The sequence below is a fragment of the Rosa rugosa genome, chromosome 5, assembly GCF_958449725.1.
Source record: "Rosa rugosa chromosome 5, drRosRugo1.1, whole genome shotgun sequence".
NCBI lineage: Eukaryota > Viridiplantae > Streptophyta > Magnoliopsida > Rosales > Rosaceae > Rosa > Rosa rugosa.
The window spans coordinates 6,700,495-6,770,962 of record NC_084824.1 but is presented as its reverse complement, the minus strand read 5'-3'; the positions used below and the strand labels follow the sequence as shown (position 1 = coordinate 6,770,962).

Sequence of the window (70,468 nt, the reverse complement as noted above, 5' to 3'; positions counted from 1 at the left end):
CGAGTGAGACCCACAACCTTCTGGGGTATTCTTCATTCATACACTCGTACTAGAGCGAATCATCCATATGAGGAGTCATTAGGATGATGGCTTTTGCCTTATTTGCCTCTAAGGCTGCTCTATTTGCTTCCAAAGCTTGAGCTTGCTCAATAGTTAGCACGTCTTGGCTAGGCTCGAGAATCGTATCCAGGATTCCATCGACCTTGAAATGCTGGCGGACATCACGAACCCACCTGTGATATCCAGAGCTAGTTGTTCCCAATGGAGCAAAGTCCAATTTGTTCAGGTTACTCATCCTGAAAGAGAACAAGAAAAAGGGTTAGTTTCGGAGCGGAAAAAGCTACCACGAAAACATATAAAATTTCTGAGCGTAATCGCTTCCAAGATATTAGGAATTTCTGAGCATAATCGCTTCCAAGAAATTCAATTCCAAGAGGTATTGGATTAGATCGAAACAATGACGTAAGTGGTCGATCATAAATTCTCTACAAACTCTAATTTTGGAGATCTCAACAAGCTCCAAGTTTGGAGTAAGCACGAACCCCCACAGTTTGGCTTAATTAGGTCTCCCCTATGATGAAGAAAAGGGGGGGTAGAAGAAGGGAGATTGCAAGTCCCCGAGAAAAAGAAGAGAAATTGAATAAAAACTCAAAAAACGGGAACTTTTAGTAAAAAATACCTTGAAATAGGTCGCCGGAAAATTTGGCCTGAAAAGTCACCGGTGATGACGTGGCGCTGGTGCTGACGTGGTGTCGGTGTTGATGTGGCCGAGCCCTGTGTGCTAACGTGTCAGTGGGTCATTGCGTCAGTGGGCTGGGCTTTGACTTCTTCTCGGCTTCTCCTTCCTTTTTTTTTTTTTTTTTTCTTCTGCTGGTTTTTCTGCAAGCCGGTTCAACAACTTCTAGACCAGTTTTTAGAGTTCTGCTTCTGGTTCCTGAATCCTGGTGTTAATGTCTAAAAGTTCGGCGGTAGCTGAACCTTTGTTAACGCTGATCCGGTGGGCGGATCGATACTTATGGTGTTCTCAAAGCCTCCGCTACCTGCCAAGTAAAATACAAAGGGCGTCAGAGGGAGACCGCGTTGGGCGGTCTTCAACTCTCCGATGCCTAAGTTAGTCAATGTATTTATGTTGACAAAGTAACAGTAGGTAAAGTATTGAATGCGTAATTAATGAGGAGAGAGGAGAGGACCTTTTATAGGTGAGGAAGAGGTTGATCTTCTCTTTGTTTTCGATGTGGGACTGATATGCTTCAATTCCCAGTTTCAGAAGCTTCTGATGCCATCTTGGCGCGGCGCGTGGCGGCGCGTTGGCGGCGATCTGGAGGTGGTCCGACGTTGGGGCTGTAGCCCGCCTGGCGGTGTGTCTGCATGTCATTCCTTTGGTTAGAATCAGTACCTTCGGCGGTACAATGAGCGTAGCCCGTTAGAGCTAATTATGCTTGCAAATGTACATGTATGTACAAGTCCCCCAAGTCCCCAGTCAAGGAGGGCAATCTTGGTTGGGGAGTTGTTCGGCGGTTTGAAGTGTTTTCTTCCGCTAGACTTGCAAGAGCATAATTAGCGTCAGTGCGTTGTCAACCGTTGGTTTTATCGAGCAAACGCTTTATACCCTTTCGGGTGGGCCCCTGCTAGGCCCCCCAGGGAGTCCCCCACTCCCCGGCTAAGATAGACCTCCGGATGGTCGGAAAATTGTTTGTTGAGGGGGAGCTGCACGGAGCAGAGGGTGTTGGGTAGCGAGCCCAAGCTTTAAGACCCAAATGACGGGGGTCAACGTGCCTGATCAGGGCCGTCGTAGACTGTTGACAAGTCCCCGTGTCCCGTAGGGACGGTCTGACGGTAACGCCGCGTGGCGGTCGTTGTCAGAGTGAGGCGTGGCCTCGGGATTCGCCGTTTGGCGGATATCCCCCCGCTAAATGCAGTAAGAAGCGGCGCCCGGTAGGCGTGCCTAGCGGTATTTTGTAGAGCGATAGTGCTGAACAACATACGCAGCTAGCAAGCTGAAAAGGAGGTTCCGCTAGATGTTCATAGCGGACGATGCCCAGCTTGCAGGATGGCAAGGGAGAAGTTCCGCTGGCGGGGTTTCGCTCAGTGGAGACTCCGTCACTTGGCAGAGGATAAGTGAGAAGTTCCGCTGGCTGGGTTTCGCTCAGCGGAAACTTCGTCACTTGACAGATGACAAGTGAGAAGTTCCGCTGGCGGGGTTTCGCTCAGCGGAGACTTCGTCACTTAGCAGAGGATAAGTGAGAAGTTCCGCTGGCGAGGTTTCGCGCAGCGGAGACTTCGTCACTTGGCAGAGGATAAGTAAGAAGTTCCGCTGGCTGGGTTTCGCTCAGCGGAAACTTCGTCACTTGGCAGATGACAAGTGAGAAGTTCCGCTGGCGGGGTTTCGCTCAGCGGAGACTTCGTCACTTAGCAGAGGATAAGTGAGAAGTTCCGCTGGCGGGGTTTCGCTCAGCGGAGACTTCGTCACTTGGATGACGAGAAGTTCCGCTGGCGGGGTTTCGCTCAGCGGAGACTTCGGACGATTGGGGAATTCTGCCCAAATGGTTGCTCCCACCGGACGCTTCGTCTGGTGGTGGTTGACACGTGTTGACACTATAGCTACAATTTCTACAGCGTGCCAAAAAACAAAAGGAACAAACATATCACATTCCACAGCTGTAGAAATTGTAGCTATAGTAGAAATAATTGCTATATGGTAATGCTGCATTATATGGCATATGTGAACAGTAGTACTACGTACAAAAAAGGTGAAGGCACTGTTCTAGCAACACCTGAAACGTAGCCAATTTCTTGGCAGGTTTCAAATTCATGACAACAATGGCTGGCCATGGAACAATTTTAGACAAGGCGTATTGATGCCATCACAATTGTTTTAAAAGTAAAAATCCACAAATATTCCTGGGTGTTTTAGGCTAGTGGATCACCTTTTTCAATGTTATGTTTCTCATGTATACATGATGAGTCACCACTAGCTAGCACCAGCTAGCACATCCACCACATCCACCACATCTTGTCCTCTTAGTCGCTGCAAAACTGCTCCTTTCAGTGTGCGAAGCTTCCCACAAGGCCACCGACTCCACACACAAACTGCCCTTTGATTGCTCTATAGCTTCTCCAGAATTCAGTACGTTGGACAATAAAGTCTGTATCTTCAACATATAGCAGTTCTGATCTGAGATTCTCTATTGTCTATGCTCTATATAGTTGTAACCCTTTTTGGATCTTCGAAGCGCTGTTTCGTGTTCCTTATGATCGTTTTCAAGTCGTTGGTAGGGTTCTGATGATCAAATGAGAAAAGAAAGACAAGCCGTACGTGATTGAGTGTTTGATGCATGACTTCTGCAAGTACATTAGATACTTATGCGGCGAGAGGTGATTCTAAATAGTACTTGACTGGTTTTTAGTTTGGAGTATATTGGTTTGGTTTAAATGCTAAAGACGGCGATGTATTAGCCAAATTGTGCAGATAAGATGGTGGCTTGTTAAGTGCGTTCCTGCACGGCCTTTGTCTTTTACTCCCATACAATAAAGCGATGACGGAAAAAACGTACGATTACCAATTATAGTAAACAAAAGGAACACAAATTAAAGCAGCTACTAGTGATAATGGAGAGCTTAGCTAGAACAGTGATATTTATGATCTCATCTCAACGGAGCAAGTCAGTGCTTAAAGTTGTGCTGCAGGCCTCTACTTCCAGCTCTGTCGATCTCAAGGTGCTGATCTGGATCTCGGAGAGCATTTGTCGAAGATCCGAGGCTTCTTCCTTGAGCTTTGCATTCTCCTCAAGAACCCTGTCATGGGTCTCGGACACATGTTTCAACCTGTCCATCAGGTTGTGGTTTTCGGTTCTAAGCCTAAGCACCTGTGACCAGAGCTCATCCAAGTGCTTCTGTTTCCGCATCCGTGATCTGCGAGCCGATTCTCTGTTTGATATCATTCTCCTCTGCTTTCTTTGATCAATGATGTTGCTCAGCTGCTGCACGTGTTCTTCGGCTTCATCGGAGGTACTGGAGTTGTTGCTGAGACTCGAGGACTGCACCGGAGTAGCTAACAATTGATCATGTCCCGGAGGAGGGATTTGAGTGTGGAGTAAGTTGCTGAAGACTGATGCTCCATTGAAATGGAAGGAGGACGGTATGTTGTCCTGCATGATAATATTGCCAAAGTTTGCAGGATTTGGAATCTGGATTTCAGGTGTAGTCAGGTAGTGGATTCCTGAAATCTCACCAGAAAGCATGGCTCAAATTTTTAAAGGTTAGCTAGCTTGGCTAATATCCAATTCAGTACTCGAAGGATATATTGTACTGATCCAAAGGTTGTTTAGAGGGCATGGGATGACAGCACATGAAGAAGTGAGAGGGTTTTTATAGGAGGGAAGAGATGGGGGAACGATAGCGGGCCAGAGTTGGCAACAATTAGAGAAACACTTCAGGGGCTTACATAAGCAAATTAAACAATTATTGAAATGACAACTACAAGTGTGTGTAATGTAGCATGTGGAGGAAGATATATGCATATAACACATGGACCATATACTATTTCATCATTTTGATTGTTGGTGGTATTAGCTGGGAGTTTTTTTTTTTTTTTGGCTCCAAAAGAAATTAAATTTTATTAGTTAGACCATCTTATATTTGAGTTGATTGGTGATGTTTATTATGACTGTGTTTGTATCTATGACTATATGTGACTGTGCATACATGATCCTGCATTTATGAAAATATGAAAGATTTGGATAAATCATTTAGGGTCACACTGATGGGGGGGGGGGGGGGGGGGATAATGTTTACAAGGAATGTTTTGGTTTTGGAAGAAGAGGAAAATTGAGAATTGAGAAGTGGAGTTGAAGTCAAAATAAATTAGTGATCTTCTTTTTTTCTTCTTGAGGACTGGAACCAATTTCAGACGCAAATTACAAGTGCAAAGCTCACTTTCTCCATATGACGCAATGCCAGTTTAAAAGGTAATCAGTTTGTGATGGATCAAGTTAATTTGTATTAAGAGAAAAATTTGATGACTCACTGAGCACTTGTAAAGATAGAATTACTTGTCTTGCGGGAGAAAGATCCATGATCTATAGGTTTTGATCATAATATTCATCTATTAATTTGAGATATAAGCAACCAAATTATGCAAACGTCCTAATCCAGTGAGCAGAGCCCTATCACTGCTACTTAGGTCATTTTCTAAAGACTATTCATGTTAAGAGTTCTATAAAATGTTATGGAAATCGATTAGCCATTTGACAACTATTATTATATTTTTATTTTTATTTATAGGGAAATTTTTAAGAACAGTACATGAATTTAAGGCCACTCCGAATTAAGGTGGTCAACGTTTATAAAACCCACATAAGTACATGGACTTTTAAACCCGACCCAGTTTTCATACATGCCATTACTAACACCGTTAACACCTATGCCACGTGGCATATTAGTAAGAGCAAATCCGTCTTTTGAAGTTTGATGAAACAAAAAAAAATAAAAAAAAGGATGTATCACTAGCAATTGCTATGGACACCCAAGACTCCTCTCTACACCCAGCTCTCTCTCTCTCTCTCTCTCTCTCTCTCTCTCTCTCTCTCTCTCTCTCTCTCTCTCTCTCTCTCTCTAACCCACAAAGCAGTCAAGCAGACCTCTGGTTTTGCCGACGCCGATGAATTCGACCTCTGCTATTTTTGTTTTTGGCAAGAAGTCAAGAACTCGTCGGCTAAAATCCGGCAATCTCCGGGCAATATTCGGCCATCTCTGACCTCCATTACATCTGTGTTCTTCCTCCCCCTGCATCTATGTTCTTCATCTCCAGCCGTCAATGGAAGCTCGCGCTCTGTTACTGTGGAATTCCATTAAGAATTTAAGATGCAGCCTCCCTCAACTGCAATTCAATTGATCTTTTCATTAATGGAATTGTAAATCCCAAACAATCCCAATTCTTCTAAGCTCTCTCTCAATCTCTCACGCTTTTTCTCTTCAGTTTTTTTTTTTTTTTGCTTTGGTTTTCTGGAAAAGGAAGTAGTCCATTCCAATTCAACAGCCACTCTAACAAACGAAGTGTAAGGTTATGGCCAATCTAATATGATTTCAATCCAATCCTATTATGTATCCCATTCCAATCCAATCTGTGTAATAATCAATTTAGTAGCAAAAATGTCAAAGTTCCCATCTGGGCTTGCTGGTTGCAGCGAGAGAGAGAGAGAGAGAGAGTCATCTGCTCTTGCTGGTTGCAACGAGAGAGAGAGAGAGAGTGAGAGAGCCATCTGGGCTTGCTGGTTGCAGTGAGGAAGAGAAAGGGAGGGGGTAGGGGAAAATACTAAATTGCCCCTTATAAAATAAATAATGGCATAGGTGTTAACGGTGTTAGTGTCGGCATGTATGAAAACTGGGTTGGGTTTAAAAGTTCATGTACTGAAGTTGGGTTTTATAAACGTTGGCCACCTTAATTCGGAGTGGCCTTAAGTTTATGTACTGTTCTTAAAATTCTCCCTTATTTATATGATTATTAAGTTGTTTGTGGGTTTAATTTTAGATAACTAGATTGTAGAATGGTCTGAAATGATGAATGATTGCATTTCAAAATTGACAACTATTAGTATATTGGGGAAATGATCATTTACCCAATTTCAGCTTAAAAATTGCCCACTTGCTCCACTAACAGTTTTTTAACCCCGTTTATCCAAAACACTCTAAGAGATTATTTCCCTAATACCCAATTAATTCTTTTTTATTTATTTTTGGGACTTTTTTGCCCTCTCCTTCTTTCTCACTTAGAGAGAGAAGTCATCGGAGACCTTGCCGGACTCTGGTGACCAGTGGCCGGCCACCGACTCCGGTGACGGACTCCGGCGACCGGAATCCCGAATCCGACTACCGGACCAGTGACCGGATTCCGGTGTCAGATTTTATTACCCCCCAATAATACCCAGTAATCATATTATTGCCTCCCAATAATCGTATTATTGCCCCCCAATAAACATATTATTGCTCCCCAATAACAAGTTTATTGGGGATCAATAATTAGTGAAAATGAAGATGTTTTGAATTTTGAAAGCTTTCGGAGGTTTATCCAAATAAATAATCTTATTATTGCCCCAATAAACATTTTATTGCCCCTCAGTAATCTTATTATTGTCTTCCAATAATCTTATTATTGCCAAGCAAATCATAATAAAAAAAGCAATCACTACTGGAAAAATTTCCTTCCATTCTCAGAGTTCACAGTTTACCACAAAATATAAAATTTGACCACCAGGAAATGTTGTGGGTAGCCAAAAAAAAAAAAACTAGAAATTGATTTGGGCACCCAATCATCATCTTCGGCGGCACCAAAATCCAGACTCTGCTTCCCAATTAATCACTCACCGTGGCTTCGTCTCCGACTTCCGAAGGTTACGTCGGTCGACGTTCGGGTCGACTCGAATTCGGGTCTGGACGACGAGTCGGTGATCATATAAGCCGTCGATCGGTTTGTTAACTTGACTTTCTTGGAGGCTGAATAAGCTCCAGCGCCGGCTCCGATCGCTGCAATTTCGGGTCAGCCACATCGGGCGTTCGGGTCGGTTGCGGATCTGCTAAGGAACGGCAAAGCCTCCATGGATGGACTCCGCCGTCCAATCCCCAAGGCCTAGCTCCTGACGAACCGCTGTCCAATCCTCGTCCGGCGAAGACTGCAGTGAACTCGGCGTCTTCGAGTCGACGGAGGTGGTGGTCACTGCTCAGTTGACGTGACAGGGGGGAGAGAGAAAGAGAGATCCGGCGAAAACTGCAGTGAACTCGGCGTAGTTGATGTGACGAGGGGAGAGAGAAAGAGAGAGAGAGAGAGTCTTATAGGAGGTGAGAAAGAAAAGTTTGTAATTTATTAATTAGACTGGGGGTAAAAATGTCACTTGTGTTTAAATTGGGTAAATGGGAGTAAAAAGCTCTTAGTAGAGTAAGTGGGCAATTTTTAGGCTAAAATTGGGTAAGTGGTCACGGTCCCTAGTATATTTTTATTTTTATTTATATGATTATTAAGTTGTTCGTGGGTTTAATTTTAGATAACTAGATTGCAGAATGGTCTGAAATGATGAATGATTGCATTTCAAAATTGAGAACGGTTAGACAAAAACATATACCAAAGAGACTACTATTGGACCAAAAACAGATGGATCGGAGGTAGGTAACATTTTTTTGTGGTGTGATAGCTCAATTTATAAGCTATTGATTTTCCTTCTTCACACTTAAGATTGTCAATTGTAGCAAGGGTAAATAAGGGTCTTTCCCGCAAAGGACTAAGGTTATAACTACTCAAAACAATGTTACAAAAGTGACCATTGTTCCTAGCGAACAGTAGTCGAAAATCTAATTAAAAACCTAATCTATACTAGTCAGAAAAATATGAAAATTTACAGAGATGTACTAGACACGCAGGGCTTTGAGAAACAAAATTTGAGAATTTTTGGATGTCGTATACTATTTAAAATAAATACAAAAAAAAATAGAGTACAGAAGCTGAAAATAACGAAAACTGGTTTTAAGATGGTTTGAAAATAATATGATGAAGATAGTTAGGGAACATGCATCCACTCCTGACAATCACACACAAGACAATTTGTTCAATCTTAATTCAATTAATCTAGATGAAGATGCTCATGTTGGCTCGGTACGCTTGAACACAACCGATTACCCTTTCTTACTTCGTACGCTAGGCAGGAAGTGCTCTACACCTAGGCTATTCTCTAACATGCAACCTAAAGGTACGTTTATTAGATTTAATAAGAAGAGATCATTAAGGTCTAAAAGAGTTTGAGACATCACTAGACATCGCAATAAACTTAGCGCCTTGCTATACCTAGGACTTAGTTTACTTGATAGTGAAAACTAACAATTGTTTCTCTAAAAGGTTTGAGGAATCCAACTATTGACACAGGCATCAAACAATCAAAGCATTAGAACCCTAACCTGCATACTAAGCGTGCACTCAAAGCATACAAGCAAGCATTCATCAATGAAAAATTAGTAAACTAAAGTCTCATCTTGAATTAAAAGAAAATAAAATCAAAGGTCAAATCATCTTGTAGTTCATGTCTAGGGGCTTCAAGCATCCTCCTAACTAATAAAAGCTAGTTAAACATGGAAGAAATAAAACTAACTAACGAAGGGGAAGAAGAGAGAGAGAGAGAGAGAGAGCAAGCTGCTGCATATTGATCTCCTTTTATATGCCTCGAGGTTGACTTCATCTTTCTTGTTGTGTAGAAAATCCAAAACCGAAAAGAATTAGGGTTAGCATGCTTAGGTGGAGTTTTCCTATTGGCTCTTGAACTTGATGACTCATTCAAACCATTCACATCGCGCCACTTGTCCATATTAAGTTGGAATAACTCATCCTCGGGCTTCTCGGTGTGATTTGGGCATTGAAACTTAAATTCCCGTCCAACCATAGATTCACTCACAGCCTGACATTCTTGTACTAAATCGGCCATAACTTCTTATAGAAAAATGATATTGATGAGCCGTAAAAAGATTCAGAAACTAGACATCTGAGGCTTTCCATCAATATAAAGATCAACATCTGGTTTATCCGGAACTGGTCTCAGTGATCTGTCAAAATTGACTGATCTGTATAGGCAGATTTGCTTCTTTTTCTTCTTTTCTCCTTCTTTGCTCCAAATACCTATAAAACAAAAAAACAACTAAATTAACCATAAATAAGTTAAACTAACAAGGTAAATATGGGAACTAACAATAATAACGTCACATAAGTTAAACTAACAAGGTAAATATGGGAATTAACAATAATAACGTCGCATCATTATGCTCTTATCATGGTGTCTAGTCCCAATAGAGAAAAATGCACCAACAGTCCACAACTCTTGTGCACGGGGCAGTTGGATACCCACACTCTCAATGGTATCAATGTGATACCTGAACCCATATTTCGCTATCGACGAGATACTTCCATCAGATTTCGCTGATGGCTCCTTTAGATGTGTGACGTGGTAAGCACGTGGGCCCCAAAAAAAAGGGCAAACATGTCTTTTTACCCAAATTGCAACCCTAAACGATCAAAAGCCTGAGTTTCCCTCCATTCTCATAAAGTCCTCTTTGAAAAAGCTTGTCAAAGTCAGACCAAAACTCTTATCCCTCCAAAATTTCACCTTTTATAGTTTTATCTCCAAAAGATTTGAAAATCTGACTGGGAGTCTGAGCGGAGCAGTACACGAACTGAATCGAATCTCCGATAGTAGCGAGATGGCGAAGATGTGGAGGATCTTTAGGGAGTCTGGACCACCCCCAGAAAGTAAGTTTTGGATTCTACTCAATCTTCTATTCTTATATGATGTTTAGGGCTTAGGGGAAATGAGTTTGATGCCGACAAACAAGCATGGTCACACTTTTAAAAATGAAACGAGTTTTAAAAAAAATCTGGGTTTCATCGAATCTGTCAAGGCCAAAAGCGACGAACATATAAAAATCGATTTGGTAGTGCTGCTTGATTAAAGAAAGAGTAATATGGAAATGGATTTGTGCATTCTGGGTTTTATAATTGTTCTGTTCTTGGTGATTGATGCTTAAATTCGAATTAGAGTTTTTAAATGTTCTACTCCCAATCCAGAAAAATTGATTTGGGCAAAGTTTAATTGAATACGATTCATATTGGGTATCTTACATTATCAATGAGGGTTCCTAATAGGTTTATTGTCTCGTATTGATGGTTAGGGTTCATATTCTGTTGTTTTTGCAGTTCCTGAGCATTTATACACCATGGAAATCTTTCATGGTGGGTATTTTGACAAGCAATTGGATGGGACAAAGAAGTATAAGGTGGCAAGGTTTAACAAGATTGGGGGGGGGGGGGGGGAGAGAGAGAGAGATCTACCTAGATGGGCTAGATCCCGAGTTAATTTCATGGGTGGAGATGAACAATATTACCTATGCATTGGGATACAGGGAGAAGTTCATCTCATACCTTTTCAAGCTGTCTCGGACATCAAGCAATAAAGGGTTTATTCCAATCAAGAATGATGTAGATGCTATAGAAATGGTGAAGGTGATTCCTCTGAATAAAAGGCAGATTTTAGTGTACATAACTGGAAGTGGTCCTAGGAGGCAGAGTTGGATGATCTGAAGCCCAATGATCCTGATTGGGAAAATCCACTCAATAGGTGCACACCATCAGAGAAAGAAAGAATGTTTGAAGCAGCCAACTTGCTTGGTAGCCAGTTAAATACATCACCTTCTAGAGCTACTGTGGGGACCAGTGTTCCAGAGATAATTGATCTTGAAGATGAGGGTGGTTCAGATGGTAATGAGGGTGAAACAATGGTGGGTGATGGCTTAAATGTGGGAAGAGAAGAAGGTGGAGTAAATGTTGAGGTTAGGCCAAGTCAGAGCACATTTGCAGGTCTTTTTGATATTGTGCCTGATGTGTTGGGCTCACAAGCAAGTATAGGGCAAAAAGGACACAGTAGGAAAAGTGGTCAAACTAAAGGGCATAAGGGTAACTTAGGGAAGGCCACTACTAAACCTAAAAGGGTGAAGCATTGTGCCAAAAGGAGTTGACATGCCTCTGCCACAGCTGCTTTAAACAAGAAACTTGAGGATATAGAAAGAAGAGAAAGAGAGGCTGTTGAGAAGGCTGAAAAAGAAGCTTGGGAAAAGGTTGAAAGAGAGGTTGCCGAGTTAAGAGAAAGCCAAGCTACTGTTGAGGAACAAGAGGAGGCTCAGAGATTGAGAGAAAGAGAGGCTGCTGAGCAATTGGCTAGGGAGGAGGAAGAGAAGAGAGAACAAGATGCTGTAGAGAAAAGGGTAAGGGATGCTGTTGTTGTTAGGAAGAAATTAGAAGAAGAGTTGAGGGAGAGATTAGAACAGTCAAAGGCTCACAGCAAAGCAAGGAGGCTACTATATCTGATAAAGGAAAAAGACTAGTTCAGGATGCAAAGGTTAACAAGAGGGGGAAGAAACCAAAGGAGCCAAGGTATAACATAAGAAGGAAATCGAGCTGCAGCAATGCAAGAACAGAGGAGAGGATAGTTGAGGATGATGAGACAGATTCAGGGTCTTTTTTTTTTTTTTTTTTTTTTTGCAATGAGTGATAGCAGAGGAGCAACCTCTCTAACACTCCATTTTATTAAGTCAAAAAATGCGAATGACAATGGAGGGAGACCTAACCAAAACCTCCATAATAAACAAGCAAAACAAACAAGTCAACGAAATCTAAACTGTGGAAGACCCAAAACATCACTCTGATAGAACGACAAGAGAAATGAAGGAGGCATATCCCACCATACTTGCTCTGACAAAGATGTTCCATGATTAGCTAGAGCATCTGCTACCTTATTCCCTTCTCTAAATATATGTGAAGATTTGAAGTTCATTTGTGAGATCCTATATAAGCAATTTAACCAACGTATTCGAAGTTGATTCAGATTATGATTTGGAGCATGATGAGTTTAATGATACAGACTTTGAAGAAAATGTCACACGACCAAAGGTTGTTGAGGAATTTGATAACATGGGGTATAGAGGCTACTATTCAAATGACCATGGAGATTCTGATAACCTTGAGAGCTTAGATGGCAGTGAAACAGAGGAAGATGAGGATGGGAATCCACTTCCAAAGAAGATAAACAAGGGAGTAAAGATCGAACCTTGGATCAGGTCTGTGGATTTGAGAAATCCCAAGTTAGGTTGGGGTTGGCTTTCCCATACTCAGAGCAACTTAAGGAGGCTGTTAAGGAGTGTGCAATCAAAAACCAGCTGGGTTTGTGGTTTGAGAAGAATTCAAAGCATAAGATTGAGGTCAATTGCTAATGGGACTGCCCATTCAAATTGTATGCTAGTACTTCCAAGGGTGAGGGTCCAACCTTGATCATCAAGACCTTAAAAACAAGCACACCTGTTCTCCTGTGGAAACAAGCCACTTCTTGAATTACAACAGAATAGCTTAAGAGGTACAAGCTAATCTTTTGGTGGATGAGAACTAGTCAAGGGTTGGGATCCACAATCATATAGAGAAGAAATACAAGCTGGATGTGGGTGTTCAAACCATAACAAGAGCAAAGAGAAAAGCAAAAAGGATGAATGAAGGGCACTACATAGATCAATACAACAGCCTTGCTGCTTACAGGAAAAAATTATTGAGAAGTAATCCAGGTTCAACTGTGGAGATCAAGACATGTATGGATGGTGACATAAGGAGATTCCAGAGGATGTACATCTGTTTTGCAGCATGCAAGAATGGGTGGATGAATGGCTGCAGACCTATAATTGGTTTGGATGGGTGTCACATAAAAGGGCACCATCCTGGACTGCTATTGACAGCAGTTGGCATATATGCAAACAATGGGATGTTCCCAATTGCATATGCCATTGCTGAGGCTGAGAACCAAGAAACATAGACCCGGTTTCTTGAGCTGCTGAAATGGGATTTGAAGATAGAAGGGATAGTAGCTACACACTCATAACAGATAAGCAAATAGGGCTGGGGAAATGCTATTGCAGGTATTGCTTGTTTAATTTGGAATTTACTTTGTTGATTTGATTTAGCCACTTTGGGATTTATAAGTGTTACCTTTTGTTGCTGGTTTAATTTGGACTTGTACATTTGCAGGTTGGTTTCCAAATGCTGAACACAGACACTGTGTTAGGCTTTTATATAACAATTTCAAGGCCAAGCATCCGGGAGAGGGGCTAAAACAATTGATTTGGAATGCAGCAAGATCAAGCATTGTGGTGTGGTTCAACAAGAATATGGCTGATCTAAGGAAGCTAAGTGAGGCAGCTTGGACTTGGTTTCAGGACAAGAATCCAGCACAATGGTCTAAGGCATACTTCAGAGATGAGTCCAGGTGTGACATACTGCTCAACAACCTTTGTGAGTCTTTCATTGCAGCCATTGCGCCAGCTAGAGATCTTTCAATGCAGCCATTGTGCCAGCTAGAGATCTTTCAATGCAGCCATTGTGCCAGCTAGAGATAAGCCTATCATAACAATGTTAGAAAAGATTACAATGGATATGATGGTGAGGCAATCAAACAGAAGAGTGGCTTGTGAAAGGTGGAAGGATTTGGTTGTATCTAGAATCAAGAAGATCATTGACAAGACTAGTCAGAGAGCAACAGAATACAGAGCACATAGAGCTGGGGAGCTCATATTCCAGATCACTGGCTGTGGAGAGCATGACAGCAAACATGCTGTAGATCTGGGCCTCCATACTTGCACCTGTAAGATGTGGCAGTTGAGTGGGATACCCTGTGTTCATGCCATCTGTGCAATAAGGTTCAAGAAACAGGAAGCTGCATTATATTGTGATGACTACCTTATGCCCTCAACCTATATGGAGGCCTACAACCCCATAATCTACCCTATTGTTGGCCAAGAGGATTGAGAACCTGTTGATTACCTCATTGCACCTCCACTTTTCAAGCAGCAACCTGGTAGTACGTCCTAAGATGAAAAGGGTGAAGGAACTAGGAGAGAGAAATCAGACCATAGCCCCACCTGCACCTAAAAGAAGAAGTTGCCTAGGCTGGTATCAAAATTTCTTGTAGAGTATGTGGGCAGTAAGGACACAACAAGTTAGGTTGTCCAATAACAATGGCAGCAACAACTGTAAGTCCTTAATAATGAGATTTTTGATGTTTGGCCATTGCCATTTACTTTGTGTGTGTGCACTAATAGTTTCTTGCAAATTTCAACAGGGAGAGGGTTCATCTAATGGAGCAAATCCTAGTAACAAAAGGAAGAGAACCAACAACAAGGTATGACACAAGTTGAACTTATTATGCTTTGTTGAACTTTAAATTGCAACATGTTTGTGTGCTTTATTGAACTTGAGATTATGTTGTCAACTTGTAATTTGACTTCCCAAAATGCTTTATTTTTTTTCTGCCTTTAGTGATATTGAAATGACATTTCTGGTGATTGTCCTGTTTCTTTGTCTTTGATTTTTGGTAGCCCAAGAGAGCATCTCTTCCAAACGGGTGTTCTAACTTGAAGGACCAAATCATAAGGTCAAGAAAGACTTGGAAGAAGATGAAGGAAACTGCTAGTGGTACTTCTGGTGTCAATACAAGTGCATTAGCTTCACAAAGTGTGCAGCAACCTCCTACTCAAAGTAGTCAAAATCCTGCTGCAAGAAGAGCACATAAGAAGTCATCCCAGCCTATGCAACAAAGTCAAGCTTCCTCTGAATGGGAAAGACTTTGAACCTCTTTACATTACTGATTTTTGGAGTATATTGGTTACAGCACTTTCAACTCTTTTGTTTCAATTTTAGTTGAGGTTGTGTATTAAGTGTTGTTGGACAAATTATGCATCTTAATTATGCATCATGGAACAATATTTATGTTGCTCTATTTTAATTTCTCCTTTGTAAGACCTTATGTGATAATTGAATGGGAAGTTTGGTTAGATTTCTGCTCATTACATGTGTTTTCAATGCTTACCCATTCTCCCCACTAAATTAGTTTTTCATTTGATGGAAATTTGTGTGGTACAGTACAAAAATGGAGGAAATGGCCATTCCCTGTGGAAAATGGCGGGAAATCAAGGTTTGGTAGAGTCTGGGGTCATTTAAGTCATTTCATGGAATTTTTAAGGCCCACTTGCTTGCCACGTCACACATCTAACGGAGCCGTCAGCGAAATCTGACGGAAGTATCTCGTCGATAGCGAAATATGGGTTCAGGTATCACATTGATACCATTGAGAGTGTGGGTATCAAAATGGTCGGTGTACAAGAGTTGAGGGACTGTTGGTGCATTTTTCTCGTCTCAATATTTAGGTTGAGCTTTTTTTAATGAGAAAAATGCACCAACAGTCCCTCAACTTTTGTGCACCGGCCAGTTTGATACCCAAACTCACAAAGCTATCAATGTGATACCTGGAGTCTAATATTGCTATCAACGGCGTACCTCCGTCAAATTTCCTTGACATCTCCGTTAAAATGCTGACGTGGCAAGCACATGGAGGATTAAAAAAGGGTAAACATGTCTTTTTACCCAAATGGCTGAATTAATCGATTTTTTATTTTTTATTGACAGAAATATCAATAAAAGATAAAAAAGAAATAAATAGTTGAAGTCGTTGAAATTCTTGGCTTGACGTCGTCGATCTTGTTGAAGCTGGCACCCAGACCAAGAGGAGACGGAGACGAAGCCGGTGACGTCCTTGTCGAGGACCTTGAAGGATTTGAGTTAGGCCTGGGTCAGATTGTCGCCCAGGGACCGTATTAGGATTCCCAATTCAGACGGGGTGATCTTGTTGTCGTTGTCGGTGTCGAAGAGGGTGAAGACCTCCTTCATCGATCGAGTTGACTTGATCGTAGCTCAGATCCTTGCCCATTTTCCCCAGGTTTTCGGGTTCTGATCATCATGTAATTCGATTTCTATTAATGTTTTCCCCAATTTCAATCCTTAATCCAAATTCGTAGACCATCCCAATTCCATGATTACCTGTGCGTTTTCTTGCTTCAGTGCAGCACATTAAGTTTGGTTTGCTGCGAATTGGACATGCCGTAACAGATTGTCTTGAATTCTTCTCTCTACTGGGTTGCTCTACTTCTGCGATATCCTTCTCTCTATTGCGTTCCTCTGCTCCTACGATTAAGCTTTAGTATTTTCTTGATTCATCTTTCTTGGTTTCAATTGTTGAATCTGGGGTTGATGAATAGGAGTTCATCCTTCTTGTTGATCAATTGTTGAATCTGGGGTTCATCCTTCTTGAAAATGAAAAGTGATAGAAAAAGGATTAGCTAGAAAAGTCCCCCCATTGAGTTACTCATTCCACATCACATGGTTAGCGGCAAGTGTGATACTCCCTACTTGTTAATCAATTGTTGAATCTGGGGTTGATGAATAGAAGTTCATCCTGTAAGATCAAATATGGACATAACACATATCATCATAAAGTAATTGATGATTAGCTTAATATCAATCCTAGTTTAACATGGATACAAACAGTGAATCAATACTAGTGACTTAATGAAGTAGTGTATCAATTCATTAAGGATAGTAATCCATTGCTTAGTCTACAAGAAAGGCTACAAGTTGTGATACATTAGGAATCTAACAGTGAAACCTAAACCGACAAGGAATGCTTTAATGGGAAGCTTCTTGAGGTTTAAGTCTCATATATATACAGATGAATTGGTCCCTAATTACTACCACGACTATTGCATATTGTTCTGTCCATTGAGAAGCAAGTTGGTAAGTAACAGAAGACCACATTCAGTGATCGAGTTAAGCAGTTGCATAAGATGGAATCCATGTCTGTTATTGCTGAAGGTAAGCCTTAATCCTTTTATGATTGTTGTGCATATGTTGTGAGCATGTAACTATGGTTTTACAATTGGTATCAGAGCATAGGCTCACAAATATGAAAAATCGTTTTAGGGTTTTGCAAAACAAACATAAATTTTTTTTTTAAGGGTTTTTGCTTTACGGGTCAAGTAACTGATCAGGTACCTGACCAAGTAAGTAACTGACCAAGTAACTGGTCAGGTACCTGATCAAGGTAAGTTACTTAAGTCGACTGCTGCATCTGGTTAATTATAAAATTCACACTTCCGCTATGATTTTTTAGCAGCAAATTGGGGAAAAAGCAAAAACAGGTTTTTCTGTGTGATTGATTTTGATTCATAGCATGATAATTGAATTTTTGATTGTGCCCAAGAACCCTAGTTGCATTCCCGGCGTGCGTTAGGTTAGAGTAGATGGTGACCGGATGAAATTTACAATTTCTTGATTGTTCTGTGGTTTCTTGGAATCGAATCAATTTTGGTTATGCTTGAATATGCATGTTGAATTGATTGATGATATGGTATTGTATCTGTGATTGTGTAAAATTGTATGAAGAACAGAAATCTCCCAGATTTTGTTTACACGTTAAAGTTGACAGATACAAGAGCTTAATTTTCTTACAAGGATGAATCTGGATAGAATGTAAAGTAAAAGAGCTCATATGTTTTGTGGTTTTCTGTTGGCATAAGTGATTATGATGCACAAAGCATCCTTCATTGATGTTGGCAGAAAACATTGATCAGGTACGTGTAACTGGTCAAGTAACTGACCAAGCAACTGACCAAGTAACTGTACCTGATCGAGTAACAAAACTGAAATTGTGTTTTGTGTTTTAAAACTATGCTTCAGTTTTATCTTCCAAAGAAGTGGTTAAGTATGGTTTTAGAATACAAAACAGCAGTATGCATGCTTGATGAAAATAAATACGGATACTTAGAAATTTTTCTTCTGTCTAAAGATGTGGATAAATTTCTTTGGATAACTTGTTTTCATTGAACATGGCATATTGATAAAGAACTCCAGGATATTAAGTTTCTGCTCAAAAGTGATGCTTAATATTGTTTTTGTTATGGACTGACATGAATGCAAGTATGGTTGTTTAGGTTTTCTGTATGTTCTTGTTTTGGTTACTTAAAGCTAAATAAAACACAGAAAACTTAAACATATTTTCTTTACAAACTAAGAACTCACTCGAATTTTTGTTTTGCTCCTTAGGTAACTCTTACATGAACTTGAACAGTGTCTTGATGTTAACTGGAACCAACTATAGAGCTTGGCTAGACTCTGTGGAAAATTATATGGGAATGCATGAGAACATAGACTACTGCTTTACTGAGAATAAGCCTGAAGAGTTAAATGAAAAGAGCACCAAGAAAGATACTGACCTTTACAAGAAGTGGCATAGATCCAATAGAATGGCTAAGAACCTCATCAGAACATCTATGTCTAAGACTGTCAGGGGAAGTATAGAAGAGCCTGAGCTAGCATCAGATTTTCTGGAACTCATAGGTGCTAAGTTTAAAGAAAGTGAAAAAGCAGAAGCAGCTAGGCTGACTAAGGAGTTTCATTATTTGAAGTACATGGGTTCAGGGGGAGTTAGAGAGCATATTATGAAGATGATCAATATAAATGGCAGACTCAGGGAACTCTTAATGGGGGTTAGGGATGAGCAAGTAGTGCATTATGCACTACATTCCTTGCCTAACAGTTTTAGTCATCTTAGGACCAGTTACAACTCTCAAAAGGGAAACTGGACTCTAGATGCACTTATATCCATCTGTGTGGATGAGGAATCTAGGATCAAGGAAGAAAAGGAACCTGCTACAACCATTAACCTCATTGAGAAGCCTAAAAGGAAAAAGCCCCAGAACAAGCTCAAGCCTACCAAAGCCATAACTAAGAGTTCAACAGCTGCAGTGGCCAAGGAAAACAGGTCATTCAAGTTCAAGTGCTACTTTTGCAAAAGAGTAGGACACATGAAAAAGGACTGCACTGGCTATAAGAATTGGTTAGCCAAAAAGGGTAAGATTTTTTCTAATACAGTTTTTTCCTTAGAAATTAATCTTATAAATGTTGAACCACAGTCTTGGTGGATAGATTCAGGCTCACCTATTCATATTACTAATTCTTTGCAGGGATTCATAAGGAGGAGAATCCCAAAAAGTGATGAAGTGAACCTGTGTGTAGGCAACGGCATGAGAGTGGCAGTCAAGGCTATTGGAACCTTAAAGCTCGATTTAGGATTAGGAAAATTATTAGTTCTGGACAATGTTTTTTATGTACCTTCCATGAGAAGGAATTTGGTTTCAGTTTCTCTTTTAGTAAAATCTGGTTGTAGACTTGTTATGGATAGTAATGGAATTCTTATTTCTAAAAATTCTGTTCAAATTGGTTCTGGTGTTATTATGAATGATTATTTACAGTTAAATTGTTCAATGGCTCAACAAGAAATTTTACTTGTTGAAAATAACACCAACAGTACTAGCACTTTAACAGGTGTTAAAAGAACGAAACTAAATGAAAAGTCTGCATTTTTATGGCATAGAAGACTCGGCCATGTTTCAAAAGAGAGATTGAAAATTTTGGTGAAAAACTACATCCTAAATGAACTTGATTTTTCTGATCTAACAGACTGTGTTGAATGCTTTAAGGGAAAAATAACTAATACTAGAAAGAAGACTGCATATAGAAGCCAAAATTTATTAGAACTCATACACACCGATATATGTGGACCATTTAGGCATCAAACTATCTGTGGGAATGTGTATTTTATCACATTTATTGATGACTTTTCTAGATACAGTTATATTTATCTACTTTCAGAAAAGGCACAAGCATTGAAAGCTTTTCAAATCTTTAAGTCTGAGGTAGAAAATCAACTAGAAAAGAAAATCAAAACAGTAAGATCAGATAGAGGGGGTGAGTTCTATGGCAAGTACACTGAATCCGGCCAACAAAAGGGTCCATTTGCCTTGTTTTTGCAAGACAATGGAATTAAAGCTCAATATACAACACCCTATAACCCACAACAGAATGGTGTTGCAGAGAGAAAGAATAGGACCCTTTTGAACATGGTTAGATGCATGATGTGTACAACTGGTTTGCCAAAATTTTTGTGGGGTGAGGCTTTAAAAACTGCAAATTATATTTGCAACAGAACACCTAGCAAAGCTATAGAAAAGACTGCTTTTGAGCTTTGGTGTGGCAGAAAACCTAGTCTTCATCACTGGCATGTTTGGGGATGTCATGCAGAAGCTAGGATTTATAATCCAAGCTTGAATAAACTTGATCCTAAGACAGTTAGTTGCTATTTTATAGGTTATCCAGATAAATCTAAAGGCTATAAATTATATTCTGCTCATCATTCACCTAGAATTTTTGAAACACATCAAGTAAAGTTTCTAAGTGAAAAAGTTCACAATACAAACCTTGAGGATTTAACCTCAAATTTTGAGGAAATTGTGTCGGATGAGAATATAAGTGTTGTATTGCCTTTAGAACAAGATGTAACTGATCGAGTCACTGGTCGAGTAACTGACCACGTAACTGTCCTTGATCAAGTAACCGGTCATGTAACTGGTCATGTCACTGACCATGTAACTGACCAAGTAACTGTACCTGGTCATGTAACTAACCATGTAACTGGTCAAGTACCTGTCACTGGTCAAGTCACTGACCAAGTAACTGTCGCTGGACAAGTAACTGACCATGTCACTGGTCAAGTAACTGATCAAGTCCCTGTCAACCCTCAGCCTAGAAGATCACAGAGAGCAAGAAAACCAACTTATGGGGGGGAAGATAGTGACTACATTGTTTATCTGCAAGAAGCAGAAATTGAAATGGACTGTGCAGAGGACAATGATCCAACTACATTTAACCAGGCTATTGAAAGTAATGAATCTCACCAATGGCAGCTAGCAATGGAAGCAGAAATTGATTCCATGAGCCAAAATGCAGTTTGGGAATTAGTTGAACCTGACCCTAATCAGAAACCTATAGGTTGTAAATGGGTTTTCAAAACCAAAAGAGATGCAAATGGCAATGTAGAGAGACATAAAGCAAGATTAGTTGCCAAGGGTTTTACACAGAAGGAGGGCATTGATTTTACTGAGACTTTTTCTCCAGTTTCTACAAAAGACTCGTTTAGAATAATCATGGCTTTAGTTGCTCACTTTGATATGGAGCTACACCAAATGGATGTTAAGACAGCCTTTTTGAATGGTGAACTAGATGAAGTGATTTATATGAAGCAGCCAGAAGGTTTTGTGCAAGCTGGAAGTGAAAACTTAGTATGCAGGTTAAGAAAATCAATTTATGGCCTTAAACAAGCTTCTAGACAGTGGTACAAGAAATTTGATTCTGTGATTTCTACTTTTGGATTTACAGAGAATCTTGTTGATGAGTGTGTTTACTTGAAGACAGTTGGGAACAATTTTATTTTCCTAGTACTCTATGTCGATGATATACTTTTGGCTAGCAGTAACTTCAAACTGCTTAAAGACACTAAGAGTTTTCTGTCAAAGAATTTTGACATGAAAGACTTAGGAGAAGCATCCTATGTACTAGGCATTGAGATTAAAAGAGATAGAGCACAGAGACTACTTGGTTTGTCTCAACATAATTATATTACCAAAGTTTTGAAGAGGTTTGGTATGGAAAAGTGTGCAGCTGGAGAAGTTCCCATGTCCAAAGGTGATAAGTTAACCAAGAAGCAGAGTCCTAATAGTGATGTTGAGAAAGAAATTATGGAGTCAAAGCCTTATGCTAGACTTGTAGGAAGTCTCATGTATGCACAAGTCTGCACTAGGCCAGACTTGTCTTTTGCAGTAGGGATTTTATCGAGATTCCAATCTAATCCAGGCCATGAACATTGGGTAGCTGGGAAGAAAGTGTTGAGGTACCTGCAGAAAACAAAGAATCACATGCTAGTTTATAGGCAAGTGGAGGATCTGAAACTCGTTGGATTTTCAGATTCTGATTTCGCAGGGAACTATCCAGACTCCAAGAAGTCAACTTGTGGATATGTGTACATGCTAGCAGGAGGTGCAGTTGCTTGGAAAACCATGAAGCAAACACTAGTTTCAACCTCCACCATGCAAGCTGAATTTATTGCAGTATATGAAACTGTGTGTGAAGGACTTTGGATCAGGAATTTCTTGATGCAGACCAAAGTGTTAAGTCACATTGTGGCAGGCACACTTGTGATTTATTGTGATAATGAAGCAGCTGTTTTCTTCAGTAAGAACAGTAAAAGGTCAAATAATTCTAAACACATTGATTTAAAGTATTACAGTGTTAGAGAAAGGGTTAAGCATGGTGAGATAGCTGTTTTGAGCATTGACACGAATTCACAGCTAGCAGACCCCTTCACCAAGGCCTTGTCAGTAGCAGCATTCCAGAAACATACAGCCAGCATTGGAGTTTTAGCTAATCTAGATGCTTAGGTTCAGTAGAGAGTTAATCCAGTTGGAGCAATTTAAATTTCTAAGGTTTTTTGAGTTCTTGTATTTTTTAGTTGTGATCTTTTGACTTTATTTATCACAACTTATTTGTAATGACAGATTTTATTATTAATAAATTTTGAGGTATTTTCAGATTCTGGTTATTGCTGCAGTTTTTGTTGAATGTTATGAAAATTATCGATTTTGTGTTTAAAGTTATACTTGCTATCAGATGGCTTAAATCATGTGAAGCATGATGTTAAGGTTCAAGCAATATTTTTAAGCCATCAGTGTTCAGTGAATTTGCTTGAGTTTCTGGTTTTAGAAACATAAAGTAGGACCTAATATATGTTTACTTGTTGATACACATTAACATATATTGTATCACTTCTGGTTGAACATATGTAGATTGCAGAAGCTTGTGTTAGTGGTTTTGAAACTCTGCATTTTTGTTAAAATGTATACTGTTTCTTGCTCTACATAAGTAACTGTGATCTGACCATGTTGGAATGGATTTTCGATTTGAGTTTGTTATCTGGCGCGCACTTCAGTAAGTTAAGTAGGTTTTGATGTTTTCTGGTGCAAATCATCGAGCATGATATGTGTGAGTCCAAGGGGGAGATTGTAAGATCAAATATGGACATAACACATATCATCATAAAGTAATTGATGATTAGCTTAATATCAATCCTAGTTTACATGGATACAAACAGTGAATCAATACTAGTGACTTAATGAAGTAGTGTATCAATTCATTAAGGATAGTAATCCATTGCTTAGTCTACAAGAAAGGCTACAAGTTGTGATACATTAGGAATCTAACAGTGAAACCTAAACCGACAAGGAATGCTTTAATGGGAAGCTTCTTGAGGTTTAAGTCTCATATATATACAGATGAATTGGTCCCTGATTACTACCACGACTATTGCATATTGTTCTGTCCATTGAGAAGCAAGTTGGTAAGTAACAGAAGACCACATTCAGTGATCGAGTTAAGCAGTTGCATAAGATGGAATCCATGTCTGTTATTGCTGAAGGTAAGCCTTAATCCTTTTATGATTGTTGTGCATATGTTGTGAGCATGTAACTATGGTTTTACACATCCTTCTTGTTGAATCTGGGGTTCATCCTTCTTGGAAACGAAAAGTGATAGAAAAATGAGAGAGAGAGAGAAAAAAAATTATCTAAATAAATAATTTCAAGGGCAGATAAGTCATTGAAGCCATCAGTCTGGGTTATTTTGGTCATTCCTCTCTTTATTTTTCTCCACGTGCTTGCCACGTCAACATTTTAACCGAGACGTCACAGATTTTTGACGGAGGTATGTCGTTGATAGCAATATAAGACTCTAGGTATCACATTGATAACTTTGTGAGTCTGGGTATCAAACTGGCCGGTTCACAAGAATTGAGGGACTGTTGGTGCATTTTTCTCTTTTTTAATTAAACATGCAAAGTTGTTGTGATGATTGGAAGGGAACTAAATGATACTATTCCAAAAGGCCAGTGATACCATATAAACTACTATTGAATGTGATATAAGACCTTGTGTGTATTATAGGATAGAAAAGCCATTAATCATTGTTAAAGTAAGGTTCCACCACTATCTATATGTGATTTGAAAGGTTCAGTGCCTCTTCCAAGTAATTTACAAGTCTATCATTATTCTTTCATGACGTACTTATCAGATTCTGGCTAAAACATAATGAAACAACTGTTCTAAATCTAACTATGTCTATTATTATATATGATCAGTCCTTACTAAACAAGTAAAATATAAGTGGTAGCTAGCCAGTCACTGATATGGAAATAAATAATTATTCTTGAAATAGTTTTGTGGCCAACTTCTCTCTTGTTGAAACCTACTTTCAATTTTTAAAGAAAAGTATGAATGCTTGAAGAAGATTAGATCGATTAATAAAGTGTTGGCCAAATCTCAGAGCCAGACAGCTACTTCCAGACGCAAATCTTTTTGTATCTTACATTTTAAAACAGTTATACATTCTATCTCATACCTTTATATGAACAATGCATGGTTTAGGTGCTTCTCCACTGAAAACTTGTATTCCTCTACTAAATTCTAAAGCAAACTCAGGATAGGATCAGTGAGGATGTATGGTTGATTAATAAAGAGCAGTCCCAGAAAACTAAACATCTTTAGACAAAGGCATGCAAGGTATGTAACAAGCTTTCTTTCTTCTTTGTTTTTGCTTTAGTGGGTATGCCGTATGCATGCATGTGATGAAATAAGTTCTTGCCATTATATAGTGAAAGTTTTGTATTTGTGGTTGATAAAGAAAACAAGTAAAAGTAAAAGAAAAACAAGTGCCTAAAATATGCCAAAATTGCCTTACTATGGCAAACATGCAATTGCCTACAATAGAAAAATATCCATGACTAATCAAATTTTGTAATTGGTATCTAATATTTAAAATATAAAATCCATTGAGAGTGTAAAGTTGGAAATTTAGGGACCCTACCCATTAGAGGAAAACAACAAAGGAATAAAGAGGAAGCAAAAGATATGAACACGGTCCAGCCATGGATGCAAGGGTTTGCATATGTGCCTGGTCTTATTTATAGTTGTTTCAGGGTTCTAGCTATGAAGATACTATATGCAGACACAGGAGAGAGGAAAGTGGTGCGTACGGAGGGGACTAGATTTAACAGCTGCCCATTTTGATACAATATATACTTATATAACTGCATAATTTTGGAATTTATAGGGCAACCAATATGAAACATATGAAATGATTATGCACATTTGCTTCTACAAGCTCTCGCTCAGTCGCTGGCGTGGGGTGCCCGGTGGACCAACCCATTTAGGGAGCCGGCCAGTACTGCCCCATTTGCCATGGCCTGTCAACTCAAACTCAGTCGCCCTACCAAAATAAGGGTTACCCACCTCTCTGCCTCCCTTGTCTTCCGCTCACTGCTCACAGATGCACAGTTGCTACATATATAGCTAGACTGATCAATGTGATCATGGACCAAGATAGGAGTTAAACTACTCCTGGGTTTTTGTGCATTCTAAATGTCGACTGAGCTCCAATGGTTAGCTATCGATCGACTACATAGATGTGCACATCGGTCGGTTTAGGGTTTAGAGATGATCTTTGTCTTTGAACTTTATAACTTAAATTTTTTGAAACGTTTGAGCTCAAACTCTAGGGGTATCTACATGCATATTGTTCATTCTATTACAGTATGGCGGAGAACTTATTACAATTAATGTCATATATATTGTGAAGATAAGTATTAAAGATAACTGTTCTAGGCATCGAAACTGGTGCTGCGCCGGGTTTGGGAATGCTGGTAGTGTTTCTAGGGGTGTTTTTCTGTTTAGGGTTTTAATTTTGGAGTTTGATGTCATGAACTGGGTTAACTGCTGGTGTTCGTTGCTCATTTTGCGGCGACATGGTACTTGGGGGCGATTCAATGGTGATGGTGTACTCTTTGTTCTTGTGGCAGCATTAGGGTTTTCCTTGTTTTCTTGTTTTGGGTTCCACATATCAAACCAGCATTACAGTTAGTTTAATTTTTGTCAATTGTACATGTTTGGATGAGTGTATTCTTTTACTCAATAGGATCCTACTTCTGACTAACAGTATTTAAAGGCTCATCCGATATGCATGGAAACATGGTTTTTTTTTTTTTTCCTTCTTTTTTTGGCCATTGTAATGGTGTGCTTTTGAGATCCAATGGCATCACAGAAAACTTTTTTTACACGCAGAACACAACAATTATATTGTTAATGAACATGAAAAACGATGACTTTTGATAATTATTTTTATCCAAATCCTGAAAGGTAAGTACTTCTTCTGCAGTCTGCACCAAACGATCAGTATATTATTGACATGCCCCGGCCCTTTGGGATTTATATGATACAAGACCTTTTCCAATTTGATTTTTGGTACCGACACTTGTACCATATTGATACCACTGTCTCCACTTCCCCCCACTCAATCAACTAGACCTTTCACTTCAATTCCCTATCAGCTTCGCTCATCACACTTTGACACTTTCTACTGATTGGTCTGTATAGGATAAGGTCATCATCAGCGATCCTCTTCTTCATCACCTTTCCTCTTCTGCTGAATTTTATATGTGCTTCCGTAGTTTTATTCCAAACCCCATTTGAAATTCTAGTAGATTTGTTATTCTTCAAATCTTCTTATGGCATTGTTGTTTATGGAGTATAATTTGTCCTACATTATTTACGGTGGGATATTGACGCATTATACTAGAATAAAAGTAAGCCATGCTTATCGTGTGCTTACGCAACTTAATTGGGGTCATAATCCACTAACAACGTGGATACTAAAGTTGTTTTAGGTGTTCCAAAGCAATTAGGTTTTGTTTATCTAGGTTCCTCTTCAGTAGATCGAAAAGACGTATCTTCAACAAGGTAAGGTAGTTTGCACTTAGCAGCCCCAAGTGTCGAGCCATTGGACAAGCTTTAAATTTTTTTATTTTATTTTATTTTTTTCTTTTAGGGAAATTCGAACTTTTAACAAGTAAGATATCATCTATGTGTGCTAGACTAACACTTCGCTATATGAACTACCTCTTCAATTCAAAATCAATTTTGAAATACATATTTAAGAATCAACAAATTTATCACATTCTAGAGTGTTTGATAATGTTGAATTTTTATCAAAAAGAAGTACGTCATGAACCACAGTGTTAGGACATCAATATAAACATGGTACGTATTTGGCTAGTATCAACATGCCAAAACTACATAATTCATTACCAACCACCATAATAAGCTTCCTAGTACAATCACAAAGGCTAAAGTCTTACTGTTGCCAAACTTGGAACTAAACAGAAGTGCCGCAGTGATCAGTCTCTATCCTTCCTTTTTTTTTTTTTTTGTGGCAAGGGCAAAACCCAGACCAAAGAAACAAGACCACACCCCAACCTAATCTTCTTTGAATAGCTAGTTAGTTATCAATGATGAACTTCCACATCTTAATTGGTACATAAATGAACCAACTTGCCCAATTATTGAAAACCCAAGTTATCTAACTCTATATGTATATATTGATTGGTTACTCCCTATAGTTAGCTGGAGGCCCTACCATAAAATGAAGCCAAGAAATAGATCGATTGCTTGGATTCTTAATTCGAGGATTATATTCTCTAAGTATCGAGGACCACACACTTGCATTTGTTTGTCCCACACTCCCACCATAATCAAACTAGCAACTAATTTGGTAATGACAGCAAATCTTGAGCATGATATACTCGACATTGACATTGTGTGGAAAAAAAATGCCCAATTAATTTGTCTATGTGGTTATGATCGTCATCACTTTAAACCTAACTGAAGGTACTAATTGCGTGAGATCTTGTCAACTTCAGGGCTTTTGGTGTCTCCATTACTAGATTAATTGTCCCACTTGAGAGTTTCCTCCCACTTTTTTTGTGTGAATAACAGCTACCGAATGGTATTAGTTAAATTAATTGAACCATGGTTATTGAGAGGCTTCATTTCTTCATTTTTTTTTTTTTTTTTGGAATTTTCTTTTTCTCGTGGAGAATGTTTTGCTAAGATGTTTTTTTTTATGAAAATAAAATACTTAAATAAGGAAGCCTCTTGGGCAACCAAAGTTTACAACTATTTGGCGCAAAAACCAGTTGGCTTGCAAACTGTCTCTTTTGAGCGTGTGCGCAGGCGTGCCAGCACCGTGGGGTGCAGTCGTCGGGGTAGTCCCTTGACCTGACTTCTTCTTCAAGCGTTGTGGATGAGGAGAGCACCAACCTCGCCACAGGGTTCTTCTCTAGCCTTCCAGGAAAGGACTTTCTGCCTTACGGATAAGGACTTTGGGTGTGATCTCTTCGCGTCACCGAATCGATACTTAGTATTGTAGACTAAGCAGAGCAATCACTGGGAAGTTTGGAGAAAGCACGGGTTGCGCTAAAGCGTGACTTTAGCTTCGCTGGGTTGCGAGGGCGTTACCTTTGCTTCGCTGGTAGTAACAGTGGCGGTTGCGCTCGCAGTCGGCTCCTGGGGAGACTGGGACTGGAAGTACGGTCGCCGGGTTGATCTGGTGATGCTGTCAGTCGGCTCTTGGAGAGACTAGGACTGGCGGGCGGTCACTGGGTTTCAACAAGGTTGAAGGTTTGCTCCGGGGAGGCTTTGTAATCGCTAGGATTGATTGATATGAGAGAGGTCCCTATTTCGTCCTTGAAACCTGGTAGATATATCTAGGGTTTCGACTGTTCCTTGTCATAGAAGGGATATTGGTTGAAGTTTCCTATTCAATCCCCGCTACCCGACTCCAATAAGGTTTCGTTTTCCTCATGGATCACGGAATGGGTGAAGCTGTAACCCAAACCCGAGTAGGCTTATTTTTGGGCCGCAGGTATCGGCCCGCTATGCTAAATCCACTAAAGGATCTTGCCAAAATTACTTTTGGGCTCAAACAACAACGTCAAACAATAAGGCACTAGAAGCCTCACTAGGAACCCTATCATTCCAAGACATAGGAAAAGCAGCCCCATGTCCTAAATTTGCAATGGCATCAGCTACAAAGTTTGCTTCCCTATAGATATGTTTAAAGGAAATTTGAGAAAAGGAAGTTGCAATAGTTCTAATGTCTTCAATTAATTTGAGCAGCCTCCAAGGTGGTGTCACCCCTCCATTAACTGCATCGATAACCAACTTCGAGTCTCCTTCAACTTCAACTCTTGTGAAACCTTTGTCTTTGGCCGCAACCAGGCTATCCCTGAGAGCAGTAGCTTCTGCGACGAGGGTAGTAGAGTTGCCAATATACTTGGTGGCAGCGATAACTGGTCTTCCATCAGGGTCTCTAATAACAAAACCACTAGCAGCTGAATATCTACTAACTGAACCATCAAAGTTGATTTTAACAAAAGAACTAGGAGGAGTAGACCACTTAATTGTGGTTGAAATGTTTGAAGTTTTTGCTCCGCTAGTACTAGTATTAAAATCAACAAAGCTTTTCATTATTGCTTCAACTGTCATAACAATTGACATAGGATTAGCAGTAGCTGCTCTGAAAATCACATTATTTCTAGTCTTCCAAACCTGCCAGCACAAAGTAATAATTTTTGCAAACAGGTCAGCGTTGTAAGGTTGTAGTAAGAATAGTTCCTCAAAAACTTTGAGATACCCATCCTCCCAGTCCACAGAGGTGTTAATGTTTGCCAGCCTCCAAACTTCCTTAGTAAAATCGGAATAACCAAATAAATGGTCAGCAGTCTCATTATCTCTATTACAAAGAGGACAAGAATTATCATTAATAATTCCAAACTTGGAAAGCCTATCCCTTGTTTTGAGCCTTCCTCTAAGCAACAGCCAGCCAAAGATTTTAATTTTTGGCTGAACATTAAGCTGCCAGAGCTTATTAATCAACCTGGATTGGCTATGCTTATGAAGATGATCATATTGCAGCCAAGTAGCAGATTTAATAGAAAATCTTCCATTTGAGGAAGGACCCCAAATATATTCATCTTCCTGTTCACAAACAGGTAAAGGAATACCAAGCATGATATCTCCCTTTTGAAAGCAAAGCCAACTGTTACAGCCAAAGCTTTTAGAAAAGGGTCTTGAGAGGAATGAGTATCCTTTTGATTGCGTGGATATAATTGAGAGACAGTTGAGGCCTACTACTGTCTTCTCAAATCTTGAATGGGAGATAATCATCTATTTCAAAAACATAGGATCGGACAAACTATAACCACGATCGGTCAAGGTTTGTTAATCTAACTATCATCCTAATTATAAACCCTTTTCACTTTCTAGCTCCTAGCACTACTCCACAATCCACATGATGCATGTGTGGTCAATTGTGAGTATACCTGGCTCATCTTCATCCTTGGAAACAATAATTCTGTGAAAAATCTTCGGTACAGTACGTCCCAAATGTGTTCGATTTTCTTTTAGATTTCAAGACATACAATGCACTATTTACCATAAGTTTGTGGCCGGTTCAATTATTAGGTGTTTGTTGCTTGGTAGTGCCATTCAAATTTACCCTTTCGCTTAATTACTTTAACCGAAACAGAAACAGTGAGAAGACTTTTTTTTTTGGATATTAAAAACAGTGAGAAGACTAACTGATCGAGAGAGGGTAATATACTGAGATATATATATCGATCAACCAGTCATGGACTCAAGGTAAATGAATGCACGTACTCAATGGAGTACTTCAGTAAATGGAACCCAAAATTTTCCTTCATTAACTCAGCTGGAAAATGCAATGGAGACAAAATTGTAATTCTAAAGGTGCAAAAATTAAAGAACCATTTTCTCAGTTATTTGTTCCTACTTTGCTCTTCATGTACAAAGTACTTAATAAGGCGCAGGAATATTTCCATGGATAACTAAAACGTACGCTAAGAATTCCTTTTTTTTTTTGGCATGGTTCTAGATCCTAAATTATGCCCAAATGGCCATTACTGACATGCCTCCTGCTCCTAAAAGAACTGCAATGTACGACCATACTTGGAGCTTTATATTTGATTGCAGTTTAGGACCCATAAATTCAGCGGCTAGCAGATCCACCAGTGCCATATAATTGAGTAGCCCTGAAGAACAAGCATTTAGCAGCCCTTCCACAATCAGAGACTTCGGACTGTTGTCTTCGTATACATTAGACAACGCAATCCCTAACACTATCCCAAATGGTGTTGTGCATGAAAAGAAGAACATCATGATTACTTTCATCTTGCTTCCAAATTCAGCCTACAAGTCATACCAAAATTAGAAAATAGTGATCATATATTCATGCCACGTTAACAATTTTAAATTAGTTATATAAGACTAATTAATCACCTGAAGTATGCACCCTCCTAGACCCATTCCTTCAAATAGTTGATGGAAACAAATTGCAGCAATGAGCGGTCTAATTGTGCAAGGGTTTTCAGATGACCCCATTGACAATCCAATCACTACTGAGTGCACTACAATACCTGTTTCCAATACCTGCATCAACACCAAGTAGATTCCATCCAACACTCGATTAATCAATACAGAAATATTGATCCAAAACCATAAATATTCGACAATTAGAGAATTTATGTACCTTTGCCACAATACGATGCTTCATCAATTGTTCCTCCTTAGTATTGATCCCCTCCTCAATTTTCATTTCACGACCATGTCCAATATCCGCTGATTCGGCGCTCTCAATTTTGGCACTGTTGCGCAAGTCGCCATTACCAGTAGCTCGAAGAAAAGATTTTTTATAACGACTCATCGAAATTGAATCCACCATCATACACACAATAGCCGAGAGCATTGCCACAAATGTCGTGAAGGGAAATTTCCTCCACGGCCTTTCAGGCAAGCACTCGGATGTCAAGTCTTCAAACGAATCGGGTAACACGTGCATGTACCCGGTCGCGAGTATGACACCGGATGCAAACGCCTTGACCACCACAAACAGGTTCTTGTCGGGCTGAAGAGCCGGCACCATGTGCGAAAATAATGGCAAGCAAACCCCGATCATGCTCATGACTAGTATGGCAGCTATGGCAATGATCTTCATCTTCAAGGCCTCCTCTTTGTTGTGGCACTGTGTGATCTCTTCCCCACATTGTGGCGAAACTGCCGAAACATTGAGGGGTGCAAAGCTTAGGAGGAGGACAAAGATGGCAAGCAAGAAGTGTTTGGTTGCCATGGCTGCCTAGCTTAGTTTCTTATTGATGTGGATTGTGGACTGTGAAACGTACTGAATTTGTTGGAGGTCCATATGACTATCGTCATATATATACTGGTTGAGGTCAAGGTTCAAAGGTTCAACGCTCGGTGAGCGTCGACTCCGGGATGAAGAAAGACTGTGGTAAGCGTGTGCTGAGGTTCGGCTTTCCCTGAGTTTGAGTCAAACTCTCGTGCAACGTCAGCAGTTTCTCTTGCCCTAATCAGCTGCATGGCTGACATGGGAGTTGAAAGGGCTTACATCACATCAACATCACGTGTGATAATGCCGGTTGGCTCGTGGTGTTATAGTTTTTTTGTTTTTGTTTTTGATAAAGAGATAACATTTTCTTAGGCTAGACAATTCTTATCTCTTTATCAAAACATCTTTTTTGAAACATTTTTCTTATCTCTTCATCAAAACAGTTACGTTAAATAATTTTTACAGTCCTCTTTTTACATTATTATTTATTATAATTTTAATGGCTAATCAGACAGTAATTTGTTTTTGAATCAATGAAAGAGCTTTATTAATAGAACTCAACTGAGTTGATTACAATCATGTAGAAGCACATCTCGAATATCTTCGGGTGCTTGTTCAAACCAAACAAAACCTTGCTCTGTCTCAAAACCTAAAGCAACTAGGCGGTGAGCCACCGCATTACATGATCTAGGAGTGTGTTGGATTTTCACACCTTGCAGCCTGCTCCAACTTTGTTTTATATCATCAATTAAACCTCCATTGGCTAGTAACTCATATTGAGGGCTGGAAACTTCATTAACTGCTTCGAAGCAGTCACTTTCGATTACAACATTATGTAACTGTAATGAGAAAAGAAGATCCATACCTTCTCTAATAGCTAGCAGCTCACATTGCTTTGGTGAGGCCGCATGCGTAATGGGACGCATGAAAGCAGCTTTGAATTGTCCTGCTGCATCTCGTATTACCCCACCAACTCCACCATGATGTTGATTTGGTATAAAGGCTACATCCACATTTAGCTTGAGTCTCCCTTCTTCTGTCGGTTGCCATTTGTGCCTTACAAGCTGTTTTGCTCTTGGTTCAATCCCTCTGGCTTGTTGAAACTCATCCAGCCATGTGAAACTACCAAGTAGCAGATCTTGAGCTGTTTGAACTTGACCATTCCATAAAGCATTGTTCTGGTTTTTCCATAATGCCCTATTGAGCATTAGTAACCTTGCAAACACTTCCGTTGAAGTTCTAAAGCTCTTTCTAGCATCCACTCTTTGAAGTTGATTCTAGGGAGAAAGGTATGTTGCAGATTAAAAGGTGCTTGAGATAAGAGTTGATGTGCATTAAGACACTTACAAAACACATGTGAAACATCCTCAATGTGGTGATGACATAGTAAGCATGTCATATCTCCAGTATAACCCTTAGTTAACAAACGTTCTCTGGTGGGTAAGAGGTTATTGCATGCCCTCCAATTGCATATAAGAACCTTGCTTGGCACCTTGGCTTTCCATAGTCGCTTCCACAGTTCTTTATAAGGATCACCATTCGAAGTGGAAGAAAGAAAATTTTGCAGGACTTGTTCTCTAGCAATCCAATAGGCTGATTTCACAGAAAAGAATCCCTTCTTTTCCAAGCTCCAAATGAGTTTATCATGACATGCATGACTACTAATCGGGATGCAAAATTTTTTTTCAGCAATATATGGAGGAAAGAGAGACATTACCAAAGTCTGATTCCATTCTCGAGTGTCACCATCAATGAGCTCTTCTACCATGTTCAAAGCAGTATTGGCCGGTTTCTGTAATTGATATTGAGGGACAATTGGGATCCAACGATCACTCCATATGTTTACCTGAGCTCCATTGCCTATCTTCCATTGTACACCTGCTTTCAGAACAGGTCTTCCAGAGAGAATACTTCTCCAAGAGAAAGAGGGAGAATCTCCCAACTCCACATCACAGAAAGAACTATATGGAAAGTACCGAGCCTTATAGACTTGAGCAATGAGTGATTGAGGATTTGAGATTAATCTCCAACCTTGCTTTGCAAGCATGTCTAGGTTGTAGGCGTAGAGATTCTTGAAACCCATACCTCCTTCCTGTTTAGTTAAACACATTCTTTCCCAGCTCCTCCAGTGTATCTTCTTTTTATCATCTGTATCTCCCCAAAAAAATGAAGCACACAGTTTATGAATATCATCACAGAGACTTTTCCGTAACAAATAGCAATTCATGGCATACAATGGCATAGTTTGTGCCACTACTTTGATTAAAATCTCCTTTCCTGCACAACTGAGGATTTTTGCCTTCCAGCTAATCAATTTCTTGGTTAGCTTTTTTTTGATGTACTCAAAAATAGCTGTTTTTGATCTTCCAACACGCAGCGGCAAACCTAGGTACCTGTCATGCTCATCTTCTCGTTTTATAGCCAAGATTGCAGCCAACTTGTTTTGCTGTGCCATCTCCACATTCCGGCTAAAGACAACACTGCTTTTCTGATAATTAATTTTCTGCCCAGACGCTTTCTCATAAACATCAAGGAGCTTCTTATACCATACACATTCAGTTTCAGTAGCTGTTCCAAACAAGAAACTATCATCTGCAAAAAAAAAAGTGATGCAGAGTTTTGAGGGCACATTTTGAGGCCTGCAATGTTGTTGTTTTGAACTGCCTTGGTGATCAATGCAGACAACCCTTCAGCACATAAGATAAAAAGGTAAGGTGATAACGGGTCACCTTGCTTAATCCCCCTTGTAGGTACAATCTTTTCTGTAGGTTCTCCCTGTATAAGAAGAGAATAAGTGACTGAGTTTATGCAATTCATAATCGTGCTTACCCAATTAGAATGAAAACCTAATTTGATGAGCATTGCTTGGATAAACTGCCACTCCAGACGGTCATAGGCCTTGCTTATGTCCAATTTGAGGGAAAAGAAACCCGTTTCTTGACTTCTAAGTTTATGCATGAAATGAGCCGTTTCTGTAGCCACCAGAGTGTTATTTGAAATTAGCCGCCCTGGTACATATGCACTCTATAATGGTGAGATTATTTCAGGCAGATACTGCTTTAGTCTGTTAGCGACTACTTTTGAAGTAATTCTGCAAATGACATTGCAAAGGGCTATAGGTCGAAAGTGAGCAGCTATCTTTGGAGACGTGATTTTTGGTATCAAGCATATATGTGTGAAGTTGACCTCCTTCCAAAGTTCCCCTTTTTCCAAAAAGTTCTTGACTGCCAAACAGACATCCATACTAACAATAGACCAATATTTTTGGAAAAAGAATGGTGACATACCATCTGGACCAAGGCTTTTTGACGGATGCATTTGAAAAAGAGCCACTTTAATTTCCTCATCACTATAGGGTTTGAGCATATTGGCATTTATCTCCTCGGTTACTTTTGTGGGTGTTGCATCAATGACAGTTCTGATGGCCTCACTGTTACAGCCCTTAGAAGTGAAAACATCTTGAAAATACGACATCAATAGCCTGTGAATCTCTGCTGGTTCAGTCTGCCACTGCCCTTGCTCATCATTCAATCCTCTTATAGTATTTCTGCTCCTCCGATTGCTAGCTTTTCTATGAAAATAGGCTGAATTACGGTCTCCTTCCTTTAGCCAAGTTGCTCTTGATCTCTGCCTCCAATATTTCTCTTGTTGAGAAAGAAGTTAGCTGTACCTGACATGTAACCCCCTTTGTTCTTCATACTGCTCCGGGGAAAAAGGGAGCTTCATGAGATCGTTCAATTTTTCTTGGACCACACGCATTTCAGTTTTTTGTTTGTCAAAATCAGTTTCGTGCCATTGTAACAATTTATGCCCAGTAGCCTTAATCTTGAAACTCAATTGCCGTAACACATTCCCCGTAGTAGGTTGCGCCCAGCCTTTTTGGATAATCGCCTTGCATTCTGAATAACCATGCCACATCTCCTCAAAATGAAACATTTTTGAAACTTTTTGATGCAGCAACTTCTCTAAACTAATTTCAATCGAAATAGGGTAATGATCGGAGTCACTGGGTTTGACTGTGATAACTCTACTATAGGGAAACCTACTTCTCCATTGCGTGGTATGGAAACTTCGATCCAGCCTCTCTTTGGTGAATTTGTTGCTCCATGTAAATCTGCTGCCTATAAACCCCATGTCAATCAGTCCACATGCTGCCATAGTGCTACGAAACTCCCTCATTGGAGCAGACGCTCTTGGAGCTCCCCCTGACTTATCTGCTTGAGACATAATCTCGTTGAAATCCCCAGCCCATTAGCCAAGGGAGGTTGCATGGTTCTGCTGCTAGGGAGCGGATAAGATCCCATGTTTTGCTTCTATCAGTCCTGGCAGCCCAGCCATATATGCCCGTAAATCTCCATTTTTCCATGCTATCAGATTTACCAATGATGGCATCAATGTGGTGTGCAGATGACGTTCTAATATCTGCATGTGTGTCGTGATTCCAGAGTAGTGCGACACCTTGTGATTATCTCTGCTGTGGGAAACAAATGTTGTCCTTCAATCCCATTTTCTTGGTGATGGAGTCAATCAAGGGTTTCTTGGCTAGGGTATCTGATAGGAAGATCATACTTGGTTTACGCGCTCAGACGAGATCGATCAAAGCACGTTGTGTGTCAAGGTTAACCAAACCTCGACAGTTCCAAACTAGTATGCTACCCTGTAGCATGATGGATGGGTGCTCAACGGAAGGAGCCTTGACGGCGGCGCACCGAGACATCGCTTGACGACGGCGCACAAAGACGTCGCTTAGGGTTTAGGATCTGTTCTGAGATTTTTTCCACATTATTCAGACAGTAAATTGAGTGATTCAATAATTAATTTAAGTTCGTTTAAGTTTAGCTCCTCTTCTTATTCAAAAATAAATAAATAATAGCTCCTATTCTTAATTGAATAGGAAACAGCTCATTAATAAAAATTTCTAACTTTTATAATTTCGCCTGAAAATTCGAACAATATTAAAATTAATATTTTTTATGAAAGAAAAATTGGATTGATGCGGTGGTGTTTCCACATTTTCCTCTCTTCACGGCCTCTCCCATAATACGTGCACATCGTACATATATGAGAGTAGACTAACCTATATAATGTCAAAAGAAGAGGAGAGGAAATGATTTCTAATAGGGGAAATGATCATTTACCCAATTTCTGCTTAACAATTGCCCACTTGCACAACGAAGAGTTTAAAAACCCCATTTACCCAAAACACTCTAAGGGATTATTTCCTTATTACCCAATTAATTCTTTTTTTATTCTTTTTATTTATTTTTGGGACTTTTTTGCCCTCTCCTTCTTTCTCACTTAGAGAGAGAAGTCGTTGGTTACCTTGCCAGACTCCGGTGACCGGAATCCGGCGACCGTGGACTAATAATACCCAGTAACAATATTATTGCCCCCCAGTAATCATATTATTGCCCCTCAATAATCATATTATTGCCTCCCAAAAATCATATTATTTCCTCCAATAATCATATTATTGTCGTCCAGTGAATTGTATGAACTCTCAAAACCTAAATGAATACACTACAGGCACAATTGATCAATTTATAATCATATTATTGTCTCCCAATAATCATATTATTGCCACCCAATAATCATATTATTGCCTCCTAATAATCATGTTATTGCCCCAATAATGATATTATTATCCTCCAATAATCATATAATTGCCCTCAAATGAACCATTACATATACAAAAAAAAAATTAAAAAAAATCTCATTATACCAAAAAAACAAAAACAAAAATCATCTAGGCACCCAGGAATTGATCTGGGCACCCACCGGACTGTGAGGAGTCGTCGGAGAGTGTTTCACGTTGGAGTGGAGTCGATTCGGCCTGGGTTCGGAGTCGGATCAGAGTTGGGGTTGAGTTGTGGCTGTGGGCCTTGGATCGGTGGATCTGTGGTTTGGTTGTTGGTGACGCCGGAGGTGGATCTATCGAGGTTGGCCTGAAGCTGAAAGTGGGGTGCCGGGACAGCCATGGCAGTAAGAGAGAGAGAGAGAGAGAGAGTCTGGTTCGGTGACGGCGGCGCTTGGGGGTTGAGCTCCGATCTGGGGGCTGGCTTGAGGGACCTATGACGGTTGACGATCGTTTCTGATGGCAGTGGGGACTGGATGGAGGTGGTGGCCCGAAGCCTGAGGTGGGGCGCCGGAGCAGAGAGATAGAGAGAGAACGGAGCCTGGTGTGGTGCGCGGCACAGAGAGAGAGAGAGAGTCTGAGAGGAAAGAATTATTATAGGGGCAAAACTGTCACTAGAGGTTAGATTGGGTAAATGGGGTTAAAAAACTCTTGCTGGAGTAAGTGGGCAATTTTTGTTCTAAAATTGGGTAAGTGGTCACGACCCCTTTCTAATATCACTAAATCGAGTCAATCAATTGACCTAAATGGTCAGTCAAAACGATCCAACACATTCAAACTCATTCAGGTTCAAACTCTCCATTATAAAGATAAATGACGGTAACTAGCCAAAAACCAAAAATAAGCGGCAACATCTTTTCTCATCTTCTTCTTCACTGCCTTTATTTTCACTCGGTCACTCGTCCATCTTCATGGTTCAGTCAGGAATGACTCAGTTGCTAGTTTGTCTTTGGTTACATAACAAAGACGTCTGATTGTTGTTTTCTTCTTCTAGCTTTGCTTTGTTTAGTTGATTTGGGTTGTGCTCAATAGTATATTTTCTTTACCCGCTGGTGGATATTTCTGATTCTCTATACTATGTAATATTTGTTCCCAATCTATATCATTACATTTTCCTGTTCCAAAATTATTGTAGAGATATAGATATAAGATATGTTGTTTAGTGCTATGTCCCGTCCAGGCCCATCCAAGCCCGTTCAGGCCCATTCAATCCTATCCAGGCCCACACTCTCCACCGTCATATAAATATATAACGGTCACCAGCCAAAACGTGGGTCCTTATCTTCTTCTTCTTCTTCATCTTCATCTTCACTGCGTGTTACCTCCACAATGCTACTACTCACAAACTCTCTCTCTTTCCTACACTCCAACACAAGGTCTCTCCCTCACACCAAACCCTGGCCGCCGCCGCCGCCGCCTTTCCCGTTCCTCCACCCAAACTCCCGCCATCTCCGCCTCCCTCCTAACTCCAAGGTCTCATTTTCGCTTCCCTCTGCTTCAGTATCGCCTCTTTATGAAATCCTATGCTGAATGCTTTAATTTAACTGTATCAGGTCGTTCGAGGCGTGAGATTCGACGGCCCGGCCATCGATATCAGCCAAGTGACGGACACCGACGACGGCGATTTGATAATCGAGACTTGCCTCACGCGGAACTTGACTCCGGCGTTGTCTATTGAGCAAGGGCTTCAGAGGATCAAGGAGGCGGTTGAGGAGTTGAAGCTCAATCCTCCTTCAACTTGTAGTGGAATTCTCAGGTTTCAGGTAATTAGGTTTTCTAAATTACGGATTGATGCAATGTGGATTGAGTTTTTTGAATTTGAGTTGAATTTGATTGTCCAGGTGGCTGTGCCGCCGAGTGCGAAAGCCTTGAACTGGTTTTGCTGCCAACCGGAGTCGTCTGTGGTCTATCCACTGTTTTTTGTTTCCAAGGAAACTGAAAATCCGAGCTATAAATCACTGTATGTGAATGAAACTCGAGGAGTTTTCGGAATCGGTGCTGCAATTTACTTCACACCTTCTTCTAATTCTTCTTCTTCGATCAAAAGGTTAGTTACCTGGAAAAGATTGAAGTATAATGCTTGCTAAAATTTTGAACTTTTACAGCAGACTAAGATTGCTGTGTAACTGAACATGGCATATTAATTTATGAAAATAAGCTAAAGGAGATATGAATCATTTTCTTCTTCTTCTGCAGAATTCTATCAAATGAATCAGCTTTTGTAATAGCTTATGGTTTTATGGATATTAGTTACGACCAAGAGTCATCTTATATGAAGCATGAGGCAGGTTCATATTACTTTTTTATTCCTCAGGTAAACTTGCATTTTTTTATTTATTTGGCATCCTTGTTAATGTGATTATTCAGTGCATCCTTTCCATTTTCCTTTTAAGTTTTGAAATTTAGATTCTTTAGATTGAGGTTTATTCAGTAGAACTACTATTTAACGTGGACAGTGTTTTAACAGATTGAGTTACATGAGCATGAGGGCGCTTCTGTATTAGCAGCAACTATTGGTTGGAGTGAGTCTTCCCCTTGTACATTTGAGGAAGCTGTTCTTTCTTATGAGTTATGTTTCAACCAGGTATCGTGAGGTTTTAGTCTCTCTTTTTCCACTATTCTGCTTCTGTATTTTTTTTTTCTCGCCATTTGTTGGAATTAGTATATTTTAGTGTTTGGTTGGTAATTAGAAAGATTAGGGGCCATTAATCATGTACATTAACAAATTTGATGAAAATTTCAGACTATGGTTTTTCAATTATTGCTGATAAATGTTATCTAGGCATATTCAAATTCTTTGTGATTTATTCATTCCTCACAGATATTTTGTTTTTATTTTTTATTTAAAGCAATCTTACATTGTCATAAACATATCTTCTAAATGTTGAAAATATATTGTTCTTTTTTTTTTTTTTTTGGTGTTATCTGTTCCTCCCGAGAATCGTTCATTAATTGGTTACAGAGTTGTATGTTGTATAAGGCAGTGAAGTATTACAACAGATGAAGTTGAAGTCTTACGAAGCAGTTTCAATTTTTCATAGCTGTACTCATTCCTCTACGCATGATTTCATTGTTATATATGTTTGTCAGGTTACCTGTCAAGTTTGTTCCACAACAAAGAAATCCCTCACCACAAATATAAGATCTACTCTTAGGAAGCTCAATCTTCTGGAGGATGGAATGGTTTCTATGGTATAACTATCCACATGTTGAAATAATTTTTTACTAAACAGTTTTATTTGTCTCATCTATATAGTATTTACACGATTCTCAATGTTGAGATTGCTAAAAACCAATTTATATAAGTTGCTGGATCTCTTTGTTGTTCGCAAGTTTAACTTTAGAATCTGGATTCGCTTGGCTGTCGATTTGTTTCATATTCAATCTCTGATTAACAGGACTTTGTAGGTACACATGAACATGCTGTTAGCAGGTGGAAAAAACATTTCGTCTGACATCATGGCACTGGTATCCCCCCTTTCCTGGTAATTGTTCATTTTCTTCTGTGGAGCCCTACTTAGTATTTGTGTCTCATATAGACAATTACTGTTGTTCTGTTACCATTTTGTAGCTGAGACATACTTAGGCATTTACCTCTTTTGCAGAAAGAGGCTCCGTCTTCCTCCCAGTTTTGTGTGAGGCTTTCACCGACCATGGCTGTTGCTAATAAAATGGTATGATACTGTCCTTATTTAGATAAATATAGGAAAAGTCACATTGCATGCTTAGGAGCACTGTTAAGTAGAAAACTGGAGTGGCTTGGGATAATGCACCATGTCACATACATCCTATTCATACTTCTCTTCCACTTTTAGTTTTAATTAAAATATTTTAGAGGGAACAAACTTCGTTGAATATTGTTCAGGATTTTTGTCTCTTTCTACTATCAGTTGGATCATGCCAGTAAAATGTGCTTCTCAGTGCAAGATAGTGGCAACATCAACACTGTTTGGGCATCACTTATAGTTGAAGAATGTTCTCGACTTGGTTTGACGGTGAGATTAAGCTTTGCTTTTCTATTTCATCTTTGATGTCGTACGCTTTTCTAATTCCTTCTTCATTCTTCATTCTAGTATTTTTGTGTAGCTCCAGGATCAAGATCATCCCCCCTTGCTGTTGCTGCATCCACTCATCCACTTATTACATGTATTGTATGTTATGATGAACGCTCACTTGCATTTCATGCTGTTGGGTATGCAAGAGGATCTGGCAAACCAGCAGTAGTCATAACATCATCTGGCACTGCAGTTTCAAATCTTCTTCCTGCTGTGAGTCTATTAGAACTTTATGAGAAACATTTATATCTATCTTCTGTGACTTTTAGCTTTGTAATCTATAAGGTATTTCAAAAACTGTTCATCTTTTATTCTCATCAGTTCTGCAATGTTATGGTATTCATACTTTAGTCAGCCACTTGGCCTTCTGGGGCATTTTTATTAATTTTTTTTTTCTGTGGTTTTTGTCATTGCTATGATGAATCTTTCTCATTTCATTGTTAATATTATGAACCCTCATTCTGCATGTGTTTATGATGCAATAATTTCTTAAATAATCTGCTTTTGTGCTAACATTGAAGAAAAATGTCCAGGTGGTCGAGGCTAGTCAAGATTTTGTACCACTTATATTGCTCACAGCTGATCGTCCTGCAGAACTGCAGGATGCTGGAGCAAACCAAGCAATCAATCAGGTATATAAGAATCAATTGAAATTTTCCAGTTTTATTTCAATGGAAATTGTGTTATTCAAGAATCTGTCAATTTATGAGGTATAAAGCTTCTATACTAGCATAGTTTCATAAAAGCATAAATAAGTTGCTTCACTGAGATTATGGATTGTATTTTTCTTTAGTTTCATGTTTTAGAATTTGTATGCCAGGTAAACCATTTTGGCTCTTTTGCACGGTTTTTCTTTAGCCTTCCTGCACCCACAGATCATATTTCAGCTCGCATGGTGCTTACAACACTCGACAATGCTGTACATTGGGCAACCTCTTCACCATGTGGGCCTGCTCATATTAACTGTCCTTTCAGGGAGCCACTAGAAGATAGCCCTAGAAAATGGATGTTGAGTTGTTTGAATGGATTAAACCATTGGATGTCTAATTCTGAACCATTTACCAAGTATATTCAAGTACAACATGCTCATACAAGTAATGATGGTTGTGGCGGAATGTCAGAAATTCTAAATGTAATTAAGGGAACTAACAAGGGTCTTCTACTTATCGGTGCAATCCATTCAGAAGATGAGATGTGGGCAGTTCTTCTCTTGGCTAAACACCTTCACTGGCCTGTTATAGCTGACATCTTGTCAGGATTACGATTGAGAAAGCTTTTGACTAGTTTCCCTGAAGTTGACAATGATTTATTGTTTGTTGATCATCTTGACCATGCCTTACTGTCAGATTCTGTCAGTAAATGGATTAACATTGATGTGATTATTCAGGTATACCACTTCCTCCATCCTCCACTCACCTCTGCTACTTGGCTTATTTTATGGCTGTAGAGGTGTTTTTTTATTCTTTATGGAAGTCAGTCACCTTGGCTATAGTTGCTGGGGGGAAAATGCAAATGTAGAATAAATTTTTGCATTGTAAGAGTATTCATAATTGTAACCTAGTTATTCTCGACAAATAGAATTACTTTGTAACCTTAATTCTAAAATTATAGCCCAATAAACTCTGATAATGCAGTGCTTGGTCTTGGCTTTATAGTTTTAGGAAGTTGGGATTGTTGGTATAATGGTGATAGTTGAAGAGAAATCAGAAATGCCATAAGTTGATATGCTAAATTTATATCCATTGTGTGGACTTTACTAGTCTCATAACCTTGGTTGTGAACTTTACACTACAGATGCCAATTGCCTGTGGAGCTATTTCCTCTCTTGTTAATTTTCTGCCTTGCTTTTTGTGACAAACAGATTGGGAGCAGGATTACAAGCAAGCGTATTGCTAAGATGCTAGAGGAATCCTTTCCCTGCTCATATATCATGGTTGACAAGCATCCATTTCGTCACGATCCTTCTCATATTGTAACTCATAGAGTCCACAGCAACATTTTTGAATTTGCTGATTATATCCTTAAAGCTGAATTTCCCCATCTCAGCAAGGAATGGAGCACTTATCTTCAAATGATAAATGCAATGGTAATGAATTTCAAGGAATTAGGCTCTAAATCTTATATTAAACTATTTGGTAGATTCTTTTGACATGTTTCAACAAAAACCTCCAAATGGTTTTGTTGGGTGGTCTTGCTGGTGCCAGCACTGGTTGGACTTGGAAGAGACATAGTAAAGTTCGTCTGATTACTATCACCTAAAGGCACCCACTTGGTTACATACTAGTTAGGCTAGGATATAACTGGTTTACTAAATTATAGTTATTGTTATTTCTTTTCTTCTTTTGAATAATTTCTTCCAGAGTTACTATCTATACTTTTAGTTAGACATTTCTTTTCTACTTCATATACAAATCTCAAGTATACCGTAATACTTTTCTTTTGTTGATGAAGTATACCTTTGGTACTTTAAACAACTGCAAAATATATTCTGAACTCAAGGCTATAGTACTTCCAACTGGTTCATTAATATCCAACACACGCCATTTTCTTTGTTACCTCTATCAACTTTGCACGCACAACGTGCATGTGATCCATGTTGGTACTTGAATACAGGCTGACAATTGGTCTTGTTCTTTAAACCTTTGACACACCACTTGGTCCGCAATTTGACACTTTGAATGAAGGTGAAGATTCACAGTAGCTCTGTCCTAATGCATACATGTATCTTATCTATTGGAACAGAGGAGTTGGAAAGTTTTACTTTTTTTCCCTTTTCTCAGAGCCTCATTTAATCTAGATAGATGATAAAATGAGTGAAACTGCTTGAAAATCATGGTGGAATGATGGACTTCATATTTATTCTTTATATATATTTTTCTCCTTTTCTGGGGTTTCTTTTTTATGTTCTCTATTTCTATATTATAGGTTGAAAGGGAGTTGTCATTTCAAATTTCTGCTAGACACTCCTTGACAGAACCTCAAGTCGCATACCTAATTTCAGAAGCACTTTCAGCTGAATCTGCTCTTTTCATTGGGAACAGTATGGCAATACGTGATGCAGATATGTATGGGCGTGGTTGGTCAGAGTATACACGTAGTATTGTTGCCATGAATTATAAATTACCCTGTCAAATGATTCGGGTGGCTGGGAATAGAGGTGCAAGTGGTATTGATGGGTTACTCAGTACAGCTGTTGGCTTTGCTATAGGATGCAATAAACGAGTAAGTTTTGATACTTGTCTCCCTTTCTTGAGGGGAAAAAAAAACAGGAGTACTAAGGTGCTTGTTGGTTTGTTTCAGGTACTTTGCGTGATTGGAGATGTTTCCTTCCTCCATGATACAAATGGCTTAGCAATTGTGAACCAGAGGTAAGAACTTTTCTATTAGTTTTTCAGGATTCTGAGTTGTCTTCCGGTATATCCCCCATACATGTATCTTGTTACTCTTGATTTAACATATTTACGATGTGGTGAAGGACGTTCCGGAAACCAATGACGATAGTTGTGATTAACAATCATGGTGGTGCAATATTCAGTCTCCTTCCTCTTGCAGATAGAGTCAAACCAAGAATACTAAACCAATATTTCTACACCTCTCACAACATATCAATCCGTGAGCTTTGTGTAGCACATGGGTAAACTTCTTTGTATAGAGTTCATTTGAAGATGTTATTCATGTAGTTATTTAAGCATACATTTCTATTCTGGGATAATTTTAAACAAAAAGAACAAGAAAAGTTTCAAATCATTGTGTTGTTTTTCATTATTCGAAGAGTTGGAATTGGAGGAGATTAAAGGTGCTATGTGTCCTGAAAGTCAATTCAAAAGATAACTAAAATCAAATAGGATATGAGGATATTGGAATAGTGATCACCCACTCAATTCATTACCATGGAAAACCTGTGAGACAATACACAGCACATTGCCAAGATAGGGGATATCAATTTTATACTGCTTTCTGTAGTGAGGATAGCCAAAATAAAGTCATGCAGTGGTATGAATAGAGAGCTTATCTTATCTTTGATATCACAAGGTGTACAATTCCAATAGGTGGAAGACCCGACAAATATGGTATTTGGAATCTAGCTAGAGTCTGCCTGAATCTATGATGAGAAACTGAATGGGTACTTGCTTATTTGATTTCCATTGTTGACTTAGTGTCGTGTATATGCAAATCAATTGTTTCTTAAGACTTAATAAATTCTAATTTTGCAGTGTGATGCATCTACATGCGAAGACAAAGTTGGATTTTGAAGATGCATTATTCACATCCCAACATGGAGGGATGGATTGTGTCATTGAAGTTGAGAGCTGCATAGATACCAATGCCAGCTTTCACAGGTTGGTGGTTACACTACCTTGATGAAGAAAAGAAAAAGCTTATCAACTGATGGTTAACATATTTCTCTGCTCATTTCACGTCTGATAAATGTTGTTTCTTTATCTCAGTACTTTAAAAACATTTGCATGCCAAGCAGCAGATCAAGTCATAAAGCCTTCTAGTCAAGACTCGATATTAGATGACACTTTACTCTGCAGAGTCCATAGAATGGAGTACTCATTGTTTAGGTGAATTTCGTTCTCCATGGAATAAACTTAAATCTTTGATACGCTGAATATAAAATATTTGATTTAACTTTACTGTTTTTTGTTATAGAATGCCACTGTGTGCTCCTCATACTATGGTTTCTGTTGATGGCGGTACCACCAGCTTCCACAGGGAAGGGTTTATTTTAACTTTGTATTTTGAAGATGGAAGCTTTGGGCTTGGCGAGGTTAGCTGTTGGTTTAATATTTTTTCTTCTTACTCCACTTGAGTACTTATGATTATTATATGACCATTCATGACTTCCATTGAACAGGTTTCACCCCTAGACATCTACAAAGAAAACCTTCTAGATGTAGAAGAGCAACTGAGGTTTCTCATCCATATGATGAAAGGAGCTCATATCAGTTGCTTCCTTCCTCTGCTAAAGGGCTCGTTTTCATCTTGGATATGGTCCAACCTTGGAATCCTGGTATATCGACTTACTTTTCATGTTCATATAGTATAAAAATTTAGAGAAAAAAGCAACATTGTCTCTTATCAGAAAGAGAAAAGGATGAAGCATTGTTTAATAACATATAAATATATCTTGTGTTGTTTATTGTGGAGTTTTGCTTCAGAGAACATTTTCTTTTGACTGTGATGCAGCCATGTACGCTCTTTCCTAGTGTGAGATGTGGTTTGGAAATGGCAATTCTCAATGCCATAGCAAATAGACAAGGTTCCAATTTATTAGGAATACTCCATCCCCAGATAGTTGGAGATATATTTAAATCGTCATCAACAGTTCAGATTTGTGCCCTTGTTGATTCCAGTGGGACACCCACACAAGTAGCTGATGCTATTGCTACACTTGTTGAAGAAGGATTTACTGCAGTAAAGATTAAGGTACTACTCTCTTGTAATTCAAAACATCATTCTTACAGAGCATATGTAAATGTGGGTAATCTATACATCAAATTAAACAAATGCTTTGGTTTGTTCCAATGATTTTGCAAAAGGTAGCTCGTTGTGGGAGTCCCTTACAGGATGCTGCAGTTATACAAGAAGTAAGAAAAAAAGTTGGATACCATATTAAAATTCGTGTAGATGTCAATCGGAACTGGACCTATGAAGAAGCTATCCAGTTTGGTTCCTTGGTAAAGGATTGTGATCTGCAGTATATCGAGGTATAATGTCTTAAAATTTTATTCAACATCTTCATCTGGATGGATAGTTCTTGTTGGCATTGTAGGCATACTTTGATAATTTGATGATTCCAATTTGTGCTGCATCTCCTTTTGTTTGTATCAATTTAGGGTTGATGGTACTGGTCCATATTAATTTATTGTAACTATTAACCATAGGGCTGCTTATTTATTTCAGGAACCTGTTCAAATTGAAGAAGATATTATCAAGTTTTGCAAAGAAAGTGGGTTGCCTGTGGCACTGGATGAAACTATTGACAATATTGGAGAACATCCACTTATAAAGCTCTCAAAGTATGCCCATCCAGGAATAGTAGCTGTTGTAAGTATTCATGTTCAGGGGCGTAAAATATATGGATGCACTTATTAGCATGTCATTGTAGCAAAGAAACTGGGGTTAGGCATGCCATATGCATAAACTACTAAAGCTGATATCACCTTTTAAGTCATATCTGGTAGAGTTAAGTTTGAAGATTACATAGTTAGAAACAATGTCGTACTGGTAAATGATCCATATAAGCTACTCGATGCCATACTCCAGCCACTGCTTCAATTGCTTAGGCAGGTCAAATTGTCCACAAGTGCCAAGCTTCATGCACTTCAAGTGCATTGCTGGTACATAGGATTATCTTGGGTTCATCACCATTGCTGAATCCTCTTTTGAATAATACAGTGGCATTGTAGGAAAGTGAACAATAAATGAGTAATACAAAGTGGTAAAATCACAGGAAATCATTTAATTACCAAAGAATGAATTTATTCTTCTGCAAGTTTATTGTTCTTGAAATTTATGAACACTACTGCAATAATTTAATGGTTTCTTCCTGACTTTGGTTTCCTATATTTGTTCTATCAGGTCATCAAGCCAAGTGTTGTTGGTGGCTTTGAAAATGCAGCAATAATTGCCCAATGGGCCCAGCAGCACCAGAAAATGGCTGTTGTTAGTGCTGCATTTGAAAGCAGCCTAGGTTTGTCAGCATATATTCAGTTTTCCTGTTACCTCAACCAGATGAATTCAGAGATTTGTACAATGATGAACTATCCATTAGCCTCATCCATAGCCCATGGTTTAGGAACTTACCGCTGGCTAAAAGAAGATTTGACGACTACTCCTCTCAAGATAAATCGTAATCCACGTAGTGGGTTCGTAGAAGCATCTGTTGCTGATTCTGATCGAGTTCTGCAGCAATTTCAAATCAATGGAAACATAATTCGTAGAAAGTTTACTGGAGAGCAAGTTTGTATATACCAGTTGCCTTTAGATTCAAAGGGTTTATCTTGCTCCATCAAAATTCAGGAGATTGGACAAGGATATGATGTTAGTTACTATTTCATTGACTTATCCACTTACTCTCTCTCAATTCCTTTTTATATTTTCCTTTCTCTAGCTGCAATGCTGCATTCCCGAGTATCTTGTGGACATAAATTTCTCCATTCTATTGCCTTGCATTCAGTAGCCATCATGTTTAAAGTTTGATATGCATTGATATCTGTTACCTTCCTTAAATTGTGTTCTCAATTGACCAAAATTAAGCTGATGCAGGATAATGTATTTGTATTTCTTCATGGGTTTCTTGGAACTGGTGAAGATTGGATTGCTATCATGAAGGCCTTATCAGGATGTGGAAGATGCGTTTCTATTGACCTTCCTGGTCATGGTGGAACCAAGATACAAAGTCATGGTGATAAGGATGCTGTACAGGCTTCAGGTTTGTGTGTTGAGGTAGTTGCCGATCTTTTATGTAAAGTGATTGAGCATATTACTCCTGGGAAGGTTACCCTTGTCGGATATTCTATGGGAGCCAGGATCGCCCTTTGCATGGCTCTGAAGCTTACTAAAAAAGTATGTCTGCGGTTTGAAGAATTTTAGTTCAAATTTGAGCTTAACTCGTGTTTCTGTGGTGTTAAGTATTGGTTTTATCATGAAGGTTAAGGGAGCTATTATCATATCTGGCAGCCCTGGAATAAATGATGGAATGGCAAGAAAAATTCGTAGAGCTGAAGATGACTCTAGAGCACGCTTCCTTGCTGCATATGGCTTAAAGCACTTTCTAGACACCTGGTATGCTGGAGAGCTTTGGAACAGGTGATTCTAAGATTCATCTCCTTTATGGTGTTTTTTTTCCCCTATGATTTCCTTTATTACACTAAAAAAATTCTTGTGTATACATCTTTAACCTTGTTAATATTTTAGCAGCTTAAGGGAACACCCTCACTTTCATCAGATAGCCACCGACCGCCTGCATCATGGAGATGTGCAGAGTCTTGCAAAAGTTCTGTCTGCTTTAAGTGTTGGGAGGCAGCTGTAAGTAATCTGAGTACTTTACTTAATGTTTGTTTCTCAGAAAATATTCTGATTCAAAGTTAAATCATTCTTTTTGCATGTTAGGCCATTGTGGGAAGACTTGAAGCACTGCAAAACGCCTCTTTTGCTCATTGTTGGAGAGAAAGATAAAAAATTCAAAACAATAGCTCAGGATATGTTCCTTGCGATTGGTAGTGGCAATGGCAAATTGACTGGAGATGATGGCGCACCCAACGACCTTTGTGAGATTGTTGAGATCCCAGATTGTGGACATGCTGCTCATCTGGAAAACCCTCTCCCTGTAATCAGGGCATTAAGGCAATTTGTGACGAAACTGAACTGAGGTTTGTACTAAATTAACCACCATACATCCATTCAAGGATGCTGTAATCATCTGCAGCTTATTCACATCGTGTGCTCGTCAGCTTTTGCTGGTTCTAAGATTCTGCGCATTAGTTATTCAACTGATAGATGCCGAGTTGTCAGCTGCTATAGGAGATGGTCTAACAAGGATTTAGTCTGAGAATGTTGATCGTGTCACATGTGACGCGGTATCGTAAATGAAACAGTTATACTCGGTTTTGGTTGGCATGCATCCAGACCAGAATAAGATAGATACTAGATAGTCTACGACAGATTAAAACTCCCAAGATGCAATGATGATGGCCGTTGGCCAAGGTACTTTTTTTTTGGTACAATGGGGGTCAAAGACCCAGAAAAGAAAGCAAAAAACAGAAAGAAACTAAGAAATAGCTGTGGCAACAGCTCTAGGCCTTACAAGGCCATTAGCATCATCAAGGACGTCTTGGACAATGAAGTTAGGCATTAGAGGCAGCCTGCATAACCCCCGATCCTGATCAATGCTTTTCTTTGCCAACCCATCTGCAACCATATTTCTCTCACGGTGGATGTGAGTGAATAAACAGCTGGAGAAAGACTCCATAAGCTTCCTGCAATTTGCGAGTAAAGTACCAAGAGGATGTAACCCTGTGTCAGAACTCTTAAGAAGGTTGATAAGGATAGCTGAATCCGATTCAACCTCAAGATTATCTATATGAAGATCGATAGCAATACGAAGACCAGTTATAAGACCCCAAGCTTCTGCCTGTAAAACCTCGTCATGACCAATATTGAGCATAAAACCATAATGCCATTGACCATTGCTATCTCTAATTACTCCACCAGAGCCAAGACCACCATCCCTAGACCTTGACCCATCCACATTCAATTTATAATACCCAACGCTAGGTTTAATCCAACTCAACAACTCAATCCTAGAATTAGAAGGACTGGTAACGGCAGTAGAGTTCTTGTGCCATTCAAGAAAATATTGTAAAATAGATTCTCTGGCATTATAAGGACCATGGAAATTATTATCAAAAATGTTGTTATTACGCCTCTTCCATATAAACCAACAAGTAAAGATGAAGGCATGAGACCAGTCAGTATGCATCAACTTACTTCCTTTCTGAAGGATATTTGCAGCAATCCAGGCTTCCCAGTCCAGAGTAAAGCTTCTTTGCATAGATATAGGAACACCGATAACAGTCCAGGTTGCAGCAGCTTTAGGACAATCTCTAAAGAGATGGGTCATAGTTTCTTGAATTCCCGGGCAATGCTTGCAATGAGGATCATAGGTGAGTCTTCTTCTAGCTCTGTTGACTTTAGTAAGAAGGCGACTTTGGACAAATAACCAAGTAAAAGTCTTTAACTTGGGGGGGGGGGGTTTCCACATCTTCTGGGAGTTAGTGTAAACTTGGCAAGGCTATTATAAGCACTTTTAACAGTGAACTTGCCATTAGAAGTGTGTCGCCAAATCAGCTTATCATATTGTTGTCCAGTAACATCAATGGGAATACATAAAATTTTATCCACTACCTCAGCTGGCAGACAAGCATATAGAAGGGTTGCATCCCATTCATTGTTACTCCAAAAATCTTGGACAAGCATGCTATCATCGACCATTGTAGAGTCCAGTGCAAGATCTTTAAGAACACCAAACTCAGTCCAGTTATCAGTCCAAAAAGAAACAGAATTCCCATTTCCAATTCTCCAAGTAAGACCTTTTTTTTCAATAAGGCAGCACCAAAGCATACACTAGACCAGGTGCTAGAATACCTAGATGGCATTGTATAATCATGATCAAGGAAATTCCCCCTTTTCAAATATTTTTCAGAGAAGATTTTGCACCATAAACCATTATCATTTTGAATAATCCGCCAACCAATCTTAGCAAGCATAGCCTGGTTCATTTCCACAGATTTTTTAATTCCCAAACCACCAGCCATTTTAGGTTTACAAATGGTATCCCAATTTACAAGATGGACACTCCCTTTGTCATCACAATCACCCCAAAGGAAATTTCTATTCATCGATCTTGTCAAGATTCTCACAAACAGAGATAGGCAGTTTCGCAGTTTGCATCGAATAAGTGGGGATGGATGATGTAACAGCTTGAATCATAGTCAACCTACCCGCCATGCTCAAGGTTTTACATTTCCAGCCTGCGAGCTTATTTTGGACCTTATCAAGAAGATCAGAATATGTATTTTTAGTAACCCTAGAGTGAATTAAAGGCATACCTAAGTATTTACCAAGATCCCTTGTCAGAGGGGAGCCACATATAGCACTGATCTCTTTAGCTAGTCTTTTCCTGGTGTTAGGAGAGCAATAGAGCTTAGACTTTTCAAAGTTGACAGTTTGACCTGAGAGAGCACAAAAGATATCCACGCATTGCTTGAGAACTTTGGCATGTTTTGTAGAAGCTTCAGCAAACAATATAAGATCATCAGCAAAAAATAAATGGGAGATCAAAGGTCCAGATTGTGAAGACTTAATAGGCTTCCATTGTCCAACTTCAACGGCAGAATGAATCAAATGGGACAATTTTTCCATACATAAAACAAAGATATAAGGGGAAGGGGATCCCCTTGTCTTACTTGGCCAAGGTACTTTGTATACCACTTTGAGAGCACCTTTTCAATAATGCTATATTCATGGAGGCTCCATATTTTCTGTAATTTGAAGTATGCACTCCCAGTTCAAAGGGGGTGGATGTTTACTATAGTGAATGCTCAAGCAAAAAATGTCTTCAATCAGTAACTATGCCCAAATGTAAACAACAAAAACAAATTATGGGGAAGAAATATGGTCAGATATATTCCCACCAGAGGCATCGGCGCGATAAACCATTGTCTTAAAAGTCCTTCCCACGGCCTGGCTACTCCGTCCTCCAACCTGTGTTTGGCCGTTCTTTTGTTGCCAGCTCAAGAATCGCTGCTCGTTCCTTTTCTTCTTCATCCTCCATACAGAAGCTTCGGTTTATAATTTCTATCCGATTCTTCATCTCCTGTTCCATCTCTGGCCCTGACCTAATTAACTTTTGCAGTCTATATGTTCACGTGTTCTTTCTTCTTCCTCCTCTCTGTATACTATGATTTAAACCAAGTTGGCCTAGACTTCCTTCGAGTTTGCACCATCAGATTTCATGATATCCTCTTCCAGCCCTGACCTAGCTATTTCTTCATTTACTACCTAGCTTGTTCTCTATCTCGTGTGCAAACCCTGAACTAGCTACCACCAGTTCCTGGGACTTCTTCTTCGACTTTTCACCCACAGATTGGGTGAATGGGTGTTCTCTTTTGTCCCAACCTTTAAAGTTGCTCCTGGATTTGCTAGTTATTACAAACTGGGTCTCAGGCTGCAACGAACAAAGATAACAGAAAACGTAAGAAATGAGGGAATGGAATGGCTTATCTTGTGCTATGGCTTAACACACACTCCCGGTTATCTTCCTGAGGCTTACGGGAAAACGTTTCCCACAAGGAAAAATGAACAAGCTTTATTTCCTTAATCGGGGTTAGGAGGAACGGAGTTTTTGTACAAAGTTACAAACAGAGCAAACTAGAAGGGATCGACTTATAAATTGAGGGGATCACTGGGATGTAGCATTCTACTTCGGTGAAGGGCTGATGATAAAAAAAAACCTTATTTGGTAGTTGTTTGGTACTTTGATGCATGTTACGGAACCATATGCATATTATAAATAATTAATTTTATTAATTTTTCTCTCAATTAAGAAAGAAGAGTACGTAACTACGTACTAACAGCCACAGATCTTTCTCAATGTAGCTTAGCCACTCTTATTAGTTATTACTAACAATTATGAGAATCATTTTTCATCTAGCACCAACTAAAATGAACCGGGCGGGTCTACACATTGGCATCTGCCGTGAACACGTTCGGGGCATCCCTCGACACATGAAATTTCGTAGCACCCAGATGGGGGACATCCTACTTTCTCTACTGCCTGAGGTAGTCCATTGTGTACACATTTGCAGGTCCCATTAACACATTGGAGATGCACTCCTAATTTTGAGATGCATTTGGTTCTTTTGCAGTCCTTAACAGTGGTACATGTTTCGTCTTCTGTTACCACCGCAGAAGCAGTTGGTTCAGCTTGTGGCGGCTCAGTGAGTACACATTTGCATGTACCATTAACACATTGTAGATGCCATCCAAATCTTTTGTTGCATTTAGAGATTTTGCAGTCTTCATCGGTGGAACATGTTTCCTCGGTTACTTCAGTTTGTGGTGGCACATCGTGTACACATTGGCATGTACTATTAACACATCCAGGATGCCATCCATCTAAATCGATGCATATGGTGCTTTTGCAGTCTTTGACAGTTGAACATTTTTTGCCGGCTCCATGAGCTTGTGGTGGCACATCGTCCACTGGAGCAGGTTCGGACTCTAATTCATCTACTGCTGCTGCCCTTGCTGCTAATGAGAATGGCACACCTGCATGAACACGGTAATTAACGTGTTTGGTTAGTTAACTTGATTAATTTTTACATAGTATAGACCAGTCCAATCTAGACCGAGCATATATGATCCAATACTCATTGATCTAAGAAGTCAAAACTCACAAGATGCAATGACGACTAAGAAAGCCAAGATAGCTGCCTTGGATAGTATAGACTTCTCCATACTAGCAGGGAGAGATATAATAGAATTTGATTATGATTTATTTTGCTTTTGCTCTATAGAGACCGGGCTATTTGCATTATATTTATAGGAAAAGACTGGCTCTATAAACGAGTCATGCGATTAAATAGTTTCTATATATGCATTTTCTTTTCTTTCTTTTTTTTTTTTGTCAAATATATGCATCTATTAGTAAACAACATTTAAAACTACCGAATCACAATTAAATAATTTCTATTATCATATATATGCACTTGCAAACCAGAAAGTGCCTATGCATCTTTTGCATCCACAACACATATGGCAACAAATTGATGTGGGAAACTTTGTAGATTTAAAATTGACTAGTATTAGATTTCATTCAAAATTAGGTATGCAATTTATATATATATAACAGATTATTCTATTAACCAATTAGATATAACTCCTCTGATAGAACCTCAATACGATATACTAGCGAACAAGGAAAATTTTTATTTAGACTAATATGAGAGGTCAAGAGTGTGTGTTTGGTGGGGTGGTAAGGTTTTGGTCTCTCATATGAGAGGTCAAGAGTTCGAACGCCATCAAGGGTGGGAGTAGGGTGAGGTTTAAAATAATAATAATAATAATAATAATAATAAATAAATAAAATATTATTTAGACTAATGAATCGGTTGACCTAAAAAAAACGTGGTAATTCTATTATAAGTAATTAATGAAGAGCTTGTTATAACACAAGAAATGCTTAGTAAGGGTAGATTATTTAATGATGACGAAAAATATAAGGTAAGACACCTTGGATTTGGCTTCTCTGCTATAACTATAATTTGCAAGAAAAAAAAACTGCAAGGGATGAACTTGAAGTGACTTCTTGATGCTTCTTGATGTGGCATCATCTTGCCCTTAAATCTATATCTGACGGCTATGAGTAAAATTCAAGCACATTATAGCATAATTATTCTAGCAGAGAAGCCGAGTCATCAACTAGCAAAACGATGGTGTGGCATCCCCAACCAATCGTGCTTGCAGTAAAAATAACATTAGTAGACGAGTCATCATTCCGCTTTTACACTGAGATAACTATTTAATAATAAACCTTAATTAACTATACTTCTCCAAGTTATTGTTGAGTTTTTTCAATTCACCAACTTCAATTACTTAAACCCATGGGTTACATTTAACCCTAGAACGCGCCGCACGCGCCTAGGACTTCCCCAACTTTCTCTTGTACTCGTCTGGCGGCACGTCCTTGTCGTCGGACGGGTTGTTTTCCTTCTCGCCGTTCGTTAGTGACGTGTGAGTGGGTCGTTTCGATGCTTGATGGCTACTAGCGGTGGTTGGATGTGGTTTGGATGGTGGCTGCCATTGATTGATCTGGTTTCGGTCGCGGGTAATCTGGTCGGAGTGATGGTGGAGGGCGGTCGGATCTGGGCAATTTGGCTGGTGCTTGGTGGTGGTGCTGTGGCGAAAGGGTTGGGTTCTCCTTCGTTCGATGGGTGGTGGTTGAGGTCGACATCGAGGCCTGCTCGTGAGAGCAGCCTGGATCGGGGCTGTACGGGATCTTTTCCGGCTTTCTCTGCGAAGACTCCTTGGTGGAGACCTTGGTGCGTGGGGCGACGATGGTGGAGCGCCGGCGGTGGACTGACTAGGGTGAAGGTGGTCTGGAGGCAGTGCGACGGAACCGGTGATGCCACGGTGGTGGGTCTAGTGCAAGGGGTGGTGCTAATGGGTGGAGTGGTGAGGGCGCGATCTTGGTAGAGGTGACCGCAACGGCGGTGATGTGAAGACAAGTGAGGTGTCTCAATCTGCAACCAAGGTTTGGACGGCCAAGGAGCGAGGGAACTGTGGTCACGGCGGTCAATGGGAGTCGGGATGATGGAGCTGCAGTTAGGCCGGGTTTGTGGTATTGGGCCCAATCTGGACCCTATCTGGGAAACAGTGTTTTGGTGTTTTTTCTTTCATTCTGGTTTTGGTTTGTGGTTTTTAGCTGGTTTGTGTTAGGTCGGGTGCACTGTAGGGGGTGGCAGCGACAATCATCACTTTGGCCTTCTTGAGGGTCATTCCTGCCTAGTTTAGAGTCAGCACAAAGTCTGCCTGTGGCATAGACGAGCATTAATGGCTTTCTAGGAGGTCCTTCCTGTCAGGTTTTGGGTTGGAAGTGATGGCGCTTTGGAGTAGTGATGGGATGACGGTGTTGGGTTTTCTTTAGTCCTAGGTCTGACTGTCTAGAAATCCCTTTGATCGGGTTTGAAGCAAAGACGAGTGTTGGTTTGGTCGATCAATTGCTGGCCAGGTGGATTCTGGGTGGGAATTGGTGTTCTTGGCTAAGTCTGCTCCAATACGTTTTGTTGTTTCTGTCACTTTGTCTGGTGCCAGTTTAGTATTTTTAGTTAAGTTTTTTAGTATGTTTGGAGTCAGGGCCTAGTTTGGCTTCAACAGTGCGTCAGTATAGATGTCCATTTTGACGTATAAAGTGGAAAAAGTTTCGGTTGAAGCTTTTATCCCCCATTCTCATTGTAATCTTCGTTTTTATTAATGAAGTTCTTATTTGATAAAAAAAAAAAAAAAAGAACTTATTGTTGAGTCATAAATTACTTATGCATTTGTGCCCCAAAACTATATAAATTGATCTATCTTCCATGCGATTTCACCCTCTTTAATCAATTTCCTTTTATTTGTAGGAAACCATGCATTGAGAAGAAAATGATCAAATGAGTCTTGAAATGCGGAGATTTGAAGCTAGGAGAAGAAGACACAGAAATTGGAAGAAAATTGCAAATCAACTTTTCCGGTGAGCCACCGCTCATGGAGGACCCTTTTGTCTAGCTGAGGATGACCATGGTGGTGAGAATTTTATACCATTTGAAATTTAAATCTCTCTCCACACATTGTTTTTTGGAGCCTTGCATGTATTTTGGGACCAATTTAGGACCATGGTGTAAGAGCATCTCTTCCATCTTTTGTCTCCTAACATAGCTGATTTTGAAGACCCAAGATACCTTATCTTCATTATCTCTTCAACCACTCATCTATTCTCACTTCATTTTAGCTCCATCTTCTCTCCACAACTGCACATCCCTTAAATCCAAACACCAAACTCCATCTCCACTACTTCCACCACCGATCATTTCCACAACCACCTCAACACTACAAACCATCAATAGCTACTCAAGGATTCATCATCTACACCATTAAGGAGCTTGAGGAGCAAGGAGGAGGAAACAACCACCATGACATGGGAGACCTATCTCCACCACCGTCAATAGTCACGTCTCACTCTCTATTTCTCTCTAATTATTTGATGTATTGTAGTATGTTGAAGCTTGTTTATTTAGTTATGAGTAAGTAGTGAACTTGTTGGGGCCAGGGTTGAAATCCCTATTTAACCTTGCTTGTAATTGATGTTTTGTTCATGATTTGATGAAATTCATGTTGTCACCTTCACATGCTAAATCAAAAGTTGAATGCATTTACTTAGACATAATCAATTTGAGTTAATGTGTTTGCCATGAAATGAAGTTTCTGCTAACAGATTGATTACCTTTAGGCAAAAGGAAAGATGAAAGCACACCATGTGTGGATGTGAGGGTAGCTAGTGAGCTAAAATCACCTAGATATATGATTGGTTTGCTTGCTTGGTTACCTAAACTCTGTTGGAAGTTATGCATAATTTATAATTATGAGAGTTTTTATGATTTGAATAATTGTGACATAATGTGACCATTATGGTGGTTACGGGAGTTACAGAATTTGAGTTGTCAAGTACTTATGTCTATTGTAATTGCCTTAGTTATGGCAATGTCTAGTGTAGGCCTATATAAGTAGGCTAGTCTAGTTGAGTAGTGTGTAGATGATTATTTGTAGAAGTATCATAAGAGTAAATTCCTTTATCAGGTATTTTGAGAGTCTCATCCATATCTCTCTCTAGGAGCACTGTACATGCCCTTAGGCTGTACATCTCTCATATTATTTGTCATTCATGCATCATATCTCCCTACCTCAAATTTAGTTTTTTATATTTACGCTTCCGCTGTTATCCAACAAACTCTAAGCTTTATGCATTTAGGGGCAAAGGATTGAGACCTATCCGGTAATTGAATTTGTCCTTAGGTAGTTAACTCTAGACTTATCGTTTAGAGTTAATCAAATCAAAAGAGTTTAGGCCTTAGTAGTCTTATCCGGATGCTAAGAGTGTAACTGGACAATAGGTTTAGTACTTCATATCCAATTGCATTGTTGCATCAAGGGAGGTTAATGGTAGACAATCCAAACCCTAACTCCCATCCATTTTTCTACAACGTTAGATTAACTAGTCTTAGTTTACTTTCCTTGCATTTGGTTTAATTAATCAACCAATCACTCAAACAAACAAACAATCAAATATTCACTATCCATTTGTGCATAACATCATTCACTTGCCACAACTTGTAGTGAGCTTTGGTTTTGTGAATTTGTAATAAATTGTGTGGATTATTTCTTGTTTTCCTTAAGTTTTCCCTAACTAGGAAATGATTTGTCAATCCTCGTGAGTTCGACATCCTTACTTAATCTCCCTATTCTATAATTTGACCCTTATACTTGAGGGTGACTTGACAGTTATCATTCCTAACCCTAATATATAATAAAGTCGATTGATACCTTCATAGTGCAGTTTTTTTTTTCCTGCAAAATACCTTTATAGAGCAGTTTGGCCACCGGTGAGGCTTACTGAGGCTTACGGGGAAAACTTTTCACACAATGCAAAAAGATAAGGCATGTTTTCCTTAATCAGGGTTTGGAATGAACGAATTTTTGACAAAGAAAAAAGAAGAACAAATTCCAACCTAAACCCCTACTTGAAGTTGAGGTAAACATGTTTACCCAAGTTGATCGATTCGCACAAGACGGCGCAAAATATTAAAGGATCGAGTTCTACTTTATGAGATATAGTATTCTACTTTAAATTAATAATTTACAACAACAACCCATGAAACAAGTGGACTAGACATATGGTTTTCAGATGTTCAAAATGATAATGGATACTTTTCTTTTTAGGTACGGTTGTTCTCTAAGTTTCAACTGGAAAAAAAAAAATTGAGACATTGATCACAAGGCTTCTTTGGTAATTGTTTCATAGATGTGGGTAGACACTAGACACGAAAGAAAATGTTATGGAACCATATGCATATTGTAAATAAGGAAAGAACTTCGCTGACTAGGCCTGGTCAGGATGGGCTGACCACAGCCACTAACAATTTGACAGCTGTCCTTTTTTTTTTTTTTTTTGCCCCTTTCCCTTTCAGTTCTCCTTCTTCAGTTCTTCCTCCTCTGCTCTCCTTCTCCACTCCCATGGCTGCCCATCGACTCCTGCAGGTCACCATTTCCACAATAACACAAATCAAATCCATTTTCTATAGCAAAAACTACGAAGAAACAGACCTTTAATCCAATTATCAACGAAGAGTTCAATCTTAATAGCATATGCAGAGGGACCTTGGGCTCTTCGGCGACGGTGGAGATGAGATCGAAGCAGAGGCTGAGTGATGATTCCGACGATGGTGGCGAGGAAAATCGCCAGAAGCTGCCACGTGTTTTTGGTGACGCCGGCAGGAGTCAGCACGAACCAGAGGATCACCCCCGTCGCGATCAGAGGCTTCATCGCCGAGCCTTGCCATGGCTGCTTCGCCGAAGTAATGGAACCACAGCCGGCCGCGGCTTCGGAAGGGAGCGAACTCGCGGGCGAAGTCGGCGAGTTTGGGGAAGGCAATGAGAGGGCTTAGGGTTTTGTTGAAGTCGAGAGCGACGGTTCTGAGCCAGCCGGGTCGGGCTTGGGTTTGGAGTCTCGGACTTGGTTTTAGTGATAGAGATTTCGGGAAGGCGGTTCGGGATCTGAGAGAGGGGAGAGGGGCGATGGTGAGAGCGAGCGACGCCATTGGGAGAGGGGAGGTTGGGATCTGCTGCGGTGGAGCTCTGAGCTCTCAGAGAGGCAGCAACATGCATGTGAAGAAGTGGTGACTGAGTTAGTGAGACTGTGTGCGTCGATGGGCAGCCATGGGAGTGGAGAAGAGGAAGAAGGAGAACAAAGGAGGAAGAACTGAAGAAAGAGAACAGAAAGGGAAAGGGGCAAAAAAAAAAAAAAGGACAGCTGTCAAATTGTTAGTGGCTGTGGTCAGCCCATCCTGACCAGGTCTGGTCAGCGAAGTTCTTTCCTGTAAATAATTGAATTTATTAATTTTTCTCTCAACTAAGAAAGAAGCTCTTGTAAACAGACATAGATCATTCTCAATGTAGGTTTAGCCACTTTTATTAATAACAATTGTGAACATCATTCTTCGTCTAACACTAACTAATAAAATGAAACGGGCGGTACGCATTGGCATCGGCCATGAAGACGTTCGGGGCATCCCTCGACACATGAAATTTCGTAGCAATCAGATGGGGGACATCCTTGGTCGACTTACGGTTCTACTGCTGGAGGAGAAGCGGTTAATTCAGCTTTTGGTGGACGTCCATCATGTACGCATTTGCAGGTACCATTAACACATCGGAGATGCCATCCAAATAATTCAATGCATTTTGTGCTTTTACAGTCCTTAACAGTGGTACATGTTTCGTCAGTTACTTTAACTCGTGGTGGGACATCGAATACACATTTGCATTTACCATCAACACATTCAACATGCCATCCAGGTTTGGGGAGGCATTTGGTGCTTTTGCAGTCCTCGATAGCGGAACATGTTTCGTCTTTCATCACCACCAAAGAGTCTTTAGCACCCACTTTGCATGAGCATACACCATAAACACATGAAGCATGGCGTCCGGCCGAAGAGCATTTATAATTGTTGCAGTCTGCGTTTGTATGACTAAACTCAATTACGTCTACCGGAGCAGGTTCGGATTCTAATCCAACTTGTGTTGCTGCTCTCGATGCCGATGAGAATGGCACACCTGCGAGAAATTCTTAGGTGGGGGTTTCCCCACCACGTGGCTTTAGGGCCACCCAATCAGAACAAAGAATTTTTTTCTTCTTTTCCAAAAATGCCCCTGCTTCCTAAATGTACAATACCCAAAAGACCCCCCTGCTAGGCAGTGATTGGTCTGCCGCATTGCCACGTGGTGCGGGTGCCCCACGCAAGTCTTTCTCCACACCTGCACGAACATAATAATTAACATTTGTTTGGTTAGCTAACCTAATTAATTTTTACAGAATACAGACCAGTGAGACCACTCCTCTCCAAACTATAACATATAATTAATCCAATACGAAGAGAAATATGCCACATAATACGAATGAGACAAAACTCACATGATGCAATAACGACCAAGAAGATGGCCAAGAGAGCTGCCTCGGATAATATTATAGACTTCTCCATACCCGTAGGACGAGATGTAATAGAATCAGGCTAGGGTTTAATTTGTTTTTGCACTATAAAAAGCAGGCTCTTTGCTTTATATTTATAGGGAAAGAATCGCTCACTAAACGAGTTATGAGATTAAATAGTTTCTGTTTAAGGAAATCTCTCTTTTATGTGTTTGGCCCAAACTCTAGGTTACTTGACCTAGTGGTAATAGGGTTAAATTAGAAGGATCTAGATTCCTATTCAATGTAAGATTACTTTCCTTATATGATTGAGATTCTATGCATTGTAATCCTCTATATAAAGAGGCCCCTATTATCAATGAGATATACACAGCAAATTCCTCTCAATTTCAGTTTCTCTACAACACGTTATCAGCACGAAGCCCTAACCCTGAAACAAATAGCCAAACCATGATTCAAGAAGCTAAAAACCTTGAATCCGAATACAAAACCTTGAAGCCTTTCCTGCCTCCACCTCAAACCTTAAAGCACTCGTTCCCAGGAGTCCAGAACCGCCGGCGCCACCCCAAGAACCGGCCGGAAACATACCGAACCGGCCACCGGAAGCTCCAAACAAACCGCAGCAAATATCTCACCGGTTCACCACCTTCCGGACTTCCGATTTCTACCAAATTTTTCCAGCAGTAGCATCTCAAACCCATAAATCCAGAACCGGAAGAAATTCCCTGAAAACCGGCCTGAAATTTGCTGAACCGGCCGACTGAAAGTCCGGCAGAAAAACCGGCAGAAGAAAAGAAAAAAAAAAAAAAAGGGGGAAGAGGCAGCCCAAGCCGTAGCCCAAGCCGCAGCCCAAGCCACGGCCCACTGACGCAAGCCACGTCAGCAACACGTTAGTGGCCACGGCAGCAGCACAGTCAGAAGCCACGTCAGCACCAGTCAGTGCCACGTCAGCAACCGGCCGCCACATCAGCACCCCAGGTCAACGCCGGTCAACCCTTTTCCAGCCACTTTCCGGTGACTTTTCCGGTCACTTTTACGGCGACTTTTCCGATCACTTTTCCGACGACATTTTTCCGGCCAACTTTTCCGGTCAAGATTTCCGGCATCTTTTCAAGGTAAACTTTTCTAAAAGTTCCCGTTTTTCAAGTTTTTATTACTTTTTTCTTCTTTTTCTCGGGGACTTCCAACATCCCTTCTTCTACCCCCCTTTCTTCTTCATAGGGGAGACCAATAGCCGAACTGTGGGGGTTCGTGCTCACTCCAAGCTTGGAGCTTGTAGAGTCCTCCAAACTTAGAGTTTGTTGAGAAGAAAAACGATTGACCACATACATCATTGTTTCGATCTAATCCAAACCCCTCTTGGAATCAGATTTTCTTGGAAGCGACTACGCTCAGAAAATCCCTAATTTGTTGGAAGCGACTACGCTCGGAAATTCCTAATTTCTTGGAAGCGACTACGCTCAGAAATTTTATATGTTTTCGTGGTAGCCTTTCACGCTCCGAAACTAACCCTAATTTCTTGTTCTCTTTCAGGATGAGTAACCTGAACAAATTGGACTTTGCTCCATTGGGAACAACTGGCTCTGAATATCACAGGTGGGTTCGTGATGTCCGCCAGCATCTCAAGGCCGATGGAATCCTGGATACGATTCTCGAGCCTAGCCAGGACGTGCTAACTGTTGAGCAAGCTCAAGCTTTGGAAGCAAATAGAGCAGCCTTAGAGGCAAATAAGGCGAAAGCCATCATCCTAATGACTCATCATATGGATGATTCGCTCCAGTACGAGTATATGAATGAAGAAGACCCCAGAAGGCTGTGGGTCTCACTCGAAGAAAGATTTGGCAACGTCTGTGACTCCTTCCTTGCTTCCTGACCTAGAAGTGAGATGGCATAGCCTCCGCTCCTATGATTTCAAGTCAGTTCTTGACTACAACTCGGAAGCACTTCGCATTAAATCCTTAATGGAATTCTGTGGTAAAGAGATCACAAATGCGATGTTGATTGAGAAGACTCTCTCTACCTTCCCCGTTTCTGCATTGATGGTTGCTAAGAACTATCGAATTGATGTTACTGCAGGACGGATCACAAGGTTTCATGAGCTCATTAGAGCTATGAATGTCACTGAAAAGTATGACAACATCCTTGTGAAGAACTATAATTCGAGATCCGTGGAAACAAAGCATATTCCGGAATCCAATTATAGTCGCGCCTCTAAGAGAATGCGCCAAGAGCGAAACCCTAATCTTAGGGATACTTTTAGACGTTCTGGTCCATATAATCGCTCTACTTGGGAAGGTAACTGCCAAAATAGGCGAACACGGAACCGAAGAGGTAAACGTGGAAAGAGAGAGGGAGGCAACGCCTCTGGCCATGTTGGTGGCGCCACCAACACTAAGAGCCATCTAAATGACGCTTTCAAAGTGCATCAATCAATGGAGTTCGAGCAAAGAGATGTGTGTTCTCAATGTGGAGTGTCTGATCATTGGGCACACATTTGTAGAGCTCGTGAAGAACTTGTCACCGCCTACAAAGCATATTTGTGAAGCAAGAGAAGCTCACTATGTAGAACAAGAAGATCATAAAGATGATCTAGAGTGAAGGGTTAAAGACTACAAATCTGGCTGGGATCAATAGATCGCCAATTCTGTTTAAGTCTTTATTTTCCAAGAGATGTAGGCAATTGCCATATTATTTTTGTAGTAGATGCCTATGGTTTAGTCTTTTTTCAAAGTAGGCGTACTCAATGTAAATGTGATGTCTAGGAAGGTTTTGAGATAAGTGGTAATTAAGCGAGCTTTGCTCCACCGACATCTCCCTACTCACCTGGTCACATTTGCGTTGGAATTACCGAAAGAAGTTAGACGACTACCATTGTTTTGCATTAGCTAAGCATTTGGATTAGATTCTCCTACTGGTTAAGAGACAATGATGTACTCCGTTGGCTTATGAACAAAATTTTGAGTTCTTTTTATTATGACTCCATTTTGATTCATGAGCATGTTACTTTGTGACTACGATGGCTGGGCCATCAGTATTAATTCAAGGACATGAAATAGCCCAAGTTCTCTTTGCCAAATGGCACCTTGATTAATGTCACAGAAACTCTCTACGCTCCTAGGGCAACTCGCACCTATGGATAGCCAACGGATCCCATGCAAAAATGCATGTAGAGAACACAAAATGAGTTCCTTTGCAATACCTCTAATGATTGCGAACAAAGGCGCATCTTAGAGAAGTTTATGTGTCTCTCTAGTGGACCCTATGTCACTATTCGAGCTATTAAATCCAATAAAGTTATAAGAGAAGATCTCTTGGATTTAGACACATATTGGCTTTGTCACGACAGGATAGGTCATCCTGGTCATGATATGATGATCCGTCTACTAAAGACTTCACATGGACATCTTTTCTCTCGAGCGAAATGAAGCATGAATCAAAAGTTGATTCCTGGACTAAGTGTGACCGACGCTGCTGCCTAGGGCACCGCCTCCGTCCACCACCAGCCTAGGGCTGGCGTAGTCCCTATCCATGATGCCGTGGATGGCGTCCATCATGGTGATGGCACCCTAGGTGATGCTGCAATCACCAACTTGCTTCAAATAGCGTTTCAGACGCTCAGGCCTAACCAAAATTCTCATTGGTTGCTTCTAAAGCCTCTCGCTCGTTTTACAAAGCCCCGTTCCTTAGGGAAACTAGGACTGAGACCGTCCTATGCAAAGGATATGACAATACTCATTCTGTTCTTACATAGAATTCGTATGGATTCTGTGGACTGATTCAACCAACTTGCGGACGTTTAAATATCTCATAATGTTGGTTGACACGCAAACACGCTGGTCACGTGTTGTGCCATTGTCCACTTATAAAGCTGCTTATGCTACACTCCTAGCACATATCATACAACAACGGGCTCACTCCCCGGATCATCCTATTCAGTCAATTGGATTTGACTATGCTAGAGAGTTTACATCGAAGAATTTTGATGGTTATTGCATTGGGACTGATGTTGGACATCATATTCCCATGTACACACCCAAATGGTCTCGCGGAAACGACTACGATGGTAGTCCGGATATTGGTAATGCGCACCAATCTCCTTATATCCGCTTGGGGTGATGCAATATCGCATGCAGCTATGCTAATTCGTCTACGACCCACCGCCACTCAATGTATCTCTGCGTTACAGCTAGTGACTGGGTACAAATATCGTACTTATGCATCTTTGAGTGTGCCATTTATGTGCCAATTGCGCCACCACAGCGTTCTATGATGGGTCCTTACAAACGAATGGCCAACTACGTTGGATTTGCGATTCCAACAATCGTCCGCACTTAAATGCCCTTGCTAGGCGATCTCCTTACCGCTAGATTTGCGGATGTCACTTTGATGAGACAGTCTTCCCGTCGTTAGGGGGAGATAAGAACACGAATGTTCAATAGGAACGACAGGAATTGTCATAGTCTGTCCCCACTATGTCTCATCTCGATCCCTACTAAAGTGACGAGATCACACAAATATGCTGCAAACATTCCTGCAAGGATGGACGTCCCTACGAGAGGACGTTGCGCCACCCTACACGGAGGTAGGCATGGCGCCAACGCCATAGAGAGTGGCACTTTGGCGTTACAGGCCATGGCCCCAGCTAGGATGCGTGGGAGGCCCGTGGGTTCGAATGATACTTTGGCACATTCCAATCCTTTGATCATCAAGACTCAAAATCCGTCTCATGAGTATCTTCCGGGTTATGGTTATCGTTGGGGGACGCCTCAACGTTAGAACCTATTCTTGAGAATATAGAGTTCTATGAAACTTACACTAGTGTACATGAGACGTGGGATAGAAAATCCATCATAATTGATGATGTAGTTGCGCATGAGTTTGTTGAGTTAGATGATATCGAACCACGCTCCGTTGATGAATGAATGCCAACGTAGAGAGATTTGGCCTAAATGGAAAGATGCAATCCAGGTTAAGATGGATTCTCTAACGAAGAGGAAGGTTTTCTGAGCTAGTGATGCCAACACCTCCTGACATAAAACCTATTGACTAATGGGTCTTCGTTAGAAAGCGTGATGAGAAAAAGAGATGGCAATCTCGCCTTATGGCGCAAGGCTTCTCACAAAACGCCCTGGAATCGACTACGATGAGACATATTCTCTCGTAATGGATGTCATTGCACTCCACTACCTTGTCAGTTTGGTAGTTTCCAAATAACTGATCATGCAGCTTGCAAATGTGGTCACTACGTATCTCTATGGGGATCTAGATACGGAATATACATGAAGGTTCATGGTGAACTTCATTTACCCAAGTCAAGTGGCTCTAGACCACGGGGCGCGTTTTACAAAGAGGTTGAAACGCTCACTAAAGTGACTACTTGATTGGGAAGGGATATGCCCACGCGTTTTCCATAACAAGTTTCGGATTCTATCGCGGTTCATGTTGGACATGATCTTCATTAGAAGCCCTTAAAGAGTTAAGGGAAACCGCTGAACACTAGAAATCCGAGTTTGAGATGAAGGATTTTGGGAGAACACGATTATGTCTCGGTTTGGAACTTGAGCATCGTGTCGATAGATGCTTAGGAATTTTGACAAGGTCAAGCCTTCAAGCACCCCCATGATCGTCCATAGTCTTGATCCTGAAAAGAATCATCTTCGTCCAAAGGATGATGACGAAGATGTGCTAGAGGCAGGAGTGCCTTACTTAGTACAATAGGCGCATTATTGTACTTAGCTCAATGCACAAGACCGGACATCTCATTTGCCATGAACTTGTTAGCTAAGGTATAGCTTTGCGCCAACGCGACGCCATTAGGATTGGTGTAAAAGATATCTTTCAGTACTTGAGATGTACGATTGATATGGGCTTGTTCTATCCCTACAGAGAGATGATGGATTCAGACCATCACACACCAGGAACGCCGCCAACACTGGCCTGCGTCCTCTATCCCCATCCCAAAACGACATGTGTTTTGGAAGGTTTTGCTGATGTTGGGTATGTCTCTGACCCACACAAAGGTCGTTCCCAAACTGGTTAAGTGTTCACCATGGGTAAAGACCGTGATATCTTGGAGGTCTACAGAGCAGACCCTAGTCGCTATATCTTTGAACAATGTAGAGATTATTGCTCTTCACGAAGTGATTAGTGAATGTATATGGATTGGATCCATAATTACGCATGTTCGAACAATTGTGGTTTGAAGTCTACCATAGATGAGCCTACGAGCATTTAGGATAATGCAGCTTGTTTTAAACAAATGAAGCAAGGCTACATCAAAGCGACAACACCAAGCTTAATCAGCAACAACAGACTCTCCTCAAGATCAAAATGAACTAGGTTCGATTTGAGGACAGTGTGGCAGACTTGCTCACTAAGTCATTGCCTAAATTCCACTTTCGAGAAACATGTTGGTAGCATCGTTTACGGAAGTTATCCGAACTCCCATGACCGTAGTCATCAGGGGGAGATGCAGACATCAGGGGGAGATGTCTACATGTATGGTCTCGAAACGTGAAGGGTGTGTTGTGCTCTTTTTCCCCTTCAACCGAGGTTATTTTTGTCCCACTGGGTTTTGTTACTCGGCAAGGTTTTTAACGAGGCAACGAGAGAAGCACCGCGTTTGGGCAACACAAGGGGGAGTGTTTAAGGAAATCTCTCTTTTATGTGTTTGGCCCAAACTCTAGGTTACTTGACCTAGTGGTAATAGGGTTAAATTAGAAGGATCTAGATTCCTATTCAATGTAAGATTACTTTCCTTATATGATTGAGATTCTATGCAATGTAATCCTCTATATAAAGAGGCCCCTATTATCAATGAGATATACACAGCAAATTCCTCTCAATTTCAGTTTCTCTACAACAGTTTCTATATTCTGACATATGCATTTTTTTAGGTCAAATATATGCATTTATTGTTAAACTGTTGAAAATAACATTTAATTACTTAGAGCATTTTTTTTTTTTTTGAGTAAAATGAGGTCAGCCTTTTATTGAAATTGAAAGATTACAACGATACTAAGCCAATAGGCATAAAAAAAGAAAATAAACAATGCGAAAAGAAAAGATGCAAGAATTGCATCAGAAATACAAAGAATTAAAAATGCAAGAGCAGCAGCGGCGAAACGCAGCGCTGATTTTACACTACGGATTGCAGCCGTGTAGTGATTTGAGTAGTCGGTGGTTTGACTACCCATCAGTGGCGGATCCATTCACAGAGCCCGTCCGAGATTTTGAAGCCCAAAAAAAAAATTAGATGTATGCTTTTTTTTTTAATTGGGGTTTGTCCAGACAAAGCCCAGACTGCCCAGTCACTCTCTCGGTCTCTCCCGAGTCCCGACTCCACTCATCGAGTCATCGAGACATCGACTACGGACTCTCACTCAGTCACTCTCTCCCACTTCCTCCTCCTCTCGCCGCCTGCAGCTCAGCCGGCTCTCCCGACTCCACTAGTCCACTCATCGACTACGGATCTACCAATCTATGGCCTATTCGAAGTTTCACCACTAGACTTCGTCGTCTCCATCTCCGACTACACCAGGTAGGCAGGCACTCTTTCTTTGTCGCTCGCTATCTGATTCTGAATCTAGTTCCTCTTAATCAAACCGATTCGCTGTTGATCTAATTCAGTAAAATTGGGGATTTTGTTGAAATTAGGGCTCTGATTTATAGAGGATTGCCTGCGGTAGTCAAATTAGGTCTGTGACTATGTCAACTGGAGAATCGATCATCTCTCACAGTCTCTGTCTCACTCTCTCCCACTTCCTCCTCCTCTCGCCGCCTGTGGCTCAGCCGGTTCTCCCTTCTCCACTTCTCTTAGAGTCAGAGAGTTAGAGATCAACTGATGAACTGATCAAGGAGCTGCTTTGTTCAATTTTGTAAGTTCAATTTTGTTTAATACTTTAATTGAATCAATCCAATTTGGGGCAATTTATAGGGTTAAGGATTGGCTGGATTGATGTGAAATTCAATTTCGTAGGTTGTATTGGATATTTGGATTGAAGCTTTCGTGGATTGAAGAATGAAGGTTGCAGACTGGAAATGAGGAAATCTGGTAGGCTGTGGGCTGATTAGGTGACTTGAAGATTTGCACCTTT

At 40.1% G+C, this 70,468-nt stretch overlaps 6 protein-coding genes across 9 annotated transcripts; 4 read left to right on the top strand and 2 right to left on the bottom strand.

Annotated features, from left to right (window-relative positions):
• Nucleotides 1–3,482: 3,482 nt before the first annotated feature.
• Nucleotides 3,483–4,468, bottom strand: LOC133710410 (basic leucine zipper 8). Its single transcript, XM_062136478.1, has one exon. The coding sequence runs from the start codon at nt 4,239–4,241 to the stop codon at nt 3,651–3,653; it is 591 nt and encodes a 196-aa protein (XP_061992462.1). The 5' UTR covers nt 4,242–4,468; the 3' UTR covers nt 3,483–3,650.
• Nucleotides 4,469–10,230: 5,762 nt separating this feature from the next.
• On the top strand, nt 10,231–11,907 carry LOC133711126 (uncharacterized). Its single transcript, XM_062137293.1, has 5 exons — nt 10,231–10,279; nt 10,724–10,811; nt 10,930–11,029; nt 11,086–11,479; nt 11,558–11,907. The coding sequence occupies exons 1-5, from the start codon at nt 10,231–10,233 to the stop codon at nt 11,905–11,907; spliced, it is 981 nt and encodes a 326-aa protein (XP_061993277.1).
• A 586-nt stretch (nt 11,908–12,493) lies between these two features.
• On the top strand, nt 12,494–13,379 carry LOC133711125 (uncharacterized). The gene is made up of 2 exons (XM_062137292.1): nt 12,494–12,832; nt 12,966–13,379. Exons 1-2 carry the CDS (start codon nt 12,494–12,496, stop codon nt 13,377–13,379), a joined length of 753 nt encoding a protein of 250 aa, XP_061993276.1.
• A 23-nt stretch (nt 13,380–13,402) lies between these two features.
• Nucleotides 13,403–14,368, top strand: LOC133711124 (uncharacterized). The gene is made up of 3 exons (XM_062137291.1): nt 13,403–13,427; nt 13,592–13,855; nt 13,938–14,368. The coding sequence occupies exons 1-3, from the start codon at nt 13,403–13,405 to the stop codon at nt 14,366–14,368; spliced, it is 720 nt and encodes a 239-aa protein (XP_061993275.1).
• Nucleotides 14,369–30,946: 16,578 nt separating this feature from the next.
• On the bottom strand, nt 30,947–32,413 carry LOC133712936 (fe(2+) transport protein 1-like). The gene is made up of 3 exons (XM_062139047.1): nt 31,778–32,413; nt 31,528–31,677; nt 30,947–31,437 (listed from the first exon to the last, which is right to left on the bottom strand). Exons 1-3 carry the CDS (start codon nt 32,372–32,374, stop codon nt 31,132–31,134), a joined length of 1,053 nt encoding a protein of 350 aa, XP_061995031.1. The 5' UTR covers nt 32,375–32,413; the 3' UTR covers nt 30,947–31,131.
• Nucleotides 32,414–39,287: 6,874 nt separating this feature from the next.
• Nucleotides 39,288–50,509, top strand: LOC133708897 (protein PHYLLO, chloroplastic). 4 transcript variants are annotated; one of them, XM_062134463.1, is made up of 28 exons: nt 39,288–39,482; nt 39,563–39,772; nt 39,851–40,056; nt 40,206–40,323; nt 40,477–40,593; nt 41,100–41,201; nt 41,418–41,477; nt 41,615–41,683; nt 41,900–42,004; nt 42,083–42,277; nt 42,598–42,696; nt 42,885–43,451; nt 43,926–44,150; nt 44,990–45,286; nt 45,365–45,432; nt 45,540–45,698; nt 46,279–46,404; nt 46,513–46,632; nt 46,721–46,838; nt 46,926–47,081; nt 47,258–47,497; nt 47,611–47,778; nt 47,975–48,118; nt 48,653–49,114; nt 49,340–49,639; nt 49,725–49,882; nt 49,994–50,101; nt 50,186–50,509. In XM_062134463.1, exons 1-28 carry the CDS (start codon nt 39,339–39,341, stop codon nt 50,442–50,444), a joined length of 5,100 nt encoding a protein of 1,699 aa, XP_061990447.1. In that variant the 5' UTR covers nt 39,288–39,338; the 3' UTR covers nt 50,445–50,509. The 4 variants fall into 4 exon arrangements, with proteins under 4 accessions (XP_061990447.1, XP_061990446.1, XP_061990448.1 ...); XM_062134462.1 differs by having other exon boundaries at nt 49,991–50,101; XM_062134464.1 differs by lacking the exons at nt 39,288–39,482; nt 39,563–39,772; nt 39,851–40,056; nt 40,206–40,323 and having other exon boundaries at nt 40,556–40,593; nt 41,408–41,477; nt 49,991–50,101.
• Nucleotides 50,510–70,468: the final 19,959 nt, after the last annotated feature.

What these genes read in the sequence shown, in the direction of transcription:
- LOC133710410 (XM_062136478.1), bottom strand. Translation starts at nt 4,241, where the DNA reads ATGCTTTCTGGTGAGATTTCAGGAATCCACTACCTGACTACACCTGAA.
- LOC133711126 (XM_062137293.1), top strand. Translation starts at nt 10,231, where the DNA reads ATGGCGAAGATGTGGAGGATCTTTAGGGAGTCTGGACCACCCCCAGAA. An exon ending in AAGAAGTATAAGGTGGCAAG is followed by an intron (nt 10,812 to 10,929) that starts GTTTAACAAGAT and finishes ATTGGGATACAG; the next exon opens with GGAGAAGTTCATCTCATACC. An exon ending in ATGCTATAGAAATGGTGAAG is followed by an intron (nt 11,030 to 11,085) that starts GTGATTCCTCTG and finishes AAGTGGTCCTAG; the next exon opens with GAGGCAGAGTTGGATGATCT.
- LOC133711125 (XM_062137292.1), top strand. Translation starts at nt 12,494, where the DNA reads ATGGGGTATAGAGGCTACTATTCAAATGACCATGGAGATTCTGATAAC. An exon ending in GTATGCTAGTACTTCCAAGG is followed by an intron (nt 12,833 to 12,965) that starts GTGAGGGTCCAA and finishes GATGAGAACTAG; the next exon opens with TCAAGGGTTGGGATCCACAA.
- LOC133711124 (XM_062137291.1), top strand. Translation starts at nt 13,403, where the DNA reads ATGGGATTTGAAGATAGAAGGGATA. An exon ending in ATTTGAAGATAGAAGGGATA is followed by an intron (nt 13,428 to 13,591) that starts GTAGCTACACAC and finishes GTACATTTGCAG; the next exon opens with GTTGGTTTCCAAATGCTGAA. An exon ending in CATACTGCTCAACAACCTTT is followed by an intron (nt 13,856 to 13,937) that starts GTGAGTCTTTCA and finishes CTTTCAATGCAG; the next exon opens with CCATTGTGCCAGCTAGAGAT.
- LOC133712936 (XM_062139047.1), bottom strand. Translation starts at nt 32,374, where the DNA reads ATGGCAACCAAACACTTCTTGCTTGCCATCTTTGTCCTCCTCCTAAGC. An exon ending in AGCATCGTATTGTGGCAAAG is followed by an intron (nt 31,678 to 31,777) that starts GTACATAAATTC and finishes GTGTTGATGCAG; the next exon opens with GTATTGGAAACAGGTATTGT. An exon ending in TAGGAGGGTGCATACTTCAG is followed by an intron (nt 31,438 to 31,527) that starts GTGATTAATTAG and finishes TATGACTTGTAG; the next exon opens with GCTGAATTTGGAAGCAAGAT.
- LOC133708897 (XM_062134462.1), top strand. Translation starts at nt 39,339, where the DNA reads ATGCTACTACTCACAAACTCTCTCTCTTTCCTACACTCCAACACAAGG. An exon ending in AGGATGGAATGGTTTCTATG is followed by an intron (nt 41,202 to 41,417) that starts GTATAACTATCC and finishes AGGACTTTGTAG; the next exon opens with GTACACATGAACATGCTGTT. An exon ending in TTCAAATGATAAATGCAATG is followed by an intron (nt 44,151 to 44,989) that starts GTAATGAATTTC and finishes TCTATATTATAG; the next exon opens with GTTGAAAGGGAGTTGTCATT.